Source organism: Pristiophorus japonicus, chromosome 11 (genome assembly GCF_044704955.1).
Source record: "Pristiophorus japonicus isolate sPriJap1 chromosome 11, sPriJap1.hap1, whole genome shotgun sequence".
Classification (NCBI taxonomy): Eukaryota; Metazoa; Chordata; class Chondrichthyes; family Pristiophoridae; genus Pristiophorus; species Pristiophorus japonicus.
This window is the reverse complement of record NC_091987.1, coordinates 57365329-57437417: the sequence shown is the minus strand read 5'-3', so window position 1 is coordinate 57437417 and position 72089 is coordinate 57365329. Positions and strand designations below refer to the sequence as shown.

Genomic DNA, 72089 nt, shown 5'->3' with positions numbered 1-72089 from the left:
AAGGAAATGTTCAACGTCACATTTTATTGCAAACACATCCCTCAAATAATCTCCCAAAACCCTCAAAGAGAACAAAATGGGGCACCCACCGCTTCAAATAATGCAACAGATTCAGAATCTGTTTCAGAATAAGGTGTCGTCCATTTAAAATGGAAATGAACATAAGAAATAGGATCAGGAGTAGGCCATTTGGCCCCTTGAGCCTGCTCCGCCATTCAATAAGATCATGGCTGATCTGATCCTGGCCTCAACTCCACTTCCCCGCCCGCTCCCCATAACCCTTGACTCCCTTATCATTCAAAAATCTGTCTATTTCTACCTTAAATATGTTCAATGACACAGCCTTCACAGCTCTCTGGCGTAGAGAATTCCAAAGATTCACAACCATCTGAGAGAAGAAATTCCTCTTGGTGAGTCGGAGAGGCGTGAGTCGGAGAGGCAGCGGCCTATAAAAGGCCCAGCAGTTTGGGGACCAGCGAGGTGAGTCGGAGAGGTGTGAGTCGGAGAGGCAGCGGCCTATAAAAGGCCCAGCAGTTTGGGGACCAGCGAGGTGAGTCGGAGAGGGGTGAGTCGGAGAGGCAGCGGCCTATAAAAAGCCCAGCAGTTTGGGGACCAGCGAAGTGAGTCGGAGAGGCGTGAGTCGGAGAGGCAGCGGCCTATAAAAGGCCCAGCAGTTTGGGGACCAGCGAGGTGAGTCGGAGAGGCGTGAGTCGGAGAGGCAGCGGCCTATAAAAGGCCCAGCAGTTCGGGGACCAGCGAGGTGAGTCGGAGAGGCGTGAGTCGGAGAGGCAGCGGCCTATAAAAAGCCCAGCAGTTCGGGGACCAGCGAGGTGAGTCGGAGAGGCGTGAGTCGGAGAGGCAGCGGCCTATAAAAAGCCCAGCAGTTCGGGGACCAGCGAGGTGAGTCGGAGAGGCGTGAGTCAGAGAGGCAGCGGCCTATAAAAAGCCCAGCAGTTCGGGGACCAGCGAGGTGAGTCGGAGAGGCGTGAATCGGAGAGGCAGCGGCCTATAAAAAGCCCAGCAGTTTGGGGACCAGCGAGGTGAGTCAGAGAGGGGTGAGTCGGAGAGGCAGCGGCCTATAAAAAGCCCAGCAGTTTGGGGACCAGCGAGGTGAGTCAGAGAGGGGTGAGTCGGAGAGGCAGCGGCCTATAAAAAGCCCAGCAGTTTGGGGACCAGCGAGGTGAGTCGGAGAGGCGTGAGTCGGAGAGGCAGCGGCCTATAAAAGGCCCAGCAGTTTGGGGACCAGCGAGGTGAGTCGGAGAGGCGAGCCGGTGCAGCTACAGCAGGGAGGAAAAAAAGAAGTAGAAAGAAATAAAAAGGTGACGTCACAGCCAAGGGGGTAAGTGATTGGCTGGTGATTGGTAAGTAGCTTTTCTTTTTGTTTTCTATATCAGTAAGTAACCTTTAGCATTATTGTTGCCAAATTAAGTTTATCTAAGGGTTAAGTCATGGCATGAGAGCTCGGACACATGTTATGCTCCTCCTGTACAATGTGGGAAGTCAGGGATGCTTCCGGTGTCCCTGACGACTACGTGAGCGGGAAGTGTATCCGCCTCCAGCTCCTGACGGACCGCATTGTGGCACTGGAGCTGCGGGTGGATGAACTCTGGAGCATCCACGATGCTGAGAATGATGTGAATAGCACGTTTAGCGATTTGGTCTTACGGCAAGAAAAGTGTACACAGCCAGATAGGGAATGGAAGACCAATAGGAAGAGTAGTGCAAGGAAGGTAGTGCAGGGGTCCCCTGTGGTCATCCCCCTCCAAAACAGATACACCGCTTTGGGTACTGTTGAGGGGGATGACTCATCAGGGGAGGGCAGCAGCAGCCAGGTTCATGGCACCGTGGCTGACTCTGCTGCACAGGAGGGCAGGAAAAAGAGTGGGAGAGCTATAATGATAGGGTATTCAATTGTAAAGGGGAATAGATAGACGTTTCTGCGGCCGCAACCGAGACTCCAGGATAGTATGTTGCCTCCCTGGTGCAAGGGTCAAGGATGTCTCGGAGCGGGTGCAGGATATTCTAAAAAGGGAGGGTGAACAGCCAGTTGTCGTGGTACATATAGGTACTAACGATATAGGTAAAAAAAAACGGGATGAGGTCCTACGAGACGAATTTAGGGAGCTAGGAGTTAAATGATAAAGTAGGACCTCAAAAGTAGTAATCTCGGGATTGCTACCAGTGCCACGTGCTAGTCAGAGTAGGAATCGCAGGATAGCTCAGATGAATACATGACTTGAGCAGTGGTACAGCAGGGAGGGATTCAAATTCCTGGGGCATTGGAACCGGTTCTGGGGCAGGTGGGACCAGTACAAACTGGACGGTCTGCACCTGGGCAGGACCGGAACCAATGTCCAAGGGGGAGTGTCTGCTAGTGCTGTTTGGGAGGAGTTAAACCAATATGGCAGGGGGATGGGAACCTATGAAGGGAGACAGAGGGAAATAAAATGGAGACAGAAGCAAAAGATAGAAAGGAGAATAGTAAAAGTGGAGGGCAGAGAAACCCAAGACAAAAAACAAAAAGGGCCAATTTACAGCAAAATTCTAAAGGGTCAAAGTGTGTTAAAAAGACAAGCCTGAAGACTCTGTGCCTCAATGCGAGGAGTATTCATAATAAAGTGGACTAATTAACTGTGCAGATAGCATTTAGGAAGGATAGACTGAAGGGAAAAGGAGGTGGGGGTGGCATTGCTGGTTAAAGAGGAAATTAATGCAATTGTAAGGAAGGACATTAGCTTTGATGATGTGGAATCGGTATGGGTGGAGCTACGGAATACCAAAGGGCAGAAAGCGCTAGTGAGAGTTGTGTACGGGCCACCAAATAGTAGTAGTGAGGTCGGGACAGCATTAAACAAGAAATAAGGGATGTGTGCAATAAAGATACAGCAGTAATCATGGGCGACTTTAATCTACATATTGATTGGGCGAACCTAACTGGTAGCAATGCGGTGGAGGAGGATTTCCTGGAGTGTATTAGTAATGGTTTTCTCAACCAATATGTCGAGGAATCAACCAGAGAGCTGGCCATCCTAGATTGGGTGATGTGTAATGAGAAGGGACTGATTAGCAATCTTGTTGTGCGAAGTGTCGAGAGAGGCGGGAGTCGGTGAGAGGCAGCGCCTATAAAGACTCAGCAGTCGGGCAGTCCAGGGATTGTCGAGAGAGGCGGGAGTCGGTGACAGGCAGTGGCCTATAAAGGCTCAGCAGTCGAGCAGTCCGGGGCGTGTCGAGAGAGGCGGGAGTCGGAGAGAGGCAGCGGCCTATAAAGGCTCAGCAGTCGGTCAGTCCGGGGAGCGTCGAGAGAGGCGGGAGTCGGAGAGAGGCAGCGGCCTATAAAGGCTCAGCAGTCGGGCAGTCCGGGGAGCGTCGAGAGAGGCGGGAGTCGGAGAGAGGCAGCGGCCAAGAAAGGCTCAGCAGTCGGGCAGTCCGGGGAGAGAGAGGCGGGAGCGGCGAGAGAGGTGAGCTTGAACAGCTCCAGCTGGGAGAGAAAGCAAAAAAGAAGTAGAAAGAAATCAAAAGGTGATGTCACAGCCAAGGGGGTAAGTGATTGGCTGGTGATTGGTGAGTAGCTTTTCTTTTTCTTTCTTTTTTATATCAGTCAGTAACTTTTAACATTGTTGTTGTCAATTTAAGTGTATCTAAGGGTTAAGTCATGGCAGGAGAGCTCGGTCACGTGATATGATCCTCCTGTACCATGTGGGAACTCAGGGACACTTCCGGTGTCCCTGACGACTACATCTGCGGGCAGTGTATCCGCATCCAGCTCCTGACGGACCGCGTTGCGGAATTGGAGCTGAGGGTGGATTCACTCTGGAGCATCCACGATGCTGAGAATGACGTGAGTAGCACGTGTAGCGAGTTGGTCGTATCGCAGGTAAAGGGTCCACAGCCAGCTAGGGAATGGAAGACCAGCAGGAAGAGTAGTGCAAGGAAGGTAGTGCAGAGGTCCCCTGTGGTCATCCCCCTGCAAAACAGATACACTGCTTTGAGTACTGTTGAGGGCGATGACTCATCAGGGCAGGGCAGCAGCAGCCAAGTTCATGGCACCGTGGCTGGCTCTGTTGCACAGGAGGGCAGGAAAAAGAGTGGGAGAGCGATAGTGATAGGGGATTCAATTGTAAGGGGAATAGATAGGCGTTTCTGCGGCCGCAACCGAGACCCCAGGATGGTATGTTGCCTCCCTGGTGCAAGGGTCAAGGATGTCTCGGAGCGGGTGCAGGACATTCTAAAAAGGGAGGGAGAACAGCCAGTTGTCGTGGTGCACATTGGTACCAACGACATAGGTAAAAAAAGGGATGAGGTCCTACGAAACGAATTTAAGGAGCTAGGAGCTAAATTAAAAAGTAGGACCTCAAAAGTAGTAATCTCGGGGTTGCTACCAGTGCCACGTGCTAGTCAGAGTAGGAATCGCAGGATAGCGCAGATGAATACGTGGCTTGAGCAGTGGTGCATCAGGGAGGGATTCAAATTCCTGGTGCATTGGAACCGGTTCTGGGGGAGGTGGGACCAGTACAAACTGGACGGTCTGCACCTGGGCAGGACCGGAACCAATGTCTTAGGGGGAGTGTTTGCTAGTGCTGTTGGGGAGGAGTTAAACTAATATGGCAGGGGGATGGGAACCAATGCAGGGAGACAGAGGGAAACAAAAAGGAGACAAAAGCAAAAGACAGAAAGGAGATGAGGAAAAGTGGAGGGCAGAGAAACCCAAGGTAAAGAACAAAAAGGGCCACTGTACAGCAAAATTCTAAAAGGACAAAGGGTGTTAAAAAAACAAGCCTGAAGGCTTTGTGTCTTAATGCAAGGAGTATCCGTAATAACGTGGAGGAATTAACTGTGCAAATAGATGTTAACAAATATAATGTGATTGGGATTACAGAGACGTGGCTCCAGGATGATCAGGGCTGGGAACTCAACATCCAGGGGTATTCAACATTCAGGAAGGATAGAATAAAAGGAAAAGGAGGTGGGGTAGCATTGCTGGTTAAAGAGGAGATTAATGCAATAGTTAGGAAGGACATTAGCTTGGATGATGTGGAATCTATATGGGTAGAGCTGCAGAACACCAAAGGGCAAAAAACGTTAGTGGGAGTTGTGTACAGATCTCCAAACAGTAGTAGTGATGTTGGGGAGGGCATCAAACAGGAAATTAGGGGTGCATGCAATAAAGGTGCAGCAGTTATAATGGGTGACTTTAATATGCACATAGATTGGGCTAACCAAACTGGAAGCAATACGATGGAGGAGGATTTCCTGGAGTGCATAAGGGATGGTTTTCGAGACCAATATGTCGAGGAACCAATTAGGGGGGAGGCCATCTTAGACTGGGTGTTGTGTAATGAGAAAGGATTAATTAGCAATCTCGTTGTGCGAGGCCCCTTGGGAAAGAGTGACTATAATATGGTGGAATTCTGCATTAGGATGGAGAATGAAACAGTTAATTCAGAGACCATGGTCCAGAACTTAAAGAAGGGTAACTTTGAAGGTATGAGGCGTGAATTGGCTAGGATAGATTGGCGAATAATACTTAAGGGGTTGACTGTGGATGGGCAATGGCAGACATTTAGAGACCGCATGGATGAACTACAACAATTGTACATTCCTGTCTGGCGTAAAAATAAAAAATGGAAGGTGGCTCGACCGTGGCTATCAAGGGAAATCCGGGATAGCATTAAAGCCAAGGAAGTGGCATACAAATTGTCCAGAAATAGCAGCGAACCCGGGGACTGGGAGAAATTTATAACTCAGCAGAGGAGGACAAAGAGTTTGATTAGGGCAGGGAAAATGGAGTACGAGAAGAAGCTTGCAGAGACCATTAAGACGGATTGCAAAAGTTTCTACAGATATGTAAAGAGAAAAAGGTTAGTAAAGACAAACGTAGGTCACCTGCAGTCAGAATCAGGGGAAGTCATAACGGGGAACAAAGAAATGGCAGACCAATTGAACAAGTACTTTGGTTCGGTATTCACTAAGGAGGACACAAACAACCTTCCGGACATAAAAGGGGTCAGAGGGTCTAGTAAGGAGGAGGAACTGAGGGAAACCCTTATTAGTCGGGAAATTGTGTTGGGGAAATTGATGGGATTGAAGGCCGATAAATCCCCAGGGCCTGATGGACTGCATCCCAGAATACTTAAGGAGGTGGCCTTGGAAATAGCGGATGCATTGACAGTCATTTTCCAACATTCCATTGACTCTGGATCAGTTCCTATCGAGTGGAGGGTAGCCAATGTAACCCCACTTTTTAAAAAAGGAGGGAGAGAGAAAATGGAATTATAGACCGGTCAGCCTGACCTCAGTAGTGGGTAAAATGATGGAGTCAATAATTAAGTATGTCATAGCAGCGCATTTGGAAAATGGTGACGTGATAGGTCCAAGTCAGCATGGATTTGTGAAAGGGAAATCATGCTTGACAAATCTTCTGGAATTTTTTGAGGATGTTTCCAGTAGAGTGGACAAGGGAGAACCAGTTGATGTGGTATATTTGGACTTTCAGAAGGCTTTCGACAAGGTCCCACACAAGAGATTAATGTGCAAAGTTAAAGCACATGGGATTGGGGGTAGTGTGCTGACATGGATTGAGAACTGGTTGTCAGACAGGAAGCAAAGAGTAGGAGTAAATGGGTACTTTTCAGAATGGCAGGCAGTGACTAGTGGGGTACCGCAAGGTTCTGTGCTGGGGCCCCAGCTGTTTACATTGTACATTAATGATTTAGACGAGGGGATTAAATGTAGTATCTCCAGATTTGCGGATGACACTAAGTTGAGTGGCAGTGTGAGCTGCGAGGAGGATGCTATGAGGCTGCAGACTGACTTGGATAGGTTTGGTGAGTGGGCAAATGCATGGCAGATGAAGTATAATGTGGATAAATGTGAGGTTATCCACTTTGGTGGTAAAAACAGAGAGACAGACTATTATCTGAATGGTGACAGATTAGGAAAAGGGGAGGTGCAACGAGACCTGGGTGTCATGGTACATCAGTCATTGAAGGTTGGCATGCAGGTACAGCAGGCGGTTAAGAAAGCAAATGGCATGTTGGCCTTCATAGCGAGGGGATTTGAGTACAGGGGCAGGGAGGTGTTGCTACAGTTGTACAGGGCCTTGGTGAGGCCACACCTGGAGTATTGTGTACAGTTTTGGTCTCCTAACTTGAGGAAGGACATTCTTGCTATTGAGGGAGTGCAGCGAAGGTTCACCAGACTGATTCCCGGGATGGTGGGACTGACCTCTCAAGAAAGACTGGATCAACTGGGCTTATATTCACTGGAGTTCAGAAGAATGAGAGGGGACATCAGAGAAATGTTTAAAATTCTGATGGGTTCAGACAGGTTAGATGCAAGAAGAATGTTCCCAGTGTTGGGGAAGTCCAGAACCAGGGGTCACAGTCTAAGGATAAGGAGTAAGCCATTTAGGACCGAGATGAGGAGAAACTTCTTCACCCAGAGAGTGGTGAACCTGTGGAATTCTCTACCACAGAAGGTTGTTGAGGCCAATTCACTAAATATATTCAAAAAGGATTTAGATGTAGTCCTTACTACTCGGGGGATCAAGGGGTATGGCGAGAAAGCAGGAATGGGGTACTGAAGTTGCATGTTCAGCCATGAACTCATTGAATGGCGGTGCAGGCTAGAAGGGCCGAATGGCCTACTCCTGCACCTATTTTCTATGTTTCTATGTTTCTATGAAGCTCCTTGGGGAAGAGTGACCATAATATGGTAGAATTCTTTTTTAAATGGAGAGTGACAAAGATAATGCAGAAACTAGGGTCCTGAACTTTGACGGTATGAGGCGCGAATTGGTTAGATTAGATTGACAAATGATACTTAAAGGATTGACAGTGGATGGCAAACCTTTGAAGATCATATGGATGAACTTCAACAATTGTACATCCCTGTCTGGAGTAAAAATAAAATGGGGAAGGTGGCTCAACCGTGGCTAACAAGGGAAATTAAGGATAGTGTCAAATCCAAGGAAAAGGCATACAAATTAGCCAGAAAAAGCAGTAAACCGGAGGACTGGGAGAAATTTAGAATTCAGCAGAGGACAAAGGGTTTAATTAAGAGGAGGAAAATAGAGTACGAGTTGAAGCTTGCCGGAAACATAAAAACTGACTGTTAAAGCTTCGATAGATATGTGAAGAGAAAAAGATTAGTGAAGACAAACATAGGTCCCTTGCAGTCGGATTCGGGTGAATTTATAATGGGGAACAAAGAAATGGCAGACCAATTGAACAAGTACTTCGGTTCTGTCTTCACAAAGGAAGACACAAATAACCTTCCGGATGTACTAGGGGACCGAGGGTCCAGTGAGAAGGAGGAACTGAAGGCTATCATTATTTGTCAGGAAATTGTGTTCGGGAAATTGGCGGGATTAAAGGCCAATAAATCCCCAGGGCCTGATAGTCTACATCCCAGAGTACTTAAGGAAATGGCCTAGAAATAGTGCATGCATTGGTGATAATTTCCCAACAGTCTATTGACTCTGGATCAGTTCCTATGGACTGGAGGGTTGCTAATGTAACACCACTTTTTAAAAAAGGAGGGAGAGAGAAAGCGGGTAATTATAGATTGGTTAGCCTGACATCAGTAGTGGGGAAAATGTTGGAATCAATCATTAAGAATGAAATAGCAGCGCATTTGGAAAGCAGTGATAGGATTGGTCCAAGTCAGCATGGATTTATGAAAGGGAAATAATGCATGACAAATCTTCTGGAATTTTTTGAGGATGTAACTAGTAGAGTGGACAAGGGAGAACCAGTGGATGTGGTGTATTTGGACTTTCAAAAGGCTTTTGACAAGGTCCCACACAAGAAATTGGTGTGCAAAATCAAAGCACATGGTATTGGGGGCAATGTACTGATGTGAATAGAGAACTGGTTGGCAGACAGGAAGCAGAGAGTCGGGATAAACGGGTCCTTTTCAGAATGGCAGGCAGTGACTAGTGGAGTGCCGTAGGGCTCAGTGCTGGGACCCCAGCTCTTTACAATATATATTAATGATTTAGATGATGGAATTGAGTGTAATATCTCCAAGTTTGCAGATGACACTAAACTGGGTGGCGGTGTGAGCCATGAGGAGGATGCTGAGAGGCTGCAGGGTGACTTGGACAGGTTAGGTGAGTGGGCAAATGCATGGCAGATGCAGTATAATGTGTATAAATGTGAGGTTATCCACTTTGGGGGCAAAAGCGCAAAGGCAGAATATTATCTGAATGGCGGCAGATTCAGAAAAGGGGAGGTGCAGCGAGACTTGGGTATCATGGTTCATCAGTCATTGAAAGTTGGCATACAAATACAGCAGGTGGTGAAGAAGGCAAATGGTATTTTGGCCTTCATAGCAAGGGGATTTGAGTATAGGAGCAGGGAAGTCTTACTGCAGTTGAACAGGGCCTTGGTGAGGCCTCACCTGGAATATTGTGTTCAGTTTTGGTCGCCTAATCTGAGGAAGGACGTTCTTGCTATTGAGGGAGTGCAGTGAAGGTCCACCAGACTGATTCCAGGGATGGCTGGACTGACATATGAGGAGAGACTAGATCCACTGGGCCTTTATATATTGGAGTTTAGAAGGATGAGAGGGGACCTCGTAGACTCATATAAGATTCTGACGGGACTGGACAGGTTAGATGTGGGAAGAATGTTCCCGATGTTGGGTAAGTCCAGAACCAGGGGACACAGTCTTAGGATAAGGGGCAGGCCATTTAGGACTGAGATGAGGAGAAACTTCTTCACTCAGAGAGTTGTTCACCTGTGGAATTCCCTGCCGCAGAGAGTTGTTGATGCCAGTTCATTGGATATATTCAAGAGGGAGTTATTTATGGCCCTTACGGCTAAAGGGATCAAGGGGTATGGAGGGAAAGCAGGAAAGGGGTACTGAAGGAATGATCAGCTATGATCTTATTGAATGGTGGTACAGTCTTGAAGGGGCGAATGACCTACTCCTGCACCTATTTTCTATGTTTCTATGTTTCTGTTTTAAATGGGCGTCCACTTATTCTTAAACTATTCCGCCTAGTTCTAGATTCCCCCACGAGGGGAAGCATCCTCTCTGCATCTACCCTGTCAAGCCCCCTCAGAATCATACGTTTCAATAAGACCAGCTCTCATTCTTCTAAACTCCAAGGAGTACAGGCCCAACCTGCTCAACCTTTCTTCATATGACAACCCCTTCATTTCAGGAATCAACCTCGTGTACCTTCTCTGAACTGCCACCAATGCAAATATATCCTTCCTTAAATAAGGAGACCAAAACTGTACGCAGTACTCCAGGTGTGGTCTTACCAACGCCCTGTACAGTTGGAGCAGGACTTCCCTACTTTTGTACTCCATCTCCTTTGCAATAAAGGCCAGCATTCTATTTGTCTTCCTGATTACGTGCTAACTTTTTGCGTTTCATGCACAAGAACCCTCAGATTCCTCTGTATTTTGTAAACGCTTCCCATTTAAATAATAATTTGCTTTTTTATTTTTCCCACCAAAGTGGATAACCTCACATTTTCCCACATTATAGTCCATCTGCCAAATGTTTGCCCACTCACTGAGCCTATCTATATCCTTTTGTAGATTCTTTGTGTCCTCCTCACAATTTGTTTTTCCACCTATTTTTGTATCATCAGCAAATTTGGCTACATTACACTCGGTCCCTTCATCCAAGTCATTAATATAAATTGTAAATAGTTGAGGCCCCAGCACTGATTCCTATGGCACCTCACGAGTTACCGTTTGCCAACCTGAAAATGACCCATTTATCCCGACTCTCTGTTTTCTGTTAATTAGCCAATCCTCTATCCATGCTGATATATTACCCCCAACCCCTGAGCTCTTATCTTGTACAGTAATCTTTTGTGTGGCACCTTATCGAATGCTTTCTGGAAATCCAAATATTCGACATCAACTTGTTCTCCTTTATCCACTCTGCTCGTTACATCATCAAAGAACTCCAGCAGATTTGTCAAACATGATTTCCCTTTCATAAAATCATGCTGACTCTGCTTGACTGCATTATGATTTTCTACTACTTCCTTAATGATGGACTCCAGCATTTTCCCAATGACAAGTGTTAGGCTAACAGGTTTATACTTTCCTGCTTTCTGTCTCCCTCCTTTCTTAAATTGAGGTGTTATATTTGCAGTTTTCCCGTCTGCTGGGACATCTCCAGAATTCAGGGAATTTTGGTAGATTACAACCAATGCATCCACTATCTCTGCAGCCACTTCTTTTAATATCCTAGGTTGCAGGCCATCAGGTCCAGTGGACTTGTCCACCTTTAGTCCCATTAGTTTGACTAGTATTTTATCTCTAGTGATAGTGATTGTTTTAAGTCCCCTCCCCCCCACTTCCCCCCCCACCCTCGCCGCAATAGCTCCTTGATTATCAATTATTGGGATGTTTTCAGTGTCCTCTACCGTGAAGACTGATACAAATAAATGCGGAGGAATTTCTTCTCTCAGAGGGTTGTGAATCTTTGGAAATCTTTGGCAATCAACCAAGAATGGGCCCGATGCGCTCCCGATCCGCAAATGTCAAGGTCGAGGTGGCTTCCACCACATTCAATGCAAGTTCATCGACACTCAGCGGGATCCTCGCCAATGCACCGATGAGCTCGCAGTGCATCTGCATTGACTCACTGGATATAGCCTCCACATCCAGGTCCTTATCTGCCTGTCTGTGAGCAGGACTTATGGGCCCACTTACGCTTTGGAGAGCTGCCCCCTGAGCTTGCCCTCATACTGGGCATGGTAGCAGGCCACTCGGGCCAGGAGCCTCAGCTTCATGCAACCCTGGGAAAATAGCCTCTTCCACCGAGGTGGTCTCCCCATTTGCTCCCAATGAGGACATGTCGCGCTGTGCCAGCACTCTGATCAGCACCTCCTCCTCCTTATCTTCCTCGGCGTCTGAAGACGTAGGTTGACAGGCAGGCAGGCTGCTCTTCTGGCTTATCAACTGTAAGCACAAAGCAACAGAAGTGCGGTTATCAGCGGGCAGGGAAGTGGAACCTACGACTTCTACCATCTAGAGGGACAATGGCAGCAGGTGCATGGGAACAGCATGGAGTGGAAACTCGGTCGTGCCTCATTTGGGGCGGTAATGCAGGCAGAGCGGTAATTTTATCGCCTTGAAAAGGTTTGCGCCCTCCACCCAGAAATTCGTCAAAATTGGGCAATGAGCTGACACGGGGCGCTAAATCAGCTATTGTACACCAGAGCTGGGGTGCCATAACCAAAGTTCGGTCGGTAAATTTGGCGGACCCATTGTGCACACGCGGTACTCCGAGTCAGACCTTGGGAACAGCCGAGTCTTAAAAGTGCAGCAACTGAAGTTCGCGCATGCACAGTTCAAGGTTCACAGGGGCTTCAGAGCGCAAAAATGGAGGAGCAAGGAGCATGCCAGCTTTCTACCCTCTTCTCCATCGCTGCCCTTGATGCTTTGCTGGAGAGTCGCTGGAATGCACTCCAGCCTGGAGGGAGACAAATGCCAGCGTCTCCGGATTGCAGAAGTATCTGGAGTGAGGTGGCTGAGCACGTTACAGCCTGGAGTTATCTGAGGAGTTGCGAATGGAACTGAACACTGTACAGTCATACATCCCCACTTCTGACCTCATGGTGAAGGGGAGGTCATTGATGAAATAGCTGAAGATGGTTGGGCCTAGGACACCGCCCTGAGGAATTCCTACAGCAATGTCCTGAGGCTGAGATGATTGGCTTCCAACAATCATCTTCTTTTGTGCTAAGTATTATTCCAGCTAGTGGAGAGTTTTTACCATGATTCCCATTGACTTCAATTTCATGAGGACTCCTTGATGCTGCATTCGGTCAAATGCTGCCTTGATGTCAAGGGCAGTCACTCTCACCTCACCTCTGCAATTCTGCTGTTTTGTCATGTTTGGACCAAGGCTGTAATGAAGTCTGGAGCTGAGTGGTCCTGGCGGACCCCAATCTGAGCTTTGGTGAACGGGTTATTGGTAAGCATTCTCGACGACACCTTCCATCACTTTGCTAATGATTGCGAGTAGACTGATGGGGTGATAATTGGCTGGATTGGATTTTTCCTGCTTTTTGTGGACAGGACATACCTGGGCAGTTTTCCACTTTGTCGGGTAAATGCCAATGTTGTAGCTGTACTGGAAGAGCTTGGCTAGAGGCGAGGCTAGTTCTGGAGCACAAGTCTTCAGCACAGAGCCGTGGTGTTGTCAGGGCCCATAACCTTTGCTGTATTCAGTGCCGTTTCTTGCTATCACGTGGAGTGAATCGAATTGGCTGAAGGTTGGCTTCTGTGTTGATGGGACCGTCAGGATGAGGTCAAGATGAATCATTCGCTCAGCACTTCTGGCTGAAGATGGTTGCAAATGGTTCAGCCTTGTCTTTTGCACTCACGTGCTGGACTCCGCCATTGTTGAGGATTTTTGATGGAGCTTTCTCCTCCCATTAGCTGTTTAATTGTCCACTATCATTCAAGACTCGATGTGGCAGGACTGCTTCAACAGAGGATTGGCTAACTACCAGAAAATAGAGAGTCATGATAAATAGGTCAGTTTCAGGTTGGCAAACTGTAACTGGTGGGGTGCCACAGGGATCAGTGCTGGAGCCTCAACTATTTAAATCTATATTAATGACTTGGATGAAGGGACCAAATGTATTGTTGCCAAATTTACTGATGATACAAAGATAGGTGGGAAAGCAAGTTGTGTGGAGGACGCAAAGAATCTGCAAAGGGATATAGATAGGCTCAGTGAGTGGGCAAAAATTTGGCAGATGGGAGTATAATGTGGGAAAATATGAGGTTATCCACTTTGGTGGGAAAAATAAAAAAGCAAATTATTATTTAAATGGGGAGAGATTACAAAAAGCTGAGGTACAGTGGGGTCCTTGTACATGAAACACAAAAGTTTAGCATGCAGGTACAGCAAATAATTAGGAAGGCAAATGTTGGTCTTTATTGCAAGGGGGGTGGAGTATAAAAGTAGGGAAATCCTGCTACAACTGTACAGGGCGTTGGTGAGACTGCACCTGGTACAGTTTTGGTCTCCTTATTTAAGGAGGGATATACTTGCATTGGAGTCAGTTCAGAGAAGGTTCATGAGGTTGATTCCTGAGATGAAGGGGTTGTCATATGAAGAAAGGTTGAGCAGGTTGGGCCTGTACTCCTTGGAGTTTAGAAGAATGAGAGGTGATCTTATTGAAACGTATGATTCTGAGGGGGCTTGACAGGGTAGATGCAGAGAGGATATTTTCCCTCGTGGGGGAATCTTGAATTAGGGGGCATAGTTTCAGAATAAGGGGTCGCCCATTTAAAACGGAAATGGGGAGGAATTTCTTCTCTCAGAGGATCGGGACTCTTTGGGATTCTCTACCTCAGAGAGCTGTGGAGGCTGTGTCATTGAATATATTTAAGGTGGAAATAGACAAATTTTTGAATGATAAGGGAGTCAATGGTTGTGGGGAGTGGGCAGGGAAGTGGAGTTGAGGCCAAGATCAGATCAGCCATGATCTTATTGAATGGCCTACTCCTGTTCCTATTTCTTATGTTCTTATGCTTCTAAATGACTCAAGCTTTCCCATTCCTGGCCTCGTCCTGCTGATTCCTCTCTCAGGCTTTCATTCATTTATCCCATTCCTCCCCTTGCCTTGCTCCCTCCTCTCAGGCATTCCCATCCCAGATCCTGTTCTCGCCCTGTTGCCTGCAGAAAATCATAGAAATTTATGGCACAGAAGGAGGCAATTCAGCCCATTGTATCTGTGCTGGCTGAAAAAGATATCCAGACTGATCCCATTTTCCAGCTCTTGGTCTGTAGCCCTGTAGGTTATGCCACTTTATCTGCATATCCAAAAACTTTTTAAATGCTATGAAGTTTTCTGCCTCTACCACTCTTTCAGGCAGTGAGTTAGGCTTTCCCTCCCTTTATTCCATTCCTGCCCTCGCCATGTTCCTTGCTCTCCGCATGATTTTCAAGATTAATGTGAATTAAAAAATTAATCGCCATAAGTATTAGCTCTTTAACTGCGCAAGTTAACTGTGATTAATTGACAGCCCTAGTGACTAGCTGTTTTAGAAAGCCAACACAGGTGAGATGGACCAGATGGTGTAAAAATTCGAAAAGCAGACCTCCATCAAAATCAGCTGCCCATATTGATTTGATGGGTAAATGATATGGCCAATATCTTGGTATACAGAGTCACAAGCCCCGTATTTCTTCTTCCTATGTTGATCTTGGATTAGCAAGATTGTGTAGACCATATGTCAAATGTACAATCCTCTGGTTTCTCTTCACTCCAGCAAAAATGAATCTCAAAGCAGGATTTCCGCAGAATAAATTTTGTTTGTCCAGATTAAGTACAAAAGGGCCATTGTTGAAGTTGTTAACGTTGTTGCAAATGACTGCATTACCATTAGAAGTGTTACACTCATAATAAAGGGTGAGGCTGAGTACTGTGTGTACTGAGCAAGTGTGACCTTAGCTCCTTTAATAAGATTCCAGAGTGCAGGTACCACGTGGGTGGCCTGCTTATATACTGTGATCCCAAGGGATGCTGGGATCCCTTGGGACTCCAACAGGTGGGCCTTCTGGTGGTCAGGTGTTGTACAAGTTACAAAGGGTTAAATACATAACATTACTCTCCCGTGAAGTCAACAGTACACTTATTTACAAGGAGAGACGATCTGGGGCTTTATGCTCCCTTGTCGATCATCTCGGTACAAATGCGGGTTGTGGGTGGGTTGGTCAGCTCTTCACTGGGCTGTTGGGCAGCCGGCCTTGCCGGGCTGCTGAGGATGATGAGTTCAGTTTCGTGGTCAACCATGATGTCAGTTGCCACTTGTGTGTGTGTTGGAGAGTCAAAGTTGGTGGCGTCTTCTTCGGGTTGTTTGCAGCTGTTGGTGAACCGCAATTTGATTTGGTCCAAATGTTTTCTGTGCCTTTGTCCATTGGCCAATTTGACCTGAAACATCCTACTCCCCTCTTTGGCTGTGACTGTGCCATCGAGCCATTTGGGACCATGTCCATAATTGAGCACAAACACAGGATCATTGATCTCAATATCGCGGGACAAATTTGCGCGGTCATGGTACACAGTTTGTTGATGCCGCTCGCCCTCCTCGTGATCATGGAGATCAGGGTGGACAAGAGAGAGCCTTGTTTTAAACACCCTTTTCATGAGCAGCTCAGCTGGGGGAATCCCGGTGAGTGAGTGAGGTCTGGTGCGGTAACTGAGCAGTACTCGGGACAACCAGATCTGCAGGGAGACTTCCGACATACGTTTCAAGCTTTGCTTGATGGTCTGAACTGCCCATTCTGCCTGGCCGTTGGATGTGGGCTTGAACGGGGCAGATGTGACATGTTTGATCCCATTGCGGGTCATGAATTCTTTGAATTCAGCACTGGTGAAGCACGGCCCATTGTCGCTGATTAGGACATCAGGCAAGCCGTGCGTGGCAAACATGGCTCGTAGGCTTTCGTTGGTGGCTGTGGACGTGCTTACAGACATTATTGCACATTCAATCCATTTTGAGTAAGCCTCCACGACAACCAAAAATATTTTGCCTAGGAATGGGCCCGCATAGTCTACATGGATCCTCGACCACGGTTTGGATGGCCACAACCACAAACTTAGCGGTGCCTCTCTGGGTGCATTGCTCAGCTGAGATGCCGGGCCACCACACATGGGATCTGGCTATGGCTTTCATCATTACGATGCCTGGGTGGGTAGTGTGCAGTTCACATATGAATGTGTCTCTGCCTTTCTTGGGCAAGCCCACACGATTGCCCCACAATAGAGAGTCCGCCTGCAGGGACAACTCGTCTTTGCGTCTGTGGAATGGCTTAATCGCCTCCTGCATCTCCACTGGGACACCGGACCAGCTTCCATGGAGGACACAGTTTTTTACCAAGGACAGTAAAAGATCCTGGCTGGTCCAGGTCCTGATCTGGCGGGCCATAACGGGGGACTTCTTGCTCTCGAATGCCACCATGACCATGAGCAAGTCCGCTGGCTGTGCCATTTCCAACCCGGTGGTGGGCAATGGCAGCCGACTGAGAGCATCTGCGCAGTTCTCTGTGCCCGGTCTGTGGCGGATTACATAGTTGTATGCCGACAGCATGAGCGCCCTTCTTTGGATGCGGGCAGAGGCATTGGTGTTAATCCCTTTGCTCTCAGAGAACAGCGATATGAGCAGCTTGTGGTCAGTTTCAAGCTCAAACTTGAGGCCAAATAAATACTGGTGCATTTTTTTTACCCCGTAAATGCATGCCAGAGCCTCTTTTTCAATCATGCTGTAGGCCCTTTCGGCCTGGGACAAACTCCTGGACGCATAAGCGACCGGTTGCAAAATCCCCGATTCGTTAGCCCGTTGTAGCACACACCCGACCCCGTATGACGACGCATCGCAAGCTAACACTAATCGTTTACAAGGGTTATACAGGACAAGCAGTTTGTTAGAACACAACAGATTTCTGGCTTTCTTAAAGGCAGCCTCTTGTGAATTCCCCGATACCCAGTCGTCTCCCTTGCACAGTGGCACATGTAGGAGTTCTAGCAGGGTGCTTAACCCAGGTAGGAAATTACCGAAATAATTAAGGAGTCGCAGGAATGACCGCAGCTCCATCGCATTCTGTGGTCGCAGTGCGTTCTTGATGGCCTCTGTCTTAGCGTCGGTGGGTCTGATGCCGTCTACTGCGATTCTCTTTCCCAAGAATTCGACATCCTGTGCCAGGAAAACACACTTTGAACATTTTAACCTGAGCCCCATGCGATCCAACCGACTAAGAACCTCTTCCAGATTCTTCATGGTGCCCCGACCTGTAACCAATATGTCATCCTGGAAGACAAGGAACATACTTTAGCAGGCTCTCCATGTTCCGCTGGGAGATCGCCGTGGCCAACCAAATCCAGAACGGATACCGGTTGTAGATAAACAGACCTTTGTGCGTGTTGATGCAGGTGAGGCCTTTCGAAGACTCCTCCAGCTCTTGCGTCATGAAGGCCAAGTCAGGTCCAGCTTGGTGAATGTCTTCCCTCCAACCAGGGTCACAAATAGGTCGTCTGCCTTGGGTAGCGGATACTGGTCCTGCAGCAAAAAACGGTTAATCGTTACTTTATAGTCCCTACAAATTCTAACTGTGCCATCCTCCTTGAGTATCGGGACAATCGGATTGGCCCAGTCGTTGAATTCCATCGGTGCGATGATGCCTTCACACTGCAGCCTGTCCAGCTCAATTTCCATTTTTTCATGCATCATGTATGGTACCGCTCGGGCCTTGTGGTGGATGTGTCGCATACCGGGAACCAAATGGATCTACACTTTCGCCCCAAGAAGCTTCCAATGCCTGGCTCGAACAACGATGGGAACTTGCTCAGAACCTGGGCACATGAAGCGTCGTGGACGGACGAAAGCGCTCGGATGTCGTTCCAGTTCCAGTGGATTTTTCCCAGCCAGCTTCTGCCAAGCAACGTGGGGCCATCCCCTGGTACAATCCTCAGCGGGAGTTCGTGTACTGCTCTGTCGTCGGAGATTTTTACTTCTGCACTGCCAATTACAGGGATTAGTTCCTTGGTGTAAGTCCCTAGTTTGTATGAATGGGGGTGAGTTTGGGTCTGTGTGCCTTATTTCCCCACAGCCTGTCGAAGGTCTTTTTACTCATTGTGGACTGACTTGCCCCCGTGTCCAGCTCCATAGATACTGGAATGCCGTTCAGTTCAACTTTCAACATTATTGGTGGACATTTCGCAGTGAATGTGTGTACACTTCTGCCTCCTCAGTATGAGTCTCCAATTCAGCCTGATCCACTGTAGATCGATCTTTCTCTGCAACGTGGTGGTTTGCAGGGTTTGCAGCTCGCCTGCACATTCGTTGGAGGTGTCCCATTGTTCTGCAACCGTTGCACACATAGTGCTTAAAGTGGCACCGGGGGCAGGGGGCATTTGGCCCGGGATAGCAGTGGCACCGGGGGCGGGGGCATTCGGGATAGCAGCAGCACCGGGGGTGGGGGGCATTCAATGGCACCCCGGGGGCAGGGAGGGGCATTCGGCTGGCGATAGGAGTGGCACCAGCAGCGGGCGAGGGGCCTTTCGGCTCAGGATAGGAGCGGCAATGGGGCTCTATAATTGCTTCTATCTTGCTGCATCTTGCGTATGTTTCAATTTCCAGGCTCAGCCCTTCAGTGCATCCCTTGTTACCCTGGCAACATCAGTTTTTGCCACAGACCTTAAGCTCCACCCACAGAGAGCTTAAGGACAATCTGCGCCATTCCAAATTCAAAATTTATTACGGCGAAACTTGGAACTTTTTTTTGCGCAGTTGGGCCACTAAAAAATCCGACATACCTCTACAACTGCGCCAAAAAAAGTCCATGTGGAATTTTGGGCCCACAGTGTTGGATTAGGAACTGTTCTAGCTACAACTGCAGCTGGTTCACAATTAGTGCTGCTCTACTAGTTGCTGTAAAGAGAACAATAATATTAACATTTGACGCCAAATCACAATGTGAAGGACCAATATGATTTGACATTGACTTCTTTAAAGCAGCAAGTGACATTACAGGGGCCGGTTGACAGGCCCTAAATGCCAATACTGAACAACGTATCGTGTTCAGCAGAAAACAGCAGCAGGAACAGTTAATATTTTACAGAATGGCAAGGTTCCTCAATGTTCAGGGAGTGACTCCAGTTGAAATTCCAGTAGGCATGTTAATAGAAAGGAATCAATTCATAACTGTGTAGAGGATGTGTGGTATACGAGGCTGGAAAATTTCGCAAGCCAGTGGATATTACGCTGGACTCATGATATTTTTATTCTCAGGCAATATGAAGTCAAATAGGCTGATCCTACTACAGTTTCCACAGCTATCCTAACTTGAATAATCCCGGTGAACACCACTGATTGGAAGCTCACCATTTATGATGGTGGTGGGGGTGGTGGGGGTGGGATGTGGGGTCGGGGGGCCTTGTGTGCTGCTGCAGGGTTTAAGTACTCAATTTATTTTTACATAAAGTGTATTCAAATAATGCACCTTAAAATACAAAACTGCTGTTTCTATGCATCCATTTATTTTACATTACGGCTACAATTGTCAAATATCCATAAAATGAAGCAACTGTTTTAGTTCCATTGGAAACACAAGACATATTCTTAAAAAAATTACTATTAATATATACAGGCTTCATTCAGTAGTCATGACTCTTCTTTCCATTGCAAATATTTACAAGATTCTATTTTTGTCTTTGAAATAGTATATTTTCTCAAATGTTTATGGACATGCTTCTCATCAATACCCAGTTAAGGTGCCTTAGTCCTGAAGTAGTTAATACATCATGCACTCATTCCAATACAGATTTTAGTCATTTGAAATTATAAATAATTTTTCTGATAATTACAATATTATTGGAATTAATGTGCAAACGTTTACAACCTTTTTTCTTTCAATATTAATTCATGTGATTTATTCTAATTTGTTAACACATTCCTAACCTCAAGTGAAAGGCTGTGTGCATCAGTTTTTCCTTGTATCAGACATAGGGCATGTTAAGAGGCATTCCATCCAGCTATCTGACTTATAAAATCCAATTCAGGACACACATAGTGAGAGGCAAGTTGAACCCAGGAAAACTTGATGACCAGTCAAGAGATCAACTATCAAGCTATTAGGCTGCCACTCTGGTGTTGTTCTTAACATTCATGTTAGGTGTTTTGCATGTGAAGTAAATGCTAGCCCTTTTCTAATTTCTCTCCCACACACAAAGCAAATAGATATGCGGGGATACCAAACAGCTTAATAAAGAAATCCTCAAGTTGGATTAAATTTTGATGCAGTCAATTATTATCTGTAAAATGTCCCAAAGAAATGTATACACTTAATTTTCAAGTTATTTAACTGTATTTTTTTCCTACTCACCAGCATATACTGAAGTTACAAAATCTTTCTTTTTTAGACATTGCTTGCCTGGGTTTTGAAAAACTTTGCCATGTTTAATACTTATATGTTCTAATGGGGCGTTCACATTTTAATGAGTATGCTAAACAGGCTTTAGTGCATTATGAGACTCAAACTCCGTCCTCTATTTTGCTATCAAGGAACCATATAATGATTCACTTTACCAAACAAGTACACTCAGTTCACTAATCTTTATCCTATTGACTGAGGTTTATAACATCTAAAGCTACAGTGAAAACATTCGCAAGTTTTACATTTCCTATTCATTCAGCTTTAGTAGGTGGTTCATCAACTTAGTGTTAAAATTTGAAAAGACAATTCAGCCCATTAAGCATTTTCCTTCCAATAGACTGTATACAGCCTGCACTGTCATGGATTTTCCCTAAACAATCTGTGTCATGAGAACAAAGAGTAAGCCTGCATCCACCCCTGCAAGGTCATCGATGTATGGGGGCAGGAAAAGGGCTCAGCAGCCTGATTTCCCAAAGATAGGAGGGGGATTTATTTTTAAATTGAAAGCACATCACTTAGCTGGGGCCATGCTTTTCGGTGCAGGGGACCCAGCTCTGCCCAGGACATGCTTTGCACCTGGCCATAAAAATGTAAATCCAGCTCTGAATGTGTTTATATCAAGAACCAGAATGTGAACTGCACTGTTTGGGATTCTCAGTTGGGTGGCAATGTGGATACCACAATCGGCCTCAGTGCCCTGGTTATTGAACGGTGAAAGAATCATCAAGTTCGCAGCTCTGACCGTCAAACACTGACAAAGAAACATAGGAACATAGAAAATAGGTGCAGGAGTAGGCCACTCGGACCTTCGAGCCTGCACCGCCATTCAATAAGATCATGGCTGATCATTCACCTCAGTACCCCTTTCCTGCTTTCTCTCCATACTCCTTGATCCCTTTAGCCGTAAGGGCCATATCTAACTCCCTCTTGAATATATCTAATGAACTGGCATCAACAACTCTCTGCGGTAGAGAATTCCACAGGTTAACAACTCTCTGAGTGAAGAAGTTTCTCCTCATCTCAGTCCTAAATGGCTTACTCCTTACCCTTAGACTGTGAAGCCTGGTTCTGGACTTCCCCAACATCGGGAACATTCTTCCTGCATCTAACCTGTCCAGTCCCGTCAGAATTTTATATGTCTCTACGAGATCCCCTCTCACTCTTCTAAACTCCAGTGAATACAGGCCCAGTCGATCCAGTCGCTCCTCATATGTCAGTCCTGCCATCCCGGGAATCAGTCTGGTGAACCTTCGCTGCACTCCCTCAATAGCAAGAACATCCTTCCTCAGATTAGGAGACCAAAACTAAACACAATATTCCAGGTGAGGCCTCACTAAGGCCCTGTACAATTGCAGTAAGACCTCCCTACTCCAATACTCAAATCCCCTAGCTATGAAGGCCAACATACCATTTGTCTTCTTCACAGCCTGCTGTACCTGCATGCCAACTTTCAATGACTGATGTACCATGACACCCAGGTCTTGCTGCACCTCCCCTTTTCCTAATCTGTCGCCATTCAAATGATAATTTGCCTTCCTGTTTTTGCCACCAAAGTGGATAACCTCACATTTATCCACATTATACTGCATCTGCCATGCATTTGCCCACTCACCTAACCTGTCCAAGTCACCCTGCAGCCTCTTAACATCCTCCTCACATCTCACACCACCACCCAGCTTAGTGTCATCTGCAAACTTGGAGATATTACACTCAATTCCTTCATCTAAATCATTGATGTATATTGTAAATATCTGGGGTCCCAGCACTGAGCCCTGCTAGTCACTGCCTGCCATTCTGAAAAGGACCCGTTTATCCCAACTCTCTGCTTCCTGTCTGCCAAGCAGTTCTCTATCCACGCCAATACATTGCCCCAATACCATATGCTTTAATTTTGCTCACCAATCTCTTGTGTGGGACCATGTCAAATGCCTTTTGAAAGTCCAAATACACCACATCCACTAGTTCTCCCTTGTCCACTCGACTAGTTACATCCTCAAAAAATTCTAGAAGATTTGTCAAGCATGATTTCCCTTTCATAAATCCATGTTGACTTGGACCGATCCTGTCACTGCTTTCCAAATGCACTGCTATTTCATCTTCAATAATTGATTCCAACATTTTCCCCACTACCGATGTCAGGCTAACCGGTCTATAATTCCCCGTTTTCTCTCTCCCTCCTTTTTTAAAAAGTGGTGTTACATTAGCTACCCTCCAGTCCATAGGAACTGATCCAGAGTCGATAGACTGTTGGAAAATGATCACCAATGCATCCATTATTTCTAGGGCCACTTCCTTAAGTACTCTGGGATGCAAACTATCAGGCCCTGGAGATTTATCGGCCTTCAATCCCATCAATTTCCCGAACATAATTTCCCGCCTAATAAGGATTTCCTTCAGTTCCTCCTTCTCACTAGACCCTCGGTCCCCTAGTATTTCCGAAAAATTATTTGTGTCTTCCTTTGTGAAGACAGAACTAAAGTATTTGTTCAATTAGTCTGCCATTTCTTTGTTCCCCATTATAAATTCACCTGAATCTGACTGCAAGGGACCTACGTTTGTCTTCACGAATCTTTTTCTCTTCACATATCCTGCTGGAAGTGTGCATTGATGCCAGATGAAAGGATTGGGCTTAGCCTGCTGATTCTCACTGCCATGTAACTAATGACCACTTTTGGTAAGGTATTAGGGGGTGACACCTGACGTGGAACCACACCACAGAAACGGGGATCAATTCCTTCAGAAGGAGTGGAGAAATTTGGAGTGAAAAAAAAAGAAATTGGTTTCATAAATCTACATAGCAGAAAAGACCTAACCGCAATTTTAAAAAGAATGGCCAGTATTCCACAATGTAATTTGGTTAATTTGGAACGGACAAGATCTACGCATATTTAAACAGAAGGCAGTTAACTGCCTGGAACTTAATTTTAAGAAACGCATAAATCTTTCAAGATTATGGGCTGGATTTGCATGGGGAAGGTTGGTTGGGGTAGGTGGGGGGCTCCGGTGCGGGCAGAAAACACGAGAGAACGGGTTTCCTGATGACTTTTAACAGCAGGGCCTGATTTTCATCTGAAGGCTCTGTTTCCCACCTGCAACCAGCCAGATGGAGAGGCCGGCTGGCTGTGGGTGGGTAGGCCTACAGCACTAGGCCGCACAGAGGAGGGATTGGGTGGGGTTGGGAAGCAAGAGTTCAGGGCTGTCGAAGTACCGGGCGGGGGGGGTGTGGGCAGTGGCGGAAGCAACAAATCATGGCTGGCCACCGGAGGATTATCGGGGTTGGGGTGGAGGGGAACAGACTCCGGGAAGGTGTTCGACGGCTTCGTGAGGAGTTCGCCGATCGCAGGGGGTGGGCTAGGCAGGGCCCCAAACCAGGAGGTAGGTTTAAAGCCATGTACCTCCTGGACGCAGCAGCCCCCGCCTTGCTGTAACCACCAGGTTTTATCTAACCAGATGCAGTTAAAAACAAAATGGAGGTTAAAGAAGAGGCTTCCAGCCTCATTATATTTAAATTGATGTTCCTCCTTCAGAACGGGTTGGCTGCCCGCCCCTGCCCTGCGCCCCACCACCATCCCACCTCCGTTAAATGTGGAAACGGGTGGGTTGGAGGTGGGTTCAGGTCAGATTTTTAACAATTTAACTACCCCCATACTCCAAACCCACCCGTTTTTTTCTGGTAAAATAATTCACCCGTATATCGCTGGTTATTTTCAAATGCTGTATTTGTGGATAAGAAATGTTAATTTGGCTGGGATTTGAATTCTGATATTCAAATTTCAGAAAATATGACATAGAGTAATGAACATCAGAACATAAGAAATAGGAGCAGGAGTAGGCCATAAGGCCCTTCAAGCCTGCTCCGCCATTCAATAAGATCATGGCTGATCTGATCATGGCTGATTTGATCATGAACTCAGCTCCACTTCCACACCTGCTCCCCCATAACCCCCCATCCCCCCATCGCTCAAGAAACTATCTATTTCTGTCTTAAATTTATTTAATGTCCCAACTCCCACAGCTCTCTGAGGCAGTGAATTCCATAGATTCACAGCCCTCTGAGAGAAGACATTTCTCCTCATCTCAGGTCTAAATGAGCAGCCCCTTATTCTAAGGTCATGCCCTCTAGTTCTAGTCTCCCCCACCAGTGGAAACATCCTCTTTGCATCCACCTTGTCAAGCCCCCTCCTAATCTTATACGTTTCGATAAGATCACCTCTCAGACTTCTGAATTCCAATGAGTAGAGGCCCAGCCTACTCATCCTTTCCTCATAAGTCAACCCCCTCATCCCCAGGATCAACCTAGTGAACCTTCTCTGAATTGCCTCCAAAGCAAGTATATCCTTTCGTAAAAATGGAAACCAAAACTGCACACAGTATTCCAGGTGTGACCTCACCAATACTCTGTACAGCTGTAACAATACTTCCCCGCTTTTATGCTCCATCCCCTTTGCAATACAGGCCAAGATTCCACTGGCCTTCCTGATCACTTGCTGTACCTGCATACTATCCTTTTATGTTTATACACAAGTACCCCCAAGTCCCACTGTACTGCAGCATTTTTCAATCTTTCACCATTTAAATAATAACTTGCTCTTTGATTTTTTTCTGCCAAAGTGCATGACCTCACACTTTCCAACATTATACTCCATCTGCCAAATTTTTGCCCACTCACTTAGCCTGACTATGTCCTCCTGCAGCCTCTTTATATCCTCCTCACACATTGCCCTTCCTCCAATCTTTTTATCATCAGCCAACTTATTTACGTTACACTCAGTCCCCTCTTCCAAGTCCTTAAAATAGATTGTAAATAGTTGAGGTCCCAGCACTGATCCCTGTGGCACCCCACTCGTTACTGATTGCCAACCAGAGAATGAACCATTTATCCCGACTCTGTTTTCTGTTTGTTCGCCAATTCTCTATCCATGCTAATATATTATCCCCAACCCCGTGAACTTTTATCTTGTGCAGTAAACTTTTGTGTGGTACCTTGTCAAATGCCTCTGGAAGTCCAAATACACCACATCCACTGGTTCCCCTTTATCCACCCTGTTCGTTACATCCTCAAAGAATTCCAGCAAATTTGTCAAACATGACTTCCCCTTCATAAATCCATGCTGACTTTGCCTGACCAAATTTTGCTTTTCCAAATGTCCTGTTACTGCTTCTTTAATAATGGACTCCAACATTTTTCCAACCACAGATGTTGGGTTAACTGATCTATAGTTTCCTGCTTTTTGTCTGCCTCCTTTTTTGAATAGGTGCGTTACATTTGCAGTTTTCCAATCTGCTGGGGCTTCCCCAAAATCCAGGGAATTTTGGTAAATTATAACCAATGCATCCATAATCCCTGCTGCTACTTCTCTTAAGACCCTAGGATGCAAGCCATCAGGTCCAGGGGATTTATCTGCCTTTAGTCCCATTATCTTACTGAGTACCACCTCCTTAGTGATTGTAATTGTGTTAAGTTCCTCCCCCCACTATTGCCACTTGACTATCCACTGTTGGAATATTGTTAATGTCCTCTACCGTAAAAACTGATACAAGGTTATTCCCAAAGTATGCTGGCTTTTTTGCACCAACACTTATACTGTGTAGCAACTTTCTGGCTTGACATATCCTCCGTATCGCAGGAGCGAGGACATTTGCAGGGCAAGATTTCCAATATTTACAAATATCTTGCCCTGCAACCTACTTTTACAGGCGTAAGAGTTTAAAAACATAGGAACATCATGATTAAAATAAAAATTAAAAAACACATTTATGTTAAAACCCTGCCCACTCAGATAATTTTATTTTAAACCCTAACCTTAACTTTTTTAAATTTAAAAAACATGTGTAACATTTTTAATTTCTAATAGTTTATTGTGTGAGGTGTTTTTTAATATTTTGTATAGTGTTTGTGCGTTTTGGGGGGTTTCTCATTCATAGTAATAGGAAATTTGTGTTCGTAACTTACGAATCTCCTATTACTATGAATGAGAAAATACTTACCTGTGATTGGGTGTCCAGGCACACGTGACTTCTGCGGACGTTCTGATATGCACGCGCTGCGTGTCGTTGGGAGAGGAGGCCTGTGAATCGGAAGTCCCAACGTGCGCAGCAGTTCCAGGTAAGTGCGCAGTTTATTTTTATTTTTTCAGGATTTACTCGTGGGAAGCCCTCCTCGGAATTTCAGGGTCATTATTTTTGTATGATATTCCTGTTCCCACTATATTAACCATTTAAAATAAAGATTAAGGCTTCTGTTAAAATAGCAGACAGAGGATTATCATATGAATGTACTAACACCACTATTGTAGCAGATAGTTTCAAGGCGAATGCATTTTTCACTGAAGGAAGCCTTGAAATCTGCATTTTATAAAATAATCACAGATACAAATTGGGAAACTTTGCATTTGCTCGAATTTATCCAAGTTGACTGAGTGTGCAGAGAAGATTTATTTTCAATTCTAATTGCCATTCAGCTCCAGTTCTACTTTTGTTCTGCACACTTAAGGATCTATACAATAAAAAGCAAATGAGCTAATAGCAGCAGGTGGAAGTGGCACTTCATATAGGATTAGGCTACAGGGTACCTTTCACCCACTGGGAATACATTTTGGGAAACTGAGGTCACATTCCCCTCTAATTTTTGTCCTTTAATATTAATGGATGAAAAATCGTGTGAACTGTGCCTGCAATTTCCTGCTATGTCCTTCTAGCAGGGGAGGTTTCATGCTGGGACCCTGCATTTGTAAGGTTTACTCTCATGTCTCACTGAAATTATTAGCAGGTAGAACCTTAAATGTTGCAAGACAAGCACCTTTCATGGGAATTATAAGCTGCAGGGCTCATCTGAAGACAAGCTTATAATTTATAGTGAGAACCGTGTCCAAACAAAATGGATACGTGCGAAAAAAGGACCATCTGCACATCGACTATTACACTTTGAAGGTTCTTCTAATCCTGAGGCTCACTGATAGATTGAGTGCCCTGTTCATGGTCACTGGCATTGTTTACTTCCAAGCCAGCCTTCTCTGCAGGTTCAGAGGATTTGCAACAATGGCAAATAAAACAAGTAAAATGGATGCAAGCTAATAATCCTTCAGAAATACTGGAGGTGAAAAGCTTTTTGCATGGGTGGCAGAACTGGTAAAACACAAGCATAAAAAATATTGCTATGCAATACCCGATTAACAACTGCATGACCAACAAGGGAGCACATATATAGCTATACATATCAGTTTTGTAGATGTACCATAAGAGAAGAAGAACAGCATTTTCAATAAATCTTAACATATAGTACACAGCTAGTCGGTACCAATTCTGGGATTTATTAATTAAATCAGGATCGTTTAGCTTGAGTTGAACTGCTGACCAACAGAACATATTAATGCCAGCATAAAGAAATGTAAGGAAACACAATACTATTGTTGTACCTACTCTGGTAAATGTCTTTTCTATGTTCTCAGGGAAAGGTGATTTACTGTTCCAGAATAATATCCATGGATAGAAAAAAAATGTTAAAAGGTTCAAAAGAACAACAGGAAGGATCCATATCTGCAACACAGAACTGAAAAGGACCAACACAACAACTCTTGTGGCAATCTCAAAGCTCCTCCATAGAAATATGCAGATGTAGGCCGCAGGCTTCACCTGTACCTCATATTCATCATACTTGATTTTGATAGCAAGGATATTGCACCGCAAGGCTCCATGTACAATGGTAAGCAGGGAAATAACCATTAGTACTCCTGAAAATTAAACAGGATTTGTTGTTATTTTTATAAGAATGTAGTGTTAAAACAGAACACAAAGGTGCAACAATAATGAAAATCAATTTTCATATAAATGCATTAAAATATAGCCTACTCACAGAATTTGATAGCTAAGCGAGCAGTGGTATTGAACAGTAGAGTAGCATAAATGGGTGGGCAAACAAGAGTTGTAAAAAAGAAAGACTTGCATTTATATAGCACCTTTCATGACCACTGGACGTCTCAAAGCATTTTACAGCCAATGAAGTACCTTTGGAGTATAGTGACTGTTGTAATGTAGGAGACACAGCAGCTAATTTGTCACAGCAAACTCCCACAAACAGCAATGTGATAATGACCAGATAATCTGTTTTTTTGATTGAGGGATAAATATTAGCCAGGGCACCTGGGATAACTTCCCTGCTCTTCTTCGAAATAGTGCCATGGGAACTTTTACGTCCACCTGAGAGAGCAGGCAGGGCCTAAGTTTAATATCTCATCCAAAAGACAGCACCTCCGACAGTGCAACACTCCCTCAGTACTGCACTGCAGTGTCAGCGTAGATTTATGTACTCAAGTCCCTGGAGTGGCATTTGAACCCACAAGCTTCTAACTCAGAGGCAAGAGAGCTACCCACTGAGCCACAGCTGACACGGAAAGTCATGTCATGTCTGTCAAATGTAATAGAATTCTTCCAGAAATAACAGCGTGTATTGATGAAGGAAATGCAATGGGTACTGTGCATATTTATTTTCAAAAGGCAAGGTGGAAGGATGGTTGATAAAATGAAGACACATGGGGGTGCATTTCCACTGGCTGCCGTAACACGTTTTGCTTGTTTTTTTGAGAGTTTCGCAGTTCTTCTTCCGAAGTTATGATGGACAATCAGGAAAAGCACCATGGAAATTCACCCCCAAGGTAAGAAAATAAGAGTAGCAACATGGATTGAAAATTGGTTAAAGGACAGAAAACAGAAATTAGTGGTTAATGGATGATTATTGGACTGGAGGGATACGTAAAGGAAGCAGTTGAGGCTGGCTCATTGAATGTTTTCAAGTCAAAGATAGATAGATTTTTAACCAATAAGGGAATTAAGGGTTACGGGGAGAGGGCGGGTAAGTGGAGCTGAGTCCACGACCAGATCAGCCATGATCTTATTGAATGGCGGAGCAGGCTCGAGGGGCTAGATGGCCTACTCTTGTTCCTAATTCTTATGTTCTTATGTTCTTAAACGATGGTTTCCTTCAGGGGTCATTGTTGGGGCCCTTATTCTTCTCCATATTTTGAAATGATCTGGACTTGGGAGCACATTATCAAAATTCACAGGCAACATAAAAATAGGGAACGCAGTAAACTGTGAAGAGGTCACATGCGGCCTCAGGAAGACATAGACCGACTAACAAATGGGTACATAGATGTCAGATAAAAGTTATGATAGAAATGGGTTTATGGAGACATGGCTCCAGGGTGACCAAGGCTGGGAACTCAACATCCAGTGTATTCAATATTCAGGAAGGATAGACAGAAAGGAAAAGGAGGTGGGGTAGCGTTGCTGGTTAAAGAGGAAATTAATGCAATAGTAAGGAAGGACATTAGCTTGGATGATGTGGACTCTATATGGGTGGAGATGCGGAATACCAAAGGGTAGAAAACGCTAGTGGGAGTTGTGTACAGACCACCAAACAGTAGTAGTGAGGTTGGGGACAGCATCAAACAAGAAATTAGGGATGCGTGCAATAAAAGTATAGCAGTTATCATGGGTGACTTTAATCTACATATAGATTTGTTCTAACCAAACTGGTAGCAATATGGTTGATGAGGATTTCCTGGAGTGTATTAGGGATGGTTTTCTAGACCAATATGTCGAGGAACCAACGAGAGGGCTGGCCATCCTAGGCTGGGTGATGCTTAATGAGAAAGGACTAATTAGCAATCTTGTTGTGCGAGGCCCCTTGGGGAACAGTGACCATAATATGGTGGAATTCTTTATTAAGATGGAGAGTGACACAGTTAAATCAGAGACTAGGGTCCTGAACTTAAGGAAAGGTAACTTCGATGGTATGAGACGCAAATTGGCTAGAATAGACTGGCGAATGATACTAAATGGGTTGACGGTGGATAGACAATGGCAGACATTTAAAGATCACATGGATGAACTTCAACAATTGTACATCCCTGTCTGGAGTAAAAATAAAACGGGGAAGGTGGCTCAACCGTGGCTAACCAGGGAAATTAAGGATAGTGTTAAAACCAAGGAAGAGGCATATAAATTGGCCAGAAAAAGCAGCAAACCTGAGGACTGGGAGAAATTTAGAATTCAGTAGAGGAGGACTAAAGGTTTAATTAGGAGGGGGATATTAGAGTATGAGAGGAAGCTTGCTGGGAACATAAAAATTGACTGCAAAAGCTTCTATAGATATGTGAAGAGAAAAAGTTTAGTGAAGACAAATGTAGGTTCCTTGCAGTCAGAATCAGGTGGATTTATAATGGAGAACAAAGAAATGGCAAACCAATTGAACAAATACTTTGGTTCTGTCTTCACGAAGGAAGACACAAATAACCTTCTGGAAATATTGGGGACCGAGTGTCTAGCGAGAAGCAGGAACTGAAGGAAATCCATATTAGTCAGGAAATTGTGTTAGGGAAATTGATGGGATTGAAGGCCGATAAATCCCCTGGGCCTGATAGTTTGCATCCCAGAGTACTTAAGGAAGTGGCCCTAGAAATAGTGGATGCATTGGTGATCATTTTCCAATAGTCTATCGACTCTGGATCAGTTCCTATGGACTGGAGGGTGGCTAATGTAACACCACTTTTTAAAAGAGGGAGAGAGAAAACGGGGATTTATAGACCAGTTAGCCTGACGTCAGTAGTGGGGGAAATGTTGGAATCAATTATTAAAGATGAAACAGCAGCACATTTGGAAAGCAGTGACAGGATCGGTCCGAGTCAGCATGGATTTATGAAAAGGAAAATATGTTTCTATGAGATCCCCTCTCATTCTTCTAAACACCAGTGAATACAGGCCCAGTCGATCCGGTCATTTGACAAGGTCCTACACAAGAGATTGATGTGCAAAATTAAAGCACATGGTATTGGGGGTAATGTATTGACGTGGATAGAGAACTGGTTGGCAGACAGGAAGCAGAGAGTTGGGATAAATGGGTCCTTTTTAGAGTGGCAGGCACTGACTAGTGGGGTGCCGCAGGGCTTTGTGCTGGAACCCCAGCTATTTACAATATACATCAATGATTTAGATGAAGGAATTGAGTGTAATATCTCCAAGTTTACAGATGACACGAAGCTGGGTGGCGGTGTGAGCTGTGATGAGGATGCTAAGAGGCTGCAGGGTGATTTGGACAGTAGGCAAATGCATGCCAGATGCAGTATAATGTGGATAAATGTGAGGTTATCCACTTTGGTGGCAAAAACTGAAAGACAGAATATTCTCTGAATGGCGACAGATTAGGAAAAGGGGTGGTGCAACGAGACTTGGGTGTCATGGTACATCAATCATTGAAAGTTGGCATGCAGGTACAGCAGGCGGTGAAGAAGGCAAATGGCATGTTGGCCTTCATAGCAAGGGGATTTGAGTATAGGAGCAGGGAGGTCTTACTGCAGTTGTACAGGGCCTTAGTGAGGCCTCACCTGGAATATTGTGTTCAATTTTGGTCTCCTAATCTGAGGAAGGACGTTCTTGCTATTGAGGGAGTGCAGCGAAGGTTCACCAGACTGATTCCCAGGATGGCTGGACTGACATATGAGGAGCGACCGGATCGACTGGGCCTGTATTCACTGGTGTTTAGAAGAATGAGAGGGGATCTCATAGAAACATATAAGATTCTGATGGGAGTGGACAGGTTAGATGCAGGAAGAATGTTCCTGATGTTGGGGAAGTTCAGAACCAGGGGTCACAGTCTAAGGATAAGGGGTAAGCCATTTAGGACCGAGATGAGGAGAAACTTCTTCACTCAGAGAGTTGTTAACCTGTGGAATTCTCTACCGCAGAGAGTTGTTGATGCCAGTTTGTTAGATGTATTCAAGAGGGAGTTAGATATGGCTCTTGCGGCTAAAGGGATCAAGGGGTATGGAGAGAAAGCAGGACAGGGATATTGAAGTGAATGATCAGCCATGATCTTATTGAATGGTGGTGCAGGCTCAAAGGGCCGAATGGCCTACTCCTGCACTTATTTTCTGTGTTTCTATGTTTCTATGAATGAGAAGTTGATGGAAGCTGCAAAATAAAAGCATATAGGATCCTAAGTTTTGTATATAGAGGTATCAAATACATATGCGAAGAGTTCATTCTGAATCTATGCAAATCATTGGTTAGGCTGCAGTTTGAATATCTGTCCAATTTTGGGCACCATACTTTAGGAAGGGAGTCAAGGCCATGGAGAGGATGCAGAGGAGATTCACTAAGCTGATGACATGGATGAGATGCTTTAATAATGAACCGGGAAACTGGAGCACTTTTCATTAGAACAAATAAAGAAGGTTAAGAGGAGATCTGAAAGAGAAAGTTATGAACGGTTTTGGTAATGTAAATTGAAGTGAGAAATGGGCACTATGCAAATGAATCTCGGCCTATGATTCTATTATTGGAGTTGGGGCAGCCAGGAAGGGAGCAAGCTGAAAGCAGAGATATAAATCTATTATTGGGTGAAATTTTAACAAAATTAATACATAACTGTTGCAAAATAATAACACATACACCGACAGAATGAAAAGCAGGTCAAATAACAGACACAGATAACTATTGTCTGTTAGTAAAATTTGAATTAAAGCCAATCTCATAATTTGTATGCTTTTTCCTGCAGTTTTTACTTGTGTATAATATGAAGTGACAAATTTCTGTAAATCGAACACAGAATTTGCATAAAATGCAACAACCAAGTGGCAAATTCCAGAAGTGTATAATGAGTACATGTATAAGTTGGTCCAATTTAAAAATTACGATCCAAAGATATATGTGGTTATGCTCACAAGCTTTTATCTGATTGTACTCCATTTTAACAGATGTCAAAAGAATAAAAGATTCAATTTGTGGAGAACTGTAAGTCCTGCATTAATAGAATTTCTGTATTTCTCAAAAGTGGTCCATAAAAGGCCTATTCCCACCAAAAAAGCCACTTGGACCATCAATACACCAGTATCCCAGGAGAACCCTGCTGCAGTACTGTAATTTACATAGGCCGCGATTTCCCCTACCTTGGTGAGTCCGGTACAGCCAGGGTCTGTAGCAAGGTCCCAGCTCACTGTTGGCTCCATCCCACTCTGGTTGAAGTGATTTTATGATGATTGGGCTTGTTAAGTCCGCTCAGTGAGGTTCTCAGCCAATTAAAAAGAAGCGGGTCTGACTACGTCATTTGATGATGTGTCATCAGCCGGTTTCCTTAAAGGGGTCATGTCCAAATTTACTTTGACAGTTGTGCTGTCAGTGTTCTACAGTATTGAGATGCTGCAAACACTGACAAGCACTGCACTAAGGTGCACAGCTGCACCCAGGCTCTCCCATGACTCCCTCCATATGCTTGTGGAGGGAGTCACAGCATACAGAGAGGTTCCCTTCCCTTCCAGTGGGTGGAAGAGACCTCCCCAGGAGACCAACGCAACCTGGTTGCACATTGCACAGGAGGGCATAAGCAGGGATGTCATCAGGAGGACCTGGCTGCAGTGGCCTAAACCTTTCAATGATCTCAGTAGATCACGAAACGTTACTGCAAAGCCACACTCAACCTCATCCTGCTGTGCCTCTCATCACATCCCCATCACTCTGTCTTTCCGACCCTACTCCTGAACATCCTTAATCACACCAACTTATCTTGCACCTCCATCCATCCCTCTCTCTATATCTAAATTATCACATCCCAATCTCTTTAGCCATCCTTCACACTCACCCTTATTCTAGTGCAAGCATACCAAGTAACAACACACAAGGGTAGGGACTTGGGTGTTTTTGCCAATGTTCATGTAAAGTTTCTGTTAATGTCATCGGGTGCTGATGCCCTGTGTCTTGTGCAGCATCAGTTGATTGTGGAGAAGGTTGGTGTTGGGGCTGATCGTGGTGGGATTCTGAGGACCAAGGTGAAATTCTTTCAAAAATCCTTCGTAACTGCAACCATGTTGCTTCACCTCTTCTCTTTGTCCTTGACTTTATCGTGGCTTCTGACAGGGTAGACCCCTCCATCCTCCACCGCTGTCTCTCCTTCAAGGGCATGGCTGCATTATGGTTCAATTCCGACCTATCTGAATGGAGCCAGCACATCTCCTCCAATAGATTCTCCTCCTAAACTCAAATGATCACCTCAGGCTTGCCAAAGATTCCATCCTTAGCACCCTTCTGTTCCTCACATTAATGCTGCCTTTCAGCAACAGCATCCATAAGCATGGAATCAGCTACAACAACAATAACAACTTGCAACGATAATGTGCCTTTAACGTAGAACAACACTTCACAGAAGCATAATCAGAAATGGATGGATGGAAGGCTAAAGAAGGAGATGTTAGGATGGGTGACCAAAGGTTTAATCAAAGAGGTAGGTTTTATGGAGGGTCATTAAAGAGAGAGGGGTGGAGGGGTTTAGGCAGGGAATTACTGAGCGCAGAGCTTTGGCAACTGAAGGCATGGCCGCCAATGGTGGCGGAAAGGGAAGGGTACACAAGAGGCCAGAGTTGGAGGAACAGTGAATTTTCAAGGAGTGGGGTTGTAGGGCTGGAAGAGGTTACAGACATAGGGAGTGGCAAACCATGAAGGGATGTAGACACATGGATGATCATTTTAAATTGGAGGTGCTTGGGAAATGAGAGCCAATGTAGGTCAGCAAGAAGGCGATAGGTAAGCAGGACTTAGTGGCAGATAGGATATGGGCAACAGAATATTGGGTAAACTGCAGTTCACAGCAGCTGGAGGATGGGAGACTGACCAGGACAATATGAGATAGTCATGTCTGGTTGTGACAAAGGCACGGATTAAGGTTTTAGCAGCAGATAGGCAGAGGCAGGAGGGGAGGCGGGAAATGTTACAGCAGTGGAAGTAGGCGATTTTTGTGATGAACAACATATGGGATTGGAAGCTCACCTTGAGGTTGAATGGGACACTGAGGTTGCAAATCGTTTGGTTTAGCTTTAGACTAGTCAGGTACAGGGATGGGATCGTTGGTAATGGCAGGGAGTTTAAAGATGATGGCTTTGTTCTTCCAAATGTTTAACTGGAGGAAATTGCAGCTCATCCAAGTCTGGATATCAGACAAGCAGACTGGTAACACTGCAGTGCAAAGATCAAGGGAGGTGATGGCGAGGTAGAGCTGGCTTCATTAGTGTACATGTGAAAGCTGACCCAATGTCTGCCATAATGTCACCAAGAGACTGCGGGGCCGAAATTCAGGGCCACCAGAAAGCTAGCAGACTTACCTATTTCTTCAAGTTTTTTCCGCCGGGATCATTAAGGCGGTCTTTCCTTCGATTTTTGGGACTCTGCCGTTTTTTTAAAGTTGGACTGGAGGTCGGTCATAGTGGGGGCGGAAGTGTGGCGGTATATCATGCTGAGGGGCGGAAGTTGAGGCGGGATCGGGACTCCGCCGCTGTCAATCATGATGTCACAGCGTGTGTGCATCACCACGCTCTCTCCCCTCCGTTAAAGGCGAGGGAATCCAACATATTTTATCTTCAGCCACTGGGGCACCAGGGTGGGTTTCAGCCAGGCCAGCAGCCTGACACCCAAGAGGGGGCATCAGGCTACGTGATGGCAACCCTGCCGAACCCGTGGGCACTATTTTGCTGGCCAATCGGGAAGTCGGCTGGCAAAAGTAAAGACATGGCGGCCGCAGCAATGGGCCCTCCCCTTGAAGGGCCGCCGCACTGCCGGGCCACACACAGTGAGAAGATGCACCAACAGAGAAAGCTGTGCAGTGGAGAAATGATTTTTTGCAGTGAATTTGGGGCGCAGTATTCTGCAGGTGAGGGAGAGCGGTGGTGTGCACTTTTATGATGCGCTTGCGCCGGTCATCAGCAGCTGGGTGGAAGTTGGCACAGGCCGAAAAATCCCCAACCTGAATTTGGATCAGGGCAGTCAGTTGACCACAAAGAGGCGGCCACGGAATTCCGCCGCTTGGCCGCTGCAAATGGGCAGTAACGGGTCTTACCGAGACCCTGAATTTGGGCCCCTGCATATAGATGAAGAGGGGGAAAACATAAATCTTTGAGGAAATCCAGAGATAATGGTACAGAGCTGGAAGAAGAGCAATTTCTGGAGATGTTCTGGCTATAATTGGACAGGTAAGAATGGAACGAAGCAGAGCAGTCCCACTGAGCTAGCCAGTCGAGGAGAGGCTTTGGAAGAAGATGATGATCGATTGTGTCAAAGGCTGCACAGATGTCGAGAAGGTCACAATCATAGAGGATATTATTTGTGACTTTACTTATGGCCGTTTTGGTGTTGTGGCAGGGATGGAAATCTGATGGAGAGAATTGAGCATGGAGTTGCAGGAAAAATAGGCATATATTTGGGAGACTACAACACATTTGAGAACTCTGGAGAGGAAAAGGAGTTTTGAGATGTGGTGGCAGTTTGCAAGGACAGAAGGATTGAGGCTGGTATTTTTGAGGATGGCAGTAATGATGACAATAGAAAAAGAGAGAGGCAGTCCCTGAAGAGAAATAATAATTTACCATGGTAGCATGGCAGGTCGGAGGGGAATTAGCTGGTCATCAAATTAGTGGGAATGGGGTAAATGGAGCAAGAGGTGGCTGGAGACAGGATGGGAACACCAGAAACAGACCACAGTTAGCTCAGAATAGACTGAAAAGTTCCAGCGCACGAGCATAAAACTGAGCCTGCAGTAGGCCAGGGACTGGAATGAAAGAAGTCCAGTAGAGAATACAATCTCAATAGAAAGTGACGGCAAAGGTGGAGGTCATAGTAAAGCCCAGACACTATTGGAGAGATGGGATTTGGCTCAGGAGAATGCGGTTTCTATCCGAGATCCAACACAGCAGCAGAGTAAAGCTGAGAAACCAGCAGTGCACTGAAGTATAGTCCTGAACAGGTAACAGCAGCGGATTGGTGATGTGCTGGAACAGGTTACCTTAAACTTGAAGAGTGGCAGAGCTGAATCATGGCAGCCAAAGTATACGGTGTAGTCCATCAGAGCAGTGAAGTCCTAATGGCAGGGCGGTCCTGGAAAGCAAATGTGAGGAGAGTCCTAGCCATTGAAAAGAGAACAGGTAAAAAGACAGAACAAGTTGGGTTAGGGGATGGGAAATGTGTTCTGCACAGGTAGCTTTAACGTAGCTTAAAATTGTGGATCGAACTAAAACCTAATCACTATTAGGGGCAGGGATTGGAGGAGAGGAGATTGGGTGGGGGCTGGGGGGGGGGGGAGATGAGGGAAATGCAAAGGATGGTCATGGATGGCCATAGATTGAGTTGGAAAGGAGAGCTCAATAAGGAGCTGCCAGCCCGAGAGCCATCGTATGTACACAGATGATTCCAGCTTTACTTCTCTGACACTGCCCTCAAAGTCACTACCTGACATCAAGTCATTGACATCCCTCTTACTGTTGCTTGCTCAGGCTGAATCCAATGGCTGAGCTGTACTTCATACCTCGCATTTGGCGCTTACACCCACCTGTTCAGCATTACTTGCCTTTTCCCCTACCCTACCCTAACCAACTCTGCCCATTCTGAAATTCTCATCCATGCCTTCAACATCGCCAGGTTCAAATTTCTAATGCTCTCCTTGTTGGTCTTCCCAGCTCAACCCTACACAATCTCCAACTCATCAATAATTCCACCATCTGTATCTTATCCCACAATAAGTTCTGCTTACCTATCACTCATGTTTGCTAGTGCTGTTGGGGTGGAGTTAAACTAATATGGCAGGGGGATGGGAACCAATGCAGGGAGACAGAGGGAAACAAAAAGGAGACAAAGGCAAAAGACAGAAAGGAGATGAGGAAAAGTGGAGGGCAGAGAAACCCATGGCAAAGAACAAAAAGGGCCACTGTACAGCAAAATTCTAAAAGGACAAAGGGTGTTAAAAAAACAAGCCTGAAGGCTTTGTGTCTTAATGCAAGGAGTATCCGCAATAAGGTGGATGAATTAACTGTGCAAATAGATGTTAACAAATATGATATGATTGGGATTACAGAGACGTGGCTCCAGGATGATCAGGGCTGGGAACTCAACATCCAGGGGTATTCAACATTCAGGAAGGATAGAACAAAAGGAAAAGGAGGTGGGGTAGCATTGCTGCTTAAAGAGGAGATTAATGCAATAGTTAGGAAGGACATTAGCTTGGATGATGTGGAATCTATATGGGTAGAGCTGCAGAACACCAAAGGGCAAAAAACATTAGTGGGAGTTGTGTACAGACCTCCAAACAGTAGTAGTGATGTTGGGGAGGGCATCAAACAGGAAATTAGGGGTGCGTGCAATAAAGATGCAGCAGTTATAATGGGTGACTTTAATATGCATAGATTGGGGTAACCAAACTGGAAGCAATACGGTGGAGGAGGATTTCCTGGAGTGCATAAGGGATGGTTTTCTAGACCAATATGTCGAGGAACCAACTAAGGAGGAGGTCATCTTAGACTGGGTGTTGTGTAATGAGAGAGGATTAATTAGCAATCTCGTTGTGTGAGGACCCTTGGGGAGGAGTGACCATAATATGGTGGAATTCTGCATTAGGATGGAGAATGAAACAGTTAATTCAGAGACCATGGTCCAGAACTTCAAGAAGGGTAACTTTGAAGTTATGAGGCGTGAATTGGCTAGGATAGATTGGCGAATGATACTTAAGAGGTTGACTGTGGATGGGCAATGGCAGACATTTAGAGACCGCATGGATGAACTACAACAATTGTACATTCCTGTCTGGCGTAAAAATAAAAAAGGGAAGGTGGCTCAACCGTGGCTATCAAGGGAAATCAGGGACAGTATTAAAGCCAAGGAAGTGGCATACAAATTGGCCAGAAATAGTAGCGAACCCAGGGACTGGGAGAAATTTAGAACTCAGCAGAGGAGGACAAAGGGTTTGATTAGGGCAGGGAAATGGAGTACGAGAAGAAGCTTGCAGGGAACATTAAGACGGATTGCAAACGTTTCTATAGATATGTAAAGAGAAAAAGGTTAGTAAAGACAAACGTAGGTCCCCTGCAGTCAGAATCAGGGGAAGTCATAACGGGGAACAAAGAAATGGCAGACCAATTGAACAAGTACTTTGGTTCGGTATTCACTAAGGAGGACACAAACAACCTTCCGGATATAAAAGGGGTCAGAGGGTCTAGTAAGGAGGAGGAACTGAGGGAAATCCTTATTAGTCGGGAAATTGTGTTGGGGAAATTGATGGGATTGAAGGCCGATAAATCCCCAGGGCCTGATGGACTGCATCCCAGAGTACTTAAGGAGGTGGCCTTGGAAATAGCGGATGCATTGACAGTCATTTTCCAACATTCCATTGACTCTGGATCAGTTCCTATCGAGTGGAGGGTAGCCAATGTAACCCCACTTTTTAAAAAAGGAGAGAGAAAACAGGGAATTATAGACCGGTCAGCCTGACCTCAGTAGTGGGTAAAATGATGGAATCAATTATTAAGGATGTCATAGCAGCGCATTTGGAAAGAGGTGACATGATAGGTCCAAGTCAGCATGGATTTGTGAAAGGGAAATCATGCGTGACAAATCTTCTGGAATTTTTTGAGGATGTTTCCAGTAGAGTGGACAAGGGAGAACCAGTTGATGTGGTATATTTGGACTTTCAGAAGGCTTTCGACAAGGTCCCACACAAGAGATTAATGTGCAAAGTTAAAGCACATGAAATTGGGGGTAGTGTGCTGACGTGGATTGAGAACTGGTTGGCAGACAGGAAGCAAAGAGTAGGAGTAAATGGGTACTTTTCAGAATGGCAGTCAGTGACTAGTGAGGTACCGCAAGGTTCTGTGCTGGGGACCCAGCTGTTTACACTGTACATTAATGATTTAGACGAGGGGATTAAATGTAGTATCTCCAAATTTGCGGATGACACTAAGTTGGGTGGCAGTGTGAGCTGCGAGGAGGATGCTATGAGGTTGCAGAGTGACTTGGATAGGTTAGGTGAGTGGGCAAATGCATGGCAGATGAAGTATAATGTGGATAAATGTGAGGTTATCCACTTTGGTGGTAAAAATAGAGACAGACTATTATCTGAATGGTGACAGATTAGGAAAAGGGGAGGTGCAACGAGACCTGGGTGTCATGGTACATCAGTCATTGAAGGTTGGCATGCAGGTACAGCAGGCGGTTAAGAAAGCAAATGGCATGTTGGCCTTCATAGCGAGGGGATTTGAGTACAGGGGCAGGGAGGTGTTGCTACAGTTGTACAGCGCCTTGGTGAGGCCACACCTGGAGTATTGTGTACAGTTTTGGTCTCCTAACTTGAGGAAGGACATTCTTGCTATTGAGGGAGTGCAGCAAAGGTACACCAGACTGATTCCCGGGATGGCGGGACTGACATATCAAGAAAGACTGGATCAACTGGGCTTGTATTCACTGGAGTTCAGAAGAATGAGAGGGGACCTCATAGAAACATTTAAAATTCTGATGGGTCCAGACAGGTTGGATGCAAGAAGAATGTTCCCAATGTTGGGGAAGTCCAGAACCAGGGGTCACAGTCTAAGGATAAGGGGTAAGCCATTTAGGACCGAGATGAGGAGAAACTTCTTCACCCAGAGAGTGGTGAACCTGTGGAATTCTCTACCACAGAAGGTTGTTGAGGCCAATTCACTAAATATATTCAAAAAGTTGGATGAAGTCCTTACTACTAGGGGAATCAAGGGGTATGGCGAGAAAGCAGGAATGGGGTACTGAAGTTGCATGTTCAGCCATGAACTCATTAAATGGCGGTGCAGGCTAGAAGGGCCGAATGGCCTACTCCTGCACCTATTTTCTATGTTTATGTTTCTATGTCCTCAACAATGTGTACTGGATTCCCATCCACATTGATTTCTCATGCTTGTTTATAAATCCCTCCATGATCTCTCCCCATCTACCTATGCAACCTTCTCTAGCTCTCTGTCCCAGCTTGAACAATCTTCTCTTCTGACTCTTGTTTTCTGTGTATATGCTCCTTTCCTCCACTCCACCGTCAATAGCAGAGCCCTCAGTCATCAATCCTGCACTGTGGAACTTCCTTCCTAAAGTCCTACTCCTTGCCACAATTTTCATCCCTTTGAAAAGACTCTTCAAAACCTATCTCTTCAACAGTGTTTTCAGCTACCTCCCCTAATCCTCCTCCCAAATTCTTGCTCAATGTCTAGTTTCTCTCTGTGAAGTGCTTTGGGGTGCTTTGCTATTTTAAAGGCATTATGTAAGTACAACGCATCATCTGGCAGAAGTTGCAACAGATGCCTCATCAGTACAGTGCAGTGTCAATCTGAATGTATTGATTGATTTGGAAAAGAGTGCAAACAGGTACCATAGATGAGGTCAGGTTGGGTCTCCTGCAATCTTCCTGCCTAATTGTCAGTAAAACAAACTGTGTAAACAACTGGCAATTTGCATTTGCTCAAAATAATATTTTAAATAAATATAATTTGTCGTATCATGTTGTGCTGCACCAGCACTCGTGATTGCCAGTAGAAGCTCCTGGTACCAGAGCAATACAGTCTTTAGTACTACAAGCAAATTACATTATGCATGCACCAGATTTTATTGCTAGTAAGACCCTGATACAACCAACCTGATATAACCCTTATTGTGCTGGAGCTCCTGGTTCAGACTTGATCTCTCAGTCCTTTCACAGTCTCCACCTGAGCTCCAAACAGTACTGATCATTTTCAGCAGTTTGTTGCGAGTTAGAGATTTAGCTCCATCATTTATTCTTCTCCTATCAGCCATTTTGTTCCTCTACAGACTACTTTCTAAATCCTTCAGGTGCCTGTACAACTTCTTCAGATCCAGTTTTGCCACACCTCCATTACCAAAAATGCCTGTGCTGTGCGCCAGGCATGTGCTAGGCTCGTTAAGGCCTCAAATTATTTTTTAATTAGGTCCTCGCCTCATATGTGGACTCAGCATCTGAACTGTGCTGCTGGAGCTCAATACACATATAAAGTTTCCCAATTTGGTTCCTGTCCTTAAAGGCAGAGTATGCTTGGTAGTTGCATCAAGTTGTTGCATGTTGACCAAATGGTTTCATTGTTTATTTCATGGCTGCCCTTGGCCTTCACTACTCTAGCTTTTCACACTTTGTTACAACTGCACCCTGTCATTGTTGGGTATTAGCCAAGGAAGCTGTAATTGAGCTCTGCTTAAACAGAATGTCTGAGTATACTGATGGTCATCTTTCTCTAACTGCTGGTTCTGGAGGAGGAAGAGCAGGGTCAGAGAATACCTATTTAGTTGTTCAAAGTGTCCAAAGTTATTGTTGCCTGCTGCATCTTACAGACTTTGCTTTGCAAAGGGGTCATCCCATGAAGACAGGTGATAGCAACCAGTGGCAAATGATGACCCAAGCTGGGAGACACAAGACTTGCTTGCACGAGGAACTGATCATTCAGCAAGACGCTCATGGGGGAATCTAGAATTAGAGGGCATAGTTTCAGAATAAGGGGTCTCCCATTTAAGACAGAAATGAGGAGGAATTTCTTCTCTCAGAGGGTCGTGAATCTTTGGAATTTTCTACCCTGGGGAGCTGTGGAAGCTGGGTCATTGAATGTATTTAAGGTGGACATAGATAGATTTTTGAATGATAAGGAGTCAAGGGTTATAGGGAGCGGGTGGGGAAGTGGAGTTGAGGCCAGGATCAGATCAGCCATGATCTTATTGAATGGCAGAGCAGGCTCGAGGGGCCAAATGGCCTATTCATGCTCCTATTTCTTATGTTATCATATGTTAGGCATAAAGCCGACTGTAATAGTTGTCACATTTAAGTGTCTGAAATATCCAACGCACAACTGTTATCTGCATTTGTATGCCTTGCCAAATAATGTAGTGCCTCCACTGGCTTCAGCTTATATCAAACATCATGAATACAACATTACTTCTCCCCAACTACTTTAATCTGCCTCATATCAAAAGCAAGGGCACATTACAGTGTCACTCATGGAATTTTTATTAACTTTTTCGGTGTGTGGGAAAGATGTTTTCAATTTATTTTATCCCTGTGCTTCCCATTGGTTAATATGTATGATGTGTATATTTTACTTCCTAACCATGTGCACCTTCTAATTGTTTCTCCAGTGGGAGGCGGAGGAGCTGTGGATGGTTGTAAGATGACACAATCTTCCTCTCAGGATTGAGGTGGTCCACTGCCTCCTTGTGCTGGGTCAGTAGATGGTCCTGAATGGCAATAAGGATATTGTTGCAATAGCCTTAATACCATGTAACAAATCTATGGTCATTTGAGCAGGGCAGCATTTTTGAGGCAAGGGGACACCTTACTCAAAAGATTACATGGGAATGGGTGGCAAAAAAAGCCAACGTGGTAACCAAAGTACCAATGAACTTGGACCAGATTAGGAAGATTATCCAGGATTTGCCAATATAAAATATATGTGCAACGTCTGCATGGCCCAAGAGTTTCCTCACAATCTGATATAGCTTGACTAAGGCCACGGGCAAAGCAGTAAGACAAATTTTCAGCTCTTTCATGTTCACATATATAGCTATATTGCAGCAGAGCAGTCTCTATTGCTGATAATTAATTGTTAGATTTGTGCTTTGTGTTATTTTCAATGCTATTTTGTGGTTGTTATTTTTTGAGGTTTTTGTCTAAGAATGTTGACTGTTGGAGCTTGTCCAAAACTCTGTTGCCCTTATCCAATCCTGCACCAGGTACTGCTCATCTGCTCATCATTTGTCATGTTTGACAAATTTGCTGGAGTTTTTCGAGGATGTAATGCACAGGGTGGATAAAGGGGAACCAGTGGATGTGATGTATTTGGGCTTCCAGAAGGCATTTGACAAGGTGCCACATAAAAGGTTACTGCACAAGATAAAAGTTCACGGGGTTGGGGATAACTTATTAGCATGGATGGAAGATTGGCTAACAAACAGAGAACAGAGAGTCGGGATAAGTGGTTCATTCTCTGTTTGGCAACCAGTAACTAGTGGGGTGCCGCAGGGATCAGTGCTGGGACCCCAACTATTTACAATCTATATTGACAACTTGGAAGAAGGGACTGAGTGTAACATAGCCAACTTTGCTGATGATACAAAGATGGGTGGAAAAGCAATGTGTGAGGAGGACACAAAAAATCTGCAAAAGGACATAGACAGGCTAAGTGAGTGGACAAAAATTTGGCAGATGGAGTATAATGTTGGAAACTGTGAGGTCATGCACTTTGGCAGAAATAAAATCAAAGAACAAGTTATTATTTAAATGGAGAAAGATTGCAAAGTGCCGCAGTACAGCGGGACCTGGGGGTACTTGTGCATGAAACACAAAAGGATAGTATGCAGGTACAGCAAGTGATCAGGAAGGCCAATGGTATCTTGGCCTTTATTGCAAAGGGGAGAGAGTATAAAATCAGGGAAGTCGTGCTACAGCTATATAAGGTATTGGTGAGGCCACACCTGGAATACTTCGTGCAGTTTTGGTTTCCATATTTACGAAAGGATATACTTGCTTTGGAGACAGTTCAGAGAAGGTTCACTAGGTTGATTCTGGAGATGAGGGGGTTGACTTATGAGGAAAAGTTGAATAGGTTGGTCCTCTACTCATTGGAATTCAGAAGAATGAGAAGTGATCTTATCGAAACGTATAAGATTATGAGGGGGCTTGACAGGGTGGATGCAGAGAAGATGTTTCCACTGATGGGGGGAGACTAGAACGAGAGGGCATGATCTTAGAATGAGGGGCCGCCCATTTAAAACAGATGAGGAGAAATTTCTTCTCTCAGAGGATTGTGAATCTGTGGAATTTGCTGCCTCAGAGAGCTGTGGAAGCTGGGACATTGAATAAATTTAAGACAGAAATAGACAGTTTCTTAAATGATAGGGGATAAGGGATTATGGGGTGCGGGCGGGGAAGTAGAGTTGAGTCCATGATCAGATCAGCCATGATCTCGACCAGTACTTCGTGGCCAACGAGCTGGATGCGGACGATAAAGCGATCAAGCGGGAGGCTCGAGGCCTATAAAAGGCCAACGGCAGTTGGAGGAGCAGCAGTCGGGAGCAGCCAGCAGGAGCGGGAGTTTCGTGGCCTATAAAACGCCAGCAGCAGTCAGAGGAGCAGCAGTCAGGAGCACTAGCTGGTACAGGGTCAAAAGGCAAAATAGAAGTAAAAAGAAATCGAAGTGTGACGTCACAGCCAAGCGGATAAGTGATTGGCTGATTGATTGGTGAGTATTTTTTCTTTTTCTTTTTTTTTTCTTATCAGTAGGAAATCTTTGGCATTGTTGCCAAATTAAGTTAATCTCAGGGTTACGTCATGGCAGGAGAGCCCAGAGCCATATCATGCTCTTTCTGTGCTATGTGGGAAGTCAGGGACTGGCTACTATGTGTGCGGGAAGTGTGTCCAGCTGCACTCCTGTCAGACCTCATTGCGGCAGTGCAGCTGCGCATGGATTCACTCTGGAGCATCCGCGATGCTGAGGATATCGTGGATAGCACGTTTAGTGAGCTGGTCACACAGCAGGTAAAGGTTATACAGGCAGATAGGGAATGGATGACCATCAGGAAGAGCAAGGGAAGGAAGGTAGTGCAGGGGTCTCCTGCGGTCACCTCCCTCCAAAACAGATATACCATTTTGGATACTGTTTGAGGGAGGTAGCTCATCAGGGAAGGCAGCAGCAGCCAAGTTCATGGCATCATGGGTGGCTCTGCTGCACAGGAGGACAGGAAAAAGAGTGGGAGAGCTATAGTGGTAGGGGATTCTATTGTAAAGAGAATAGATAGGCGTTTTTGTGGTCGCAAAGAAACTCCAGGATGGTATGTTGCCTCCCTGGTGCAAGGGTCAAGGATGTGTCGGAGCAGCTGCAGGGCATTCTGGAGGGGGAGGGTGAACAGCCAGCTGTCGTGGTGCATATAGGTACCAACGAGATAGGCAAAAAATGGAATGAGGTCCTACAAGCTAATTTAGGGAGCTAGGAGTTAAATTAAAAAGTAGGACCTGGTAGCCACGTGCTAGTCACTGTAGGAATTGCAGGATAGCTCAGATGAATACGTGGCTTGAGGAATGGTGCAAGTGGGAGGGATTCAAATTTCTGGGACATTGGAACCAGTTCTGGGGCGGGTGGGACCAGTACACAACCGGACTGTCTGTACCTGGGCAGGACCAGAACCGATGTCCTATGCGGCGTGTTTGCTAGCACTGTTGGGGAGGGTTTAAATTAATATGGCAGGGGGATGGGAATCTATGCAGGGAGGCAAAGGGAAGTAAAAAGGGGGCAGAAGCAAATGGTAAGAAGGAGAAAAGAGTGGAGTGCAGAGAAATCAAGGGCAAAAATCAAAAAGGGCCATATTACAACATAATTCTAAAAGGACAAAGAGTGCTAAAAAAAACAAGCCTGAAGGCTCTGAGTCTCAATGCGAGGAGCATACGTAATAAGGTGGATGAATTAACTGCGCAGATAGCTGTTAAACGGATATGATGTAATTGGGATTACGAAGACATGGCTCCAGGGCGACCAAGGCTGGGAACTGAACATCCAGGGGTATTCAATATTCAGGAAGGATAGACAGAAAGGAAAAGGAGGTGGGGTAGCGTTACTGGTTAAAGAGGAGATTAACACAATAGTAAGGAAGGACATTAGCTTGGATGATGTGGAATCTATATGAGTAGAGCTGCGAAACACCAAAAGGCAGAAAACGTTAGTGGGGGTTGGGTACAGACCACCAAACTGTAGTAGTGAGGTTGGGGATGGCATCAAACAGGAAATTAGGGATGCGTGCAATAAAGGTACAGCAGTTTCATGGGTGACTTTAATCTACATATAGATTGGGCTAACCAAACTGGTAGCAATACTGTGGAGGAGGATTTCCTAGAGTGTATAAGGGATGGTTTTCTAGACAAATATGTCGAGGAACCAACTAGAGAGCAGACCATCCTAGACTGGGTCTTGTGTAATGAGAGAGGATTAATTAGCAATCTCGTCGTGCGAGGCCCCTTGGGAAAGAGTGACCATAATATGGTAGAATTCTTCATTAAGTTGGAGAATGACACAGTTAATTCAGAGACTAGGGTCTGGAACTTAAAGAAGGGTAACTTCGATGGTATGAGACGTGAATTGGTTAGGATAGACTGGCGAATGATACTTAAAGGGTTGATGGTAGATAGGCAATGGCAGACATTTAAAATGGATGAACTTCAACAATTGTACATCCCTGTCTGGCGTAAAAATAAAACGGGGAAGGTGGCTCAACCATGGCTAACAAGGGAAATTAGGGATAGTGTTAAATCCAAGAGGCATATAAATTGGCCAGAAAAAGCAGCAAACCTGAGGACTGGGAGAAATTTAGAATTCTGCAGAGGAGGACTAAGGGTTTAATTAGAAGGGGAATAATAGAGTAGGAGAGTAAGCTTGCAGGGAACATAAAAACTGACTGCAAAAGCTTCTATAGAAAAAGATTAGTGAAGACTAATGTGGGTCCCTTGCAGTCAGAATCAGGTGAATTCATAATGGGGACAAGGAAATGGCAGACCAATTGAACAAATACTTTGGTTCTGCCTTCACTAAGGAAGACACAAATAACCTCCCGAAAATACTAGCGGACCGAGGGTCTAGCAAGAAGGAGGAACTGAGGGAACTGGGGGAAATCCTTATTAGTCAGGAAATGGTGTTAAGGAAATTGATGGGATTGAAGGCCTATAAATCCCCAGGGCCTGATAGTCTGCATTCCAGAGTACTTAAGGAAGTGGCCCTAGAAATAGTAGATGCATTGGTGCTCATTTTCCAACATTCCATAGACTCTGGATCAGTTGCTATGGACTGGAGGGTAGCTAATGTAACCCCACTTTTTAAAAAAGGAGGGAGAGAGAAAAAAGGGAATTAGAGACCAGTTAGCCTGACATCGGTAGTGGGGAAAATGCTGGAATCAAGTATTAAAGATGTAATAGCAGTGCATTTGGAAAGCAGTGACAGGATCTGTCCAAGTCAGCATGGATTTATGAAAGGGAAATCATGCTTGACAAATCTTCTAGAATTTTTTGAGGATGTAACTAATAGAGTGGATAAGGGAGAACCAGTGGATGTGGTGTATTTGAACTTTCAAAAGGCTTTTGTCAAGGTCCCACACAAGAGATTAGTGTGCAAAATTAAGGCACATGGTATTGGGGTGTAATGTATTGATGTGGATAGAGAACTGGTTGGCAGACAGGAAGCAAAGAGTGGGAATAAACGGGTCCTTTTCGGAGTGGCAGGCAGTGACTAGTGGGGCACCGCAAGGTTCAGTGCTGGGACCCCAGCTATTTACAATATACATTAATGATTTAGATGAAGTAATTGAATGTAACATCTTCAAGTTTGCAGATGACACTAAGCTGGGTGGCAGTGTGAGCTGTGAGGAAGATGCTAAGAGGCTGCAGGGTGACTTGGACAGGTTAGGTGAGTGGGCAAATGCATGCAGATGCAGTATAATGTGGATATATGTGAGGTTATCCACTTTGGTGGCAAATGCAGGAAGCAGATTATTATCTGAGTGGTGACAGATCAGTAAAAGGGAAGGTACAAAGAGACCTGGGTATCATGGTACATCAGTCATTGAAAGTAGGCATGCAAGCACAGCAGACAGTTAAGAAAACAAATGGCATGTTGGCCTTCATAGCGAGAGGTTTTGAGTATAGGAGCAGGGAGGTCTTGCTGCAGTTGTACAGGGCCTCGGTGAGATCACACCTTGAGTATTGTGTGCAGTTTTGGTCTTCTAATCTGAGGAAGGACATTCTTGCTATTGAGGGAGTGCAGCGAAGGTTCACCAGACTGATTTCCGGGATGGCAGGACTGACAAATGAAGAAAGACTGGGTCGACTCGGCTTATATTTACTGGAATTTAGAAGAATGAGAGGAGATCTCACAGAAGCATATAAAATTCTTATATTATTTTAATTGTCAGGTTAGATGCAGGAAGAATGTTCCCGATGTGGGGGAAATCCAGAACCAGGGGTCACAGTCTAAGGATAAGGGGTAAGCCATTTAGGACCAAGATGAGGAGAAACTTTTTCACCCAGAGAATTGTGAACCTATGGAATTCTCTACCACAGAAAGTTGTTGAGTCCAGTTCGTTGGATATATTCAAAAGGGAGTTAGATGTGGCCCTTACGGCTAAAGGGATCAGGCGGTATGGGGAGAAGGCAGGAGTGGGATACTGAAGTTGCATGATCAGCCATGATCATATTGAATGGTGGTGCAGGCTCGAAGAGCTGAATGGCCTGCTCCTGCACCTATTTTCTATGTTTCTATGTATGTAAACATTATAACTGTGTAAGACTTGCCACCAGAGGCGCACCTGTTGGAGGCCCAAGGGTCACCTGCACACCTCATGCAAGCGAGTATAAAAGGTTGTCTGCCATGCTGCTTTGGCACTCTGGAGTTTTATTAAAAAGACTAAGGTCACATCAGTTTAAGCTTACAGTACTCAGTCTTGTGGAGTTATTCTAAACATAACAGTATAAATACAAATAGTTGTCATGATTCACAGCTACTGCCATGTCCAGCATGGATAGTTCACACTCACTGGCATGGGTGGGGGGTTTAATTCTGGCAAGGCCAGCATTTATTGGCCAAACCTAATTACCCTTGAGTGGCTTGCTAAGCCATTTCAGAGATCAATTAAGAGTCAACATTGCTGTGGGTCTGGAGTCACATATAGGCCAGACCAGGTAAGGACAGCAGATTTCCTTCCCTAAAGGACAAAAGCACCAGATGGGTTTACCACAATCCAGTATTTACATGGTCACCATTACTGATACTAGCTTATTCCAGATTTATTTAACTGAATTCAAATTTCCCAGCTGTCATGGTGGGATTTGAACTCTTGTTCTCAGATCATCCAAGTCTCTGGATTACTAGCCCAGTAACATTACCACTATGCTACTGTTCCCTCTGATTAAACATAAAAACATAAGAAATAGGAGCAGGAGTAGGCCATACGGCCCCTCGAGCCTGCTCTGCCATTTAATATGATCATGGCTGATGCGATCATGGATTCAGGTCCACTTCCCTGCTCGCTCCCCATAACCCCTTATCCCTTTATTGTTTAAGAAACTGTCTATTTCTGTCTTAAAGTTATTCAATGTCCCAGCTTCCACAGCTCTCTGAGGTAGTGAATTCCACAGATCCACAACGGTCTGAGAGAAGAAATTTCTCCTCGTCTCAATTTTAAATGGGTGGCCCCTTATTCTAACATTATACCCTCTAGTTCTAGTCTCCCCTATCGGTGGAAACGTCCTCTCTGCATCCACCTTGTCAAGCCACCTCATAATCTTATACGTTTCAATTAGATCACCTCTCATTCTTCTGAATTCCAATGAGTAGAGGCCCAACCTACTCAACCTTTCCTCATAAGTTAACCCCCTCATCTCTGGAATCAACCTAGTGAACCTTCTCTGAACTGCCTCCAAAGCAAGTATATCCTTTCATAAATATGGAAACCAAAACTGCACGCAGTATTCCAAGTGTGGCCTCATCAATACCGTGTATAGCTGTAGCAAGATTTCCCTGCTTTTATATTCCATCCCCTTTGCAATAAAGACCAAGAGGGCACTTAAAATGCAGTAACCTGCAGGGTTACGAACCCCGAGCTGATAATTGGGATTAGACTGGATTACTTTTTGTTGGACGGAACAGATATAATGGGAAGTACTGCAGGGAATAGAATACAGCCAGGGTGATCTCCTGGACTAGCTTCGATCGCCTGGATGGGTCAGAGAGGAATTTTCCCAGATTTTTTTCTCTTTAAATTGGCTTGTGTTTTTATCTGTTATTTGCCTCTCCCAGGAGATCACATGGCTCGGTTGGGTGGAGTGTAGAATGTTTTAGTATAAGGAGTGTCACAGTTGTGGTGAGGCAGATTGGTTGGGCTGTGTGCCCTTTGCCTTTCCGTCATTGTTCATCGATTTATGTAACCTTTAGGGCTACTGACCAAGGGCGGTGTGGCTCTCTGTCGGCCGGCGCGGACACGATGGGCCAGAATGGCTTCCTTCTGCGCTGTAAATTTCTATGTTTCTATTCCATTGGCCTTCCTGATCACTTGCTGTACCTGCATACCATCCTTTTGTGTTTCATGCACAAGTATCCCCAGGTCCCACTGTACTGTAGCATTTTGCAATCTTTCTCCATTTAAATAATAACTGATGTTGAATTGGGGGTGAAGTCTAAACTGAGGAAGATCTTTTCTGATTCAGGTGTCCACTGCAAGGAGAGTAGTAGTGCTGAGAGGCTGGAAGCTTGAAGAATTCAGGTGAATGTGCACCCAGGACAAGTAAATGAACCTGTATCATGAGCCTTGTTGTGTAGGTTACTTTGTGGGGATCACATTTCCAAATGGTCAATGTGGCAGTGTATCCTGCTCCAGTATATGCTCCAGAACTTTGGAAATAACTATTTTGTGAGAGTTGAGCATAAAGCCTCAGTCAGGCTGTAAATTGTGAGAGGTAACAGTTAGTAGTCTGTGCACTTTCCCCACCCATTTGATATGTACAATGCTGGCTAGCCTTACCTTGCAGACTTCCTTTTTCCTCATCTGCCTACAGGTCTGCTGAATATTGGAGACTATACTTACTCTGTAATCACCTGTACATTTCTTCTGAGAGGGGGTGCCATAGAATGACAAAGAGGGCAACCTCCTTTTCCTGCACTTCTTCTTAGAGCACCTCCAATAAATGCATTTGGAAATGGAGCTGCATTAATGCACCAGTTTATTTTTCTTTGTCCTGTGAAGCTTCCTTACACCCACTTCAGGTAGACAAGATGAGTGCTCCACACAATTCCTTCCTCAGTGGATGTAAAATGAATGATCATACTTAAATGAAACTCTTAACTACTTTCGGTGAGAGCACTTTAGGCCAGCCTAAAAAGGCCGTGGATTATCATGCTTAGCATAAAAGTGTCGCAGATCCAGCTATATTTATCTACTTCTAATTTTCCACTTCCTGATCACCTAATCTACTCCTGTTCCACCAGGCATGGCAACAGGAAATACTCTAACTGGAGGCATACTTCTTAATTTACCACATCTTCTCCTCTTCTCGTTATCTTTGGTGGTACTCTGTCCAATTGGCTTCTGCCCTGCTCCTAGATTTATCATAACACTATTTGCAGTTGCACACATCTATCACTGTGCGTAGTCCCAATATAAACTTACATTTTTCAGTCATTCAAAACACAACTTAAGTGTAAAATATTTCTATTTGGATATGTGTTTTACGAAGACCTAGACCGGAATTTTGCTGGTGCTCAGAGGATGGGATCAGTGGCGGGGCAGCTGTTAAATGTAAAATGATTGACAAAGTGTCGGGACCCTGCTGTCAACCCGCCACCACGCTACTTTCCCAGATGTCTGTCAATGTTGAACAGATCCGACATGCAGCGGCCGGGGAGGCAATTTAGGTGATTCATCATAGGCGGTCCCTCGTATTGAGGATAACTTGCTTCCTCGCCAAAAAGGGATGAGTTCAATGAGTTCACAGGTGTTTCAATGAAGGACCTAATATTCCAGGTTGCGAACTACATATTGAAGGATGGAAGATAGCAGTGCATGGATTTTTTTTACGTGTGGTGGCCGTTGCACACTAGCCATCACACGGGCTTGAGAGAGTTAGGTCTTGGCCCAGTGGCAAGGATTAACCAAGACGCCTGGAGACCAGCTCTGCTGCATGGACCTAGTGCGCACACATATTTCAGTGTAGGCTGGCCCGTGCTGCCCCTGGGCCCTCGCCTCTTCTGGGCTCCGAACTCTCGTCTCTCCTGGGCACCGATCACATCACCCTGCAATCTCTCACCGCTCCTTCTGTACCTGCCCATGCTCCAGTCACCGACCTGGATTCTGGTGACATCCAATTCAGTCACCCTCTTCACAGCTATCACTCTCCAGCACACGCTGTACCTTGAAGTGGTCCTTGCAGGTCTTGGCCACCGCGCCGAATGCTAAACCCCTTAATACTTCCTCTCTCACTATGTTTATTTTATCTAATATTTCATACTCCTCCTCCCTGATTGCAATGTCTGCTTCGCCCCTCTCTTTTGTGAAAACAGACGCAAAGTATTCATTAGAACCATATCCACATCTTCTGCCTCCACACACAGATTACCCTCATGGTCTCTAATAGGCCCCACTCTTTCTTCAGTTATCCTCTTGCTCTTAATATATTTATAAAACATCTTTGGGTTTGCCTTGATTTCACCTGCCAATAATTTTTCATGCTCTTTCTTTGCTTTCCTAATATCTTTTTTAATTTCACCCTGCATTTTCTATACTTCTCTAGATTCTGTAGTATTTAGCCCTCAATATCTGTCATAAGCCTCCCTTTTCCCCTTTATTCTACACTGTATGTCTCTCGACATCCAGGGGGCTCTAGATTTTTTAGTCCAACTTTTTTCTTTAAGGGCACATTTTTGGTCTGAACCCTCCGGATCCCCTTCTTGAATGCCTCCCACTGCTCTGACACGGATTTACCTACAAGTAGCTGTTTCTAGTCCACAATGGCCAAATCACCTCTCAGCTTAGCAAAGTTGGCTTTTCCCCAATGTAGAACTTTTATTCCTGGTCTATCCTTGTCCTTTTCCATAACTACCTTAACTCTAACTGAATTATGGTCACTAGCACCTAAATGCTCTCTCACTGATACCCCTTCCACCTGCCCAGCTTCATTCCCTAAAACTAAATCCTGAACCGCCTCACCTGTGTTGGGCTTGCTACATACTGGCTAAAAGAATTCTCTTGAATGCATTTTAGGAATCCCGCACCCTCGATATCCTTCACACTAATTTTGTCCCAGTTAATATTAGGATAGTTGAAATCCCCTACTATTACTGCCCTATAGTTTTTGCACATCTCAGAAATTTGCCTACATATTTGCTCTTCTATCTCCCTCTCACTATTTGGAGATCTATAGTACACTTCCAGCAATGTGATCACCCCTTTTTTGTTTTTTCAGTTCGACCCATATGGCCTCATTTGATGATCCCTCTAACATATCATCCCTCCTCACAGCTGTAATAGTTTCTTTAATCAATACCGTGACCGCCACCCTCCCTTTTTACACCCTCTCTATCCCTTCTGAAGATCCTGTAACCAGGAAAGTTGAGCCTCCACACCTGCTCCTCTTTTAGCCATGTCTCTGTAATGATTACGTCATACTCCCAAGTGTCTCAGCTGTGCTCTCAGCTCATTTGCCTTATTCGCTATACTCCTTGAATTGAAATATATACCATTTAGTACAGCCAGACCTCCATGTTGACTACTTTCTAGCCCTTGTTTCCTCTGTCCTTCAAATTCACTTTCTACATTTTTGCGTTTCAATTCCAGCTTTACTTCCCTCGCTGCTGAATCTATCCTCGGGTTCCCATCCCCCTGCCAAGCTAGTTTAAACCCTCCCCAACAGCACTAGCAACCGCCTCCCTCCCTCCCATTGGCCCGTGAGGATACTGGTCCCGGCGCAGTTGAGGTGCAACCTGCCCTGCTTGTACAGGTCCCACCTCCCCCAGTTGGGGAGGGGGTAGAACCCACAATTAAAGCAAAGATAATATAGGATTAAATGTTGAACAACATCACTTCTCAGTTGTCCCTCCTCCACATGAGCTGCCGTACCGCCCACCCCCTGGTCTGAAACACCCCCTTCACTTAAAGCAAGGCTGCTGATTTAGGACTAAATGTTGTCCAACGCTCCCAGCCCGGCCCGGCCCTCCACTGTCTGCCCTCTACCACCCTGCCTTCCACCGCTGGCCCTCCGCCGTATGCCCCTCCACTGCCCGGCCCTACGCCGTATGCCCTCCTCTGCCTGCTCTCGGCCGCCCACCATCCAGCCCTCCTCTACCTGCTGCAAGTGCGGAGCTGCCCTCGGGCCCAAGGAGCTATCTGCTGCCGGGCTGTGGTTTGAGACGAGGCCCAGGCCCGGCTGGGAGGCCACTCGCGGCCCCGCGGACTGAGTCCAGCCACTGGCCATCGCCTGACCCCTAACCTGAGCCACTGGTGATTAAGAGGCTATTAAAGACAATTTTGAGCTGAACTTACCATTTGACCAGGTTTTCCATGACATCCCCGCTGCTCAGGGATCACGTCAGGTAAGATCGTCGGGAGTTATGCCATCATGAATCCATTTCTTTACCTGACAGCTGCAATTGTGCTATAAAAGCTTCCATCTCACAGCCGTTCATTTCCCAAGATCAGAACCTCTTGTTAACTGCATTTGGAAGGCACATTGAGCTTTATGCAGGTTTCAAGTCTTTGGAGCAATCGCTCTATCCAGTGTCACCTCATTGGAACAACCTCTCTCACCACTGACAGATTGCTTCTGTCGTCTCAAGTTCACCTGCCATCTATTACATTAGCATCAGTGCCCTTGAAACTATCTCACCTTGGTCCTCAGAATCCCATCACGATCATCCCCAACACCAGCAGCACCGGGAACACCAGCAGCACCAACAACAACACCACCAACCTTCTCCGCAATCAACTGATGCTGCACAGGACACAGGGCATCAGCACCCAACCACATTGCTGCCCGGGAGGCCAGGGATGGCCTCACCATGGCCAGGTTTACTTCACTTGACGCTGTACACCCTGGCTGTCACATGATGCGCCAGGTTGGCACCACCCCACACCAACACCATAAAGCATCCCTACAATGCACAAGCCATTCCTTTCACACTCATCAATATTGTGGGGGGTACCATTATGTCTCACCATTTACTGCAACTCACTAAGCCACTTCCAAAGGTGCACACAAATCTGTCCAAGAAGGCAAAGTGTTGAAAATAAAGAATTATTTTAATAATAAAAATTAAAAGTAAAATGCAGCAGCAGATTCAACAGCAGAATTACTGATCCCCAAATATAATTGGAGCATCTGAACTAATAATAGACGTTCATCTAATTAGTCTGGAGTGAATTCAAGCTCAGATCCCAAAGGTGCAATTCCAACATTACAAACAATACGTACCTCTACCGGGAGTTACAATCTGTTCCTTTACACTAACATATAGCTGGAGGGTAAGTTGGGGTGCAGAGCCTAAGAAAGCCTGAATCACCGAAGTCCGGTTAAAAGCAGCTCTGTGTGTGAACATTTTGCCTTCAGCTTGACCCACTTCCTTCTCAATTTCTTCAGAGTAGCCATGTTTTCGCATCTGTCTCTTTCTGGTAATACTGACATAGGGTTCTTCAACTTTACCAACATTAAGGTAGATGCAAAATGCTTCAAGACACCTGAAAATATTAAACAGAAAGAAGCATGAAAAAGGTATGCTGAAGCTCTGTTAATTGGTGCATCACTTTAAGATACAAAATCTGCTCCAATTCATGCTGTGAGGAAGCTGGGAGAAATTCATGATTCAAGCCTCAGCTGCTAAATAATTGCTGTGATACTGAGTTCTGATGTCGAACCCATTTCCCTGCTGACTAAATGACCATGGGCCCGAGTTTGGTCAATCCTCAGTTCCGCCCATGTACCGTTGAAAAACCGCTAAGATCCTGACAGGACTTTGGGTGGAAATTTGGTGGAAAAATGTGGAAAAAGATGCCTGGCGGAAAAAATGGGCCTTATACGGCGATTCTGAGCGGGCGGTAGGTTGCATTCTGGGCATCAAATGCGATCTTCGTCAAAGTACCGCCGAAGATAGAGTCGGGCCCAGGGAGGGGACAGCGGGAAAAATTAAAAATTTTCAACGCATGAAAAAAAAGTACTACAAATCCTTCAGAGGACTCCATCCACCAAAATTGCTGCAAAAAAAATGAGGAAAACAAGTGCACTAACTTTTTCTTGCAGGTCTTCATACTTACCGCTCAGGTAAGACCTGCCTCCACGTGGCAGTCTCGTCTGCTGCTGGAGCGGAGGATCGCCTGGACCAAACTGGGGAGTGAGCGGTCGGCAGGACTTTTGTTGGCGATGCACGCCAGCGGATGCTCCCCAGCGGTCTTCTCTCTCCACTGGCGTGAGGGCATGACCAAACTCGCTCAGGGGGAAGAGCACCCAGAAAACATGGAGACCGCCGAGAAAACTCGGCAGCAGCTGGCGGTAAGTCGACCAAACTTGGGCCCTCTCTTTGTAAATGGGTGGTTTCTGTCACAAGCCTTTTCGCTCCCGCCGCTCTGCTAGTGATGCAATAGTTTTACCAGCACTTACCAGTGTCCTGCCTTATCCATTTTCCAATATCTTTGTATCTGCTGGCTCTGAAGACTGCCTCATGTATTTCATAAACACATTTTTAGCTGACAAGTAGGGAAGAACATGACATCTGTCTTAAAAACATGACTTCTGTCTCCCTGTACATTCCTGCTATATTATATTTGGCTTGTACCAGCTTACTCTACTTCTCTCAGTTGATGTCTGTGTATCAGCTGAAGAAAAGTGTGAGATTAAAGTTAAACATTTTTTTTTAATTAAATTACTCTGTGCATGTGAGCACTGTAATGAAATAAAGGGTGATTTTATTATCTCACGGGTCGGAGACAAGTCTACACTATTATAGCCCCAATTCTCTGGCCTAGCTTTCTGCAAGTGCAGTTCCCCAATGGAATCATGGGATCATGGAATCACCCCTATAATTATTTACAGCTGTACCTTCAGATCATTCAATCTTGGATTACAAAGAACCTTAAAACAACTTTAAAATAGGAACATTGCTAGCACTTTGCTGTGCACACATTTGTTTTTTTAATTAAACCTTCATGTCATTTCTCATGTGAAGCCCAGTGGCTGCATTTAGCATTAAACATTCCAATAATTTGATATTATTCAATCTGCCATTAATTTATAGTATTATTAACATAAATTGATTTGTTGATTTTAAAAGAAGAATGGCGCTACTATTGGTTGTCCGACTTTTGTCCCAGCTGACTTAGATCGAGTTCTCATGAACAAAGTTTAAAGTTTCCCAACCGCTAGCAACAGCTCAGTAGCAACATTGAAGTCAATGGGAATCAGGGGAAAACTCTCCACTGGCTGGAGTCACACTTAGCAAAAAGGAAGATGGTTGTGGTTTTTGGAGGCCAATCATCCTAGGAGTCCAGGAGTTCCTCAGGGCAGTGTCATTGGCCCAACCATCTTCAGCTGCTTCAACAATGACCATCCCTACATCATAAGGTCAGAGTGGGGATGTTCGCTGATGATTGCACACTGTTCAGTGCCATTCGCAACAACTCAGATAATGAAGCAGACTATGTCCGCATGAAGCAAGACCTGAACAACATTCAGGCATGGGCTGATAAGTGGCAAGTAACATTCGCGCCACACAAGTGCCAGGCAATGACTATCTCCAACAAGAGAGCGTCTAACCGCCACCCCTTGACATTCAATGGCATTACCATCGCCGAATCCCCCAACATCAACATCCTGGGGGGGGGGGCGGTGGTCACCATTGACCAGAAACTGGACCAACCACATAAATATTGTGGCAACAAGAGCAGGTCAGAGGCTGGGTATCCTGCGGCGAGTGTCCCACCTCCTGACTCCCTGACTTTCCGCCATCTACAAGGCACAAGTCAGGAGTGTGATGGAATAATCTGAACTTGCCTGGATGAATGCAGCTCCAATAGCACTCCAGGAGCTTGACACCATCCAGGCAAAGTAGCCTGCTTGATTGGCACTCCATTCACCACCTTAAACATTAATTCCCTCCACCATTGGCACACCATGGCTGAAGTGTGTACCATCTACAAGACGCACTGCAGCAACTCACCAAGGCTTCTTCGACAGCACTTCTCAAACCCATGACCTCTACCACCTCGAAGGACAAGGGCAGCAAGTGCATGGGAACACCACCACCTCCAAGTTCCCCTCAAAGTCACACACCATCCTGACTTAGAAGTATGTTGCCATTCCTTTATCGTTGCTGGGTTAAAATCTTGGATCTCCCTCCATAACAGAACTGTGAGAGTTCCTTCACCTCACAAACTGTAGTGGTTCAAGAAGACGGCTCACCACCATCTTCTCAAGGGCAATTAGGAGTGGACAATAAAAGCTGGCCTTGCCATCGACGCCCGCATCTCATGAACACAGTTTTTAAAAAGTTTATCTTATCCATTATGAATTATTTCATAATTTCATCTAATGGTCAGTCTGTATTGTTTTTTTAATTCATTACTTGGTCTGGAGTCACATATAGGACAGCAGATTTCCTTCCCTAATGGACATTAGTGAACCAGATGGGTTTTTATGACAATCTGGTAATTTCATGGTCACCATTGCTGATAGTAGATTGTTATTCCAGATTCATTTAATTGAATTTAAATTCCCCTGCTGCCATGGGGGGGGGGGGGGGGGGGTTATGAACTCTTGTCTCTGGATTAATTAGTCCAGGCCTCTGGATTACTCATCCTGTAACATAACCACTATGCTACCTCACCCCTGTATAAAAACTGGCATATGTTCACTGACAGTACTTTCACATACATCCACTGATTCACTATCTCCATACTCTAACATTAATTGCTCACTCAGTCTTCACTGTCCCTGGTTTTCCACAGGGACATTTCCCCATTCTCGAAAAAGAAAGTCATCTCTGGTTGATGCATTTGAGTTAACGTTACAGACAAATCTGAGAGCACACTCTCACGATTGATAGCGGTGAGGTCTTCTTCCCAAAAGACCGGATTACTGCACCTTCTTTATTCTGCATTGGCCTTACCCAGTGCCTTCAATCTTTTGTTGTTGACAAATAAATGCTTCAAGAGAACGTTATGTCCAGGCCTCCCACTGCATTGGTCTTGGTGAATTGGAGGGTGTATTGATTTACAACAGAAGGAGCATTATTAACAAATTGTGATTGGAATAGTATTACATGAAGTGCAAACCATATCCAGACTTATTATGTTAATAGGTATTGTAATCTAATTATTTTGGCTAGTATGTTATTGTTTAATCATTACGCCCTGCTACTGAATATTTGAACTGGCGAATGATCCGTTAAAATTTAACATGGTTATTTATATATGTCTAGCAATGCTATACTTTCCCGTTATGGTTAAATACAGTTCGCTCTATCTGCTCAACATTATCTACAGCCGGGAACGACTGCTGCTAGTAAAAGTGTAATACAGAGCGCTGGCAATGCAACTGTTCCGTCAGCATCCATTGCAACACAACCAGCTCAGCGAAATAAAAGACAGAGACTGAAAGGAGCGGCATTCTTAGACACGCCTGGATAAACACACAGTGATGGCGGCCTGCAGAACATGCACAGATTGCATTTAACATACCAGAAACTAACAAAATGTTGCAAAAGCAGAAATATTAGAAAGATCAGTACGTGAAATATAATTTTTTTTGCACTGCTGTTTAATTTCGACGCAATTCCCCACCAGCCGCATCTTCCGTGGCCTGTTATAGAAATGCCAACTGTTATTTAATCATTTTATGTTTTTTTATCGAATAAACATACACATACGTGATAATGCGCTTTTATTGTAATAACCCTTGGACTGCAGCACGTGTAGCTGCCAATCCCTCGAAAAGGACAAAGGAGTTGCTGCTGGAGCTCCATGCTGGGTGGGTGATTCCTGAGTGCAGGGGCAAATCTATCTATCCCTTAGAATATAGAAGCATGAGAACTAATTCTGAATTCTTGGGCTAATACTAAAGGTCAATGATTGCAAGGAGCAAGTCGATTTTCTGTGTCGAGGTTTAAGTTTCAGTGTGGCAGTGGGTCAGTGTGGAACCTGTCTGTGCAGAATGCCCTTTGCATTATGCATGAATGTTCAGGTTGCAGTTTCCGGTTCATCGGGTTGAGTTACCGTGAGGAAGGATGGACGGTAGCAAATGATTTCATAAATGGCTACTTGGTGATTTTGCTGTTAAAATAATTTTACCCGGAGATGATTTTCTTCCTAAAAGGTTTAATGCAAACTTTAATACACAGAAATGAGTGCACACTCTACTCAAGAATCTCGTCGCTAATGTGATTTAGCCTCGCTGAACAGTGTTTGAAAATCAGAATATTTGAATGCAGCGATGATTTACGGCCCTACAAGCTGAGGCAGGCCCACAGAAAGTCCCACTGCCTGCATGTATACATACAGTCTCACCTCCTATGTTTCAGTCTTGCTCACGCCTCCTATACTATAAGACACGCATTCACCAATATTTGTCATTCGCCCTGTTATCTGCAGAAACACGAACCCCTCTTTTTACATGCATTTTCCTCTATCATAAACAGATTTTATCTGACGCATGTGTGTGCGTATTTGCTCTGATGTTTAAATCCATGATGTGTCGAGGAGGCAAATGCAATCGGAAATGAGAGTGGTGAGTTGGTTAATGAACCGAATTTGCATGAAACAGCTTCGGGTTAAGACGTAGCAACATAGATAATAATTCTTACTCTTTCTCCAACCCCCCCTCATTTGGATGACAACAGCGGATTTATCACATTGTTGGTGATGGGGGCAGTGTCCGGAGCTAAGTCAGAATTGAAATGCACAAACGAGCTCATCTGAACAGCGTCCCCACCTCTCTACCCCCGGCTGTGACACCCGAACACAGAACTGAAAATGCGTGTTCCCCGATAAATGCAATCTGTACCGCGCACAGGGAATCTCGTCACGTATCCTTGCGAGGCTCCTGGTCCATCTCCGAGTCACACACTGACACTCGCAGACACGCCGGTTCCTGAGCCCGGCCAGCAGCAGCAAGCTCCGCTAGGTTGCAAGGCGCCTACCTGACGAATGGTCCCAGTTGCAGCAGGTGCAGGAACAGTACCAGGGGTCTGTCCCTGCTCACATCCCGGTGGACGAAGGTGAGAGCGAATTGGACCAGGATCGATGGCACCAGGGCGAAGACGAGAGTGAGCCCCTGCCAGATACTGTCCCCCGCAGATCTGTAGGTGCTGCTGAGATACAGGGCTGCGACCATCTCAGCAGCGAAGAGAAAAACCGACACGAAGATACCGCCCGGGGGTTTCATCCTCCGCGGGGAAAGAACAGGGGATGGGGGAATGGTTCAATAACCGCGAGAATAACTGAATGCATCCATTAGCTCTGGTGCTGTATGTCGCTGACCTGCTGCAGACATGGGAGGTGGTTCGACAGCCACATCATGGGGTCAGTAATATTCCACTAGGGGGAGTCTTAGGGACCGACAATCTCAGACCTCACCACAATCTCATCCAGACTTATTTATTGATACGTTTATGCTAGGGTTTTATATTTTCTGCAGTCAATTATTCGATAAGAAGTGACAACGACCACAGAGTAATAATATGTATAAGATAAAGTGGACAAAAAACGAGAGTAATATTGAGGAGAATGCGGGCGTGTTTATAAATGACAGATTTCAATGCATTGCCCATTGATAGTGGATATGTCGAAAGATTCAGCATATCACTTCGATGTGGGTTGAGATGAGTGTCATTTTGGATAATACCCCACAGCCTTATACAGATGGCTTTGCTCCATCTGTATTTGGTGATTTCAATGAGTGGGTTCCAAGTGATACATTTAAAAAGGACCAATAATAAGAATATAAGAACATAGGAAAAAGGAGCAGTAGGCCATTTGGCCGCTCGAGTCTGCTCCGATATTTAATAAGATCTTGGCTGATCTGATCCTGGGCTCAGCTCCACTTCCCTGCCCGCTCCCTTACTGCTCAAAAATCTGTCTATCCACCTTAAATATATTCAATGACCCAGCCTCCACAGCTCTGGGTCAGATAATTCCACAGATTTACGACCCTCTGAGAGAAGAAATTCTAAATGGGTGACCCCTTATTCTGAAACTATGCCCCCTAGTTCTAAATTCCCCCATGAGGGGAAGCATCCTCTCCACATCTACCTTGTCAAGCCCCTTCAGTATCTTATATGTTTCAATAAGATCACCTCTCATTCTTCTAAACTCCAATGGTATAGGCCCAACCTGCTCAACCTTTCTTTATAAGTCAACCCCTTCATCACAGGAATCAACCTAGTGAACCTTCTATGAACTGCCTCCAATGCAAGTATCTCCCTCCTTAAATAAGGTGAACAAAACTGTACACTGTACTCTGTATGTGGGCTCAACAATACCCTGTACAGTTGTAGCAGGACTTCCCTGCTTTTATACTCTATCCCCTTTGCAATAAAGGCCAACATTCCATTTGCCTTCCTGATTACTTGCTGTACCTGCATACTAACTTTTTGAATTTCATGCACAAGAATGCTCAGGTCCCTCTATACTGCAGCATTTTGTAATTTCTCTCAATTTAAATAATAATATATTTTTTATTTTTTCTGCAAAAGTAGATAACCTCACACTTTCTCACATTATACTCGATCTGCCAAATGTTTGCCCACTCACTTAGCCTGTCTATATTCCTTTGCAGATTTCTTGTGACCTCGTCACAACTTACTTTCCCACCATTTTTGTAACATCAGCAAACTTGGCTACATTACACTCAGTCCCTTCATCAAAATCATTAATATAGATTGTAAATAGTTCAGTCCTAAGCATTGATCCCTGCGGCACCCCACTAGTTACTGTTTGCCAACCTGAAAATGACCCATTTATCCCGACTCCCTGTTTTCTGCTAAATAGCCAATCCACTATGCATGTTAATATATTAACCCCAACCCTGTGAGCTTTTATTTTGTGCAGTAACTTTTTATGTGGCACCTTATCGAATGCCTTCTGGAAATCCAAATACACCACATCCACTGGTTCCAACTCGTTACATCCTCAAAGAACTCCAGTAAATTTGTCAAACATAATTTCACTTTCATAAAACCATGCTGACTCTGATTGTATTATGTTTTTCCAAATGTCCTGCTACTGCTTCCTTAATAATGGACTCCAGCATTTTCCCAATGACAGGTGTTAGGCTAACTGGTCTATAGTTTCCAGTTTTCTGTCTACCTCCTTTTTTAAATAGGGCCGTTACATTTGCGTTTTTCCAATCCACTGGGACCTCTCCAGAATCCATGGAATTTTGGTAGATTACAACCAATGCATCCACTATTTTTGCAGCCACTTCTTTGAAGATCCTAGGATGCAAGTCACCAGATCCAGGGGACTTATCCACCTTTCTATCCATTATTTTACCAAGTACTTTTTCTTTAGTGATAGTGATTATTTTAAGTTCCTCCCTCCCTATAGCCCCTTGATTATCCATTATTGAGATGTTTTAGTGTCTTCTACCATGATGACCAAAACAAAATATTTGTTCAAAGTCTCTGCCATTTCCCTGTTCCCCATTATTAATTCCCCAGTCTCATCCTCGAAGGAACCAACATTTACTTTATCTACTCTCTTCCTTTTTATATACCTGTAGAAGCTCTTACTATCTGTCTTTAATATTTCTTGCTAGTTTACTCTCATAATCTATCTTCCCTCTCTTTATTATTTTTTTAGTCGTTCTTTGCTGATTCTTAAAAATTTCCCAATCCTCTGGCCTCCCACTAATCTTGGCCATTTTGCATGCCATTGTTTTCAATTTGACACCATCCTTTACTTCCTTAGTTAGCCACGGATGATTCTCCCATCTCTTAAATTCTTTTCTTCTCACTGGAATAAGTCCTTAAATATCTGCCACTGCTTATCAACCGTCTTACACTTTAATCTATTTTCCCAATCCACTTTAGCCAACTCTGCTTTCATACCTTTGTAATCGCCTTTATTTAGGATAAGGACACTGGTTTGAAATTCAACCATACTATGATCACTCTTTCCTAGAATATCCTTTACTATGAGATCATTTATTAATCCTGTCTCATTACACAGTACCAGATCTATGATAGCCTTATCCATGGTTGGTTCCAAAATGTACTGTTCAAGGAAATCATCCCGAATACACTCTGTGAACTCTTCCTCAGGGCTACCTTCGCCAATTTGATTTGTCCAATCAATAGGAAGATTAAAATCATCCATGATTATTGCCGTACATTTCTTACAGGCGTCCATTATTTCTTGATTTATACTCCGTCCAACAATGTAGCTATTGTTAGGGGACCTATAGACTATGCCCACCAGTGACTTCTTCCACTTATTATATCTTATCTCCACCCAAACTGATTCTACATCTTGATCTTCTAAGCCAATTTCTCACTACTGCACTGATCTCATCGTTTATTAACAGAGGTACCCCACCTCATTTTCCTTTCTGTCTATTCTTCCGAATTGTCAAATACCTCTGAATATTCAGTTCCCAGCCTTGGTTACCTTGTAATCACGTCTCTGTAATGGCCATCAGATCATACCCATTTATATCTATTTGTGCTGTCAACTCATCTATTCTGTTATCAATGCTGCATGCATTCAAATAAAGAGCTTTTAATTGTTGCTAATATGGTCCTTTTACAATTTCTGCAATGCATCTCCTGCAAATGGCTTAGAAACATAGACATAGAAACATAGAAAATAGGTGCAGGAGTAGGCCATTCAGCCCTTCGAGCCAGCACCGCCATTCAATGACTTCATGGCTGAACATGCAACTTAAGTACCCCATTCCTGCTTTCTCGCCATGCCCCTTGATCCCCCTAGTAGTCAGGACTACATCTAGCTCCTTTTTGAATATATTTAGTGAGTTGGTCTCAACAACTTTCTGTGGTAGAGAATTCCACAGGTTCACCACTCTCTGGGTGAAGAAGTTTCTCCTCATCTCGGTCCTAAATGGCTTACCCCTTATCCTTAGACTGTGACCCGTGGTTCTGGACTTCCCCAACATTGGGAACATTCTTCCTGCACCTAACCTGTCTAAACCCGTCAGAATTTTAAATGTTTCTATGAGATCCCCTCTCATTCTTCTGAACGCCAGTGAATACAAGCCCAGTTGATCCATTCTTTCTTGATATATCAGTCCTGCCATCCCGTGAATCAGTCTGGTGAACCTTCGCTGCACGCCCTCAATAGCCAGAATGTCCTTCCTCAAGTTAGGAGACCAAAACTGTACACAATACTCCAGGTGTGGCCTCACCAAGGCCCTGTACAACTGTAGTAACACCTCCCTGCCCCTGTACTCAAATCCCCTCGCTATGAATGCCAACATGCCATTTGCTTTCCTAACTGCCTGCTGTACCTGCATGCCAACCTTCAATGACTGATGTACCATGACACCCAGGTCTCGTTGCACCTCCCCTTTTCCTAATCTGTCACCATTCAAATAATTGTCTGTCTCTCTGTTTTTACAACCAAAGTGGATAACCTCACATTTATCCACATTATACTTCATCTGCCATGCATTTGCCCACTCACCTAACCTATCCAAGTCACTCTGCAGCCTCATAGCATCCTCCTCGCAGCTCACACTGCCACCCAACTTAGTGTCATCCGCAAATTTGGAGATACTACATTTAATCCCCTCTTCTAAATCATTAATGTACAATGTAAACAGCTGGGGCCCCAGCACAGAACCTTGTGGTACCCAGCACAGAACCTTGCGGTACCCAACTAGTCACTGCCTGCCATTCTGAAAAGTAACCATTTACTCCTACTCTTTGCTTCCTGTCTGACAACCAGTTCTCAATCCATGTCAGCACACTACCCCCAATCTGATGTGTTTTAACTTTGCACATTAATCTCTTGTGTGGGACCTTGTCGAAAGCCTTCTGAAAGTCCAAATACACCACATCATCTGGTTCTCCCTTGTCCACTCTACTGGAAACATCCTCAAAAAATTCCAGAAGATTTGTCAAGCATGATTTCCCTTTCACAAATCCATGCTGACTTGGACCTATCATGTCACCTCTTTCCAAATGCGCTGCTATGACATCCTTAATAATTGATTCCATTATTTTACCCACTACCGATGTCAGGCTGACCGGTCTATAATTCCCTGTTTTCTCTCTCCCTCTTTTTTTAAAAAGTGGGGTTACATTGGCTACCCTCCACTCCATAGGAACTGATCCAGAGTCTGTGGAATGTTGGAAAATGACTGTCAATGCATCCGCTATTTCCAAGGCCACCTCCTTAAGTACTCTGGGATGCATTCCTCAGGCCTTGGGGATCTATCGGCCTTCAATCCCATCAATTTCCCCAACACAATTTCCCGACTAATAAGGACTCTTCTTACCTCCACAATCTTGCCTCCCGAGTTCCTCAAGGACTATTTGTGGCCCCTATCTTTATTTACATACTGCCCCTCAGCAACATCATCCACAGGCATGGGGTTCAACTCCTAGATATATGCTGATGATACCCAGCTCCATCTCCCCACTTTTTCCCCCAATGCATCACCACCTATGTACTGTTAGACTGCCTGACTGACATTGTCATGGATGAGCCACAATGTCCTCCAACTAAACTTTGGGAAGATTAAAGCCAACATTTTCAGCCCCCACTATAAATTCTAGTTTCTTGCCACTGACACTGTCCCTCTTCCCAGCTACTCGCTCAGCCTAAATCTCAGCATTATGTTCAACCCAGTGCTGAGCTTCAAACATAAACTATCGATAACCAACATTGACTTCCATTTCCACAGCATTGCCTGCCTCCAATCTTAACTTATCCCTACTGCCGCTGAAACCGTTATAACACTTTTATTAGCTTTATAGGGTAGAAATTGGCCCTATTTTCTGGACTATATCCTTCATCCCAAGGATATCTGAAAAACATCCAAAGCTATTTAGGCCCCGAATGATTTCAGGAGACCGAGGCAGCCACCTTAACAGGGGTTATGCCCCTAGGATGTGCTTATGAGAGCCCTAACCCTTGTTTTAGATCCCCTCTGAGGAATTGGACTACCCTGAACAGAGCAAGTGTAGGGCCTGCTCAGCCCATGTTTTCTGAGCGTGGAAGCGGCCGAGCAAGCGACTGCCATCAAAAAAGTAGGTCATTTTTTTAAAGAGTTAATGTGGTGTCAGGAGGAGCAGGAATGCTCCTCCCAGCTCCCCAGCACTCCCAAGGGCTACTTCCGACCCCCAATCGTCCACCTTCCATTCTTTCTTCCCACCTCTCTCCCAAATTACCCAAGAGCCTCTGCTAGTTAGGCAAGCGGGTCAAACATCTGCCTGAAACAGGCGCATTGCCTCTGGAGGTGCAACAGGCATCAGCAGCTCGCTTAAATTATTGAAATCGGACTCAAGACCCAATTTCCCATGCTCCATGGACCCGAAATTGGGCCATAACGAACTTTCACCATGATTTCTCCTATGCCCTTCTACCCAGCCCTCACTTTTACTTTCCATAAACTCCAACTCATCCAAAGTTTCACTGCTCACTTCCTACACCCTGCTCACTTACTGTGAGGTCCTTGATGACCTACACTGGCCCCCTGGCCACCAACACATTGAATTTATCCTCATTTTCAAACCCACCCTATCTGTGCAACTTTGGGCGTGTTTCCTTGACACCTACAATTTAAGATTGCTGTCAGCAAGCAGGAGGCCAGTGGGACAGTGGCCAGTCTACTGATGGGGCTCTGGGTTTTAAACCTGATGATGTGGCTCAAATAGTCAGGGCTTCATTAAGATATTCTGCAACATGAGAAACTAATATATATCATTAAAAATTGCATTAAAAACATCTGAAGAGAAAGATTAAGAATTTAAAATGGAGGGAAATATTCATCCTCAGCAAATGTGACAGATGGAAATGAGCAAAGTTAGTTCAGAAGAAAGGGAGTCAGAAGTGGAGATGTTTTCTCGGTACTTCCTTTATCCAGGGTTATATATAATTCCTAGATTATAGTTGGGTTGTGGTTATAAACAAGAAACAATTGCTGCTTGTACTGTTGTAAAGTGTTGAATTTAGCTAAACCTTTATTTTAATCAATAATATTAGGGACACTTTAAACACATATATCCAATAAGCAGACTCAAATGATTAACACATGAGTGACAAAATTATAAATGCATTATAATGTTGAACTGCCAGTTGGATAATAATTGTATCCAATGAATCTCTGTTCATGTTTGTTATAAATAACTTAGCTTAGAGAGTCAGAAAATGGCAAACAAAGCTGACTGGCAGTTTCAAAATGCCACACATTGCTTAGACTATCTGCAATGTATCAGGCACTGCATGATAACAAAACGGCTCAAAGTTGAAAATTGGGGGGCTCCTTGGCTGCCCCATTGACGTCCATGTCCTGCCTGATGCATTTTTCAGATGGGCCTCTAAATGGGCGAGCAGCTCACCCACCTGTAATATGCCTAAGGCTGTTTAAATATGCAATAAGGATCCTATGCTGATTGTAGGACCGCTGATTGCAATTTTCAAGTACAAATAGGTGGATCGTATACCAGTGCATGGTCTGTCTATCTGTACCAAGCTGTGCAGCCTAACCAGCAGTCCTTAAAAGGACCACTGGAGGCCCCTCAGAAAATGGCCGAAGAAATGTTTATTTTATATGGTTATGGGTCCTGAAGGAGCAGGGCCGCGCATTGGATGCACACCCAGGATCATCTCCACCCCATTAAACCTGATCTGGGAGTGGAGCCAGCTAATTTTCCATCCTCCACAACTGGTGAGCTGCACTGGGGCACATGTTTGGAGTCTGCAGCTTGCTAGCAACATTTAAATTTGGGCCTCGGGACACCAGTTTTGGCATTTTGCTCAGTGCAAAATGTCTGCCTCATTTGCCTATATAACAACCATTATACTTCAAAGTAATTAAATATCTGTGTGAACAATTTGAAACATTTTTGAGACATGTTATAAATGCAAGTCTTTCTGACATCGAGTTACATTGAGTCTACAGCACAGAAACAGGCCCTTTAGCCCAACTGGTCTATGCCAGCATTTATGCTCCACACAAGCCTCCTTCCACCCCTCTTCATCAGCATACCCTTCTATTCCTTTCTCCCTCATGTACGTATCTAGCTTCTCCTTAAATGCATCTATGTTTTATTACAAGAGGCTTTGAGTATAAGAGTAAAGATATCTTACTATAATTATATAGGGCCCTGGTGAGACCGCACCTGGAGTTTTGTGTACAGTTTTGGTCTCCTTACCTAAGGAAGGATTTACTTGTCATAGAGGGAGTACAATGAAGGTTCATCAGACTGATTCCTGGGATGGTGGGATGGTCCTATGAGGAGAGATTGAGTAGACTAGGTCTATATTCTCTAGAGTTTATAAGAATGAGAGGTGATCTCATTGAAATATACAAAATTCTTACAGGCCTTAAAAGGGTAGATGCAGGGAGGATGTTTCCCTGACTGGGGAGTCTAGAACCAGGGGTCACAGTCTCAGAATAAGGGGTATGCCATTTAGGATTGAGATGAGGAGACATATCTTCACTCAGAAGGTGGTGAATCTTTGGAATTCGCTACCCCACAGGGCTGAGGATTCTCTGTTGTTGAGTATATTCAAGACAGAGATCGATAGATTTTTGAATATTAAGGGAATCAAGAGACATGAGGATAGTGCAGGCAAGTAGAGTTGAGGTAGAAGATCAGCCATGATCTCATTGAATGGCAGAGCAGGCTCGAGGGGTCAAATGGCCTACTCCTGCTCCTAATTCTTATGTTCTATGCTATTAGCCTCAATTACAACTTGTAGTAGCACGTTCCACATTCTTACCACTCTGTGGGTAAAGAAGATGCTCCTAAATTCCCTATTGGAATTATTAGTGACTATTCCATATTTATGGCCTCTATTTTTGGTCTCTCCCACAAGTGGACACATTTTCTCCACGTCTATCTTATCAAATCATTTCATTATCTCTTTCGACCCTTATCAGGTCACCCCTCAGCTTTCTCATTTTTAGAGAAAAGAGCCTCAGTCTGTTGTCTTTCCTGATATAGGGCTAGAACCTCCACTTTTTTTGCATGCTTAACCTCCACTTAATGCCTGTTTTACCGCTGAAATGATATATAATGCCATATATCGCCTATTTTGGCACAAAATGGAAACTGACGGGCTTTTTTAGCAGACTTATCACCGAGCGTTATTTTCCCACTGGGCTTAACGCCGGGAAAAAATATTACTGCCCGTCCACTTTTTTGGGCGGAATCAGCAGAATGGGCGAAATCAAAGCCCATAATATCGCCCAGTGTTACTTTTTGCACCGAATTAACGCCAAGATTCAATATAAACGCCCAGCCACTGTTTTTTGTCGTAAAGAGCATATTTACCCAAACTAGCGGCCATGGAGATCGGCCATCGTCAATTTCACCACCTCGCACACATATCGCCCACAATATCGCTCGCTCAAAAAACTGCCCACAAAAAAGTGGAACTAACTGAATGAACGCCAGCGGTGTGGCTGGCATTTGTTAAATCCCACTCTTACGTGAGGAGCTGATATCAGAAAGATTTGCCTGAAAGAGTGCTGATTGAGTGGCAACGCTGACACACTGCTGTGTGTGTGCAGCTCAGACATCAATGGTGCCTATCACCTTGGTGCCAGTTAAAGTTTATGTTGATTAATGTTAAATTGTATTTAACCCTTT

The 72089-nt window shown here is 44.8% G+C and overlaps 1 protein-coding gene across 1 annotated transcript; it reads right to left on the bottom strand.

Annotated features, from left to right (window-relative positions):
• Positions 1 to 11717: 11717 nt before the first annotated feature.
• xk (X-linked Kx blood group (McLeod syndrome)) lies at positions 11718 to 62692 on the bottom strand. The gene is made up of 7 exons (XM_070892700.1): positions 62448 to 62692; positions 56738 to 57000; positions 27882 to 28658; positions 26917 to 26996; positions 17552 to 17804; positions 12392 to 12450; positions 11718 to 11936 (listed from the first exon to the last, which is right to left on the bottom strand). Exons 1-7 carry the CDS (start codon positions 62690 to 62692, stop codon positions 11718 to 11720), a joined length of 1896 nt encoding a protein of 631 aa, XP_070748801.1.
• Between the last annotated feature and the right edge of the window lie 9397 nt (positions 62693 to 72089).

What these genes read in the sequence shown, in the direction of transcription:
- xk (XM_070892700.1), bottom strand. Translation starts at nt 62,692, where the DNA reads ATGAAACCCCCGGGCGGTATCTTCGTGTCGGTTTTTCTCTTCGCTGCT. An exon ending in GATTGTAACTCCCGGTAGAG is followed by an intron (nt 28,659 to 56,737) that starts GTACGTATTGTT and finishes TTTAATTTTCAG; the next exon opens with GAGTACTAATGGTTATTTCC. An exon ending in ACAGGGCACTCAATCTATCA is followed by an intron (nt 26,997 to 27,881) that starts GTGAGCCTCAGG and finishes TCCGATTCACAG; the next exon opens with GCCTCCTCTCCCAACGACAC.